At 35.1% G+C, this 72,089-nt stretch overlaps 1 pseudogene; it reads left to right on the forward strand.

The window, feature by feature from the left end:
* The first annotated feature begins 23,290 nt into the window (after positions 1-23,290).
* On the forward strand, positions 23,291-24,210 carry LOC149238394 (toll/interleukin-1 receptor-like protein; annotated as a pseudogene).
* Positions 24,211-72,089: the final 47,879 nt, after the last annotated feature.

Raw genomic sequence — 72,089 nt, forward strand, 5'->3', positions numbered from 1 at the left:
TCAACCTGTTGGCCAAAAGGAGAGGGACAAGCCCAAAAATCCCATCTCGTGGGTATGATTTCGACTAGGGTATACTCTACATAGATCAAGATAAGGGGAGATATCTGACTTGCCAAAATAGACAAGGATCACAAACACCCTATGGGTGACAATAGGGGAGATGCCCAACCTACCGTAAGAGTAGGGATCACAAACACCTATTTTCCAGATTTCCCTCAACCCCAGGAGCCCTCCATCTCAATTCCACACCCTAAGAGCTCATACATGGGGGGAAGAGCTAGCTCAGTGTTCTCGATTAGTATTGCTCTCTGTAGATCAACAACATATCATCGTGCTCATATGTGGTATCATCTTGAACAATTCACTGAAGATTTCAACCATCATGTCTCAATAGAAATAGTCTCCTATTCATACAAGACATCAAATCAAATATTATATTTAAACAAATATATATATATATATATATATATATATATATATATATATATATATATATATATATATATATATATATATATATATATATATATATAATGATATGTTTTTCATCCTCCCTCTTACAAAGGTAGCAACCACAAGCCTAAGCTTGTCTTGTACAACAACACCGACTGAAGGTATCGCAGTCTCATCTATATATGGGATTCATTGCCAATCAGATCCCACTCATTATTATCACAATGTATCCTTGTCATATCCAAAATATGCTCAAACAACTCTCCAAAGAGCTTCTTCAACCTACCTCACAGCTAGTGATGCTAGAAACATCATACTTAATCTCAGTTGTGCTTGAAGCTACAGTCTTCTCATCCAAAAATATCATGGTAGTTCTCATACTAAGGCAACATCGAAATGTGCTCAACTTATCAATAACAATCCAAAACAACATCATTACATCCATGCAGTCACATATCATAGGAAGAATATCTTAGACGAAAAATTGATAATCCCATGCATAATATCTAGAAGGGTGCTCAATGGAAACTCAACGTGTATGAAGCAGCTCAATCAAGTTTTAAAACACACACACACACACATATATATGGATGGGTGTTCACGCGAAACATAAATTCTTTAATCAACTATTGGCTATCAAGTCAGGTTCAACAATATCTCTTCATAACTTCTTGAAATTCAATCAAAGTGTACAAGTATTTTCATTTCCACTTTCCAAAAAATCTTCAATAGCTTCACAATATAAATTTTCTTTCCCAACTTCAGAACATAATTCATCATGCCATGATTCTTCATTTCAAACTTTAGAGTTCATCTCCCTCTTACTTTGATTATCAGAGGCTCATGACCTATCAAGAATATACAATTAGTATATAAAACCAAAATCAAAGTCATACCTTTGACCACTTTTGAAGTATTAGTTTGGATTGGCTTCCCCAGGTAATTGTCAATGTAGACATACCAGGCTCAGGAATCTTGCTTCATATGATACTTTCTGCAAACATAACATTTGACTAAACCAATATCTTCAGCCTTACACAAATCAATACTGTGCAATCAAATCAACTAAGTGAACTTAATAAAAATGATATCAAAATCATAAAAGTGTCTGCCAATATCCCTGTGATAAACTTTTTGGACCAAATTTCAAGTAGATATCGCATCCAAATATCAAGTCATGTTAACAAGTTATTATTAAGAAACATCAAATTTCATCAGGCCATTATTATGATCATAGCATGAATCATTTCTGCCACTAAATATGAATGCATACATCATGGACAAGTCATATAAGTTTCATGCATATACCAAGAATAAATCATATAAGTTTCATCCATTCATTGTGAGATTACTACATATTAAATCACAATTGTTTATACTTCAAGCGATGTGCCAAAGCCAATGAATCCAATACAAAATCAATGCCAATATTAATCACTGAAAGTCACTATGCCCACATAGCATTGTCATCAAAGCAAGTCAAAACCCCAATTTCTTATCACAATGAGTTCAATCAGTCCATAAACCAAAACATATCTAAGAATTATCAAACATCAATTCATAGTTCTAAAGCATCATCAATCATCCAATCCAACATGCCAAATCTTGTCAAATCCTTGCAATTGTTATCAAATATTGTCAAACATTAGCTTCGATGGTTAAATAAAAATGACATATTGATATGCATATTCGAGTCACTTGCAAACACAATTTTAGTAAACACATTCACATCCTCTATAGTAAATCAAACATTCAAACTTCCCTTCTCATAGAAATTTATGTTGTCTGCTCCATATCTATAGGACTGTCATACTCTTGGTGCATTCCTGATTTTATGCATAAAGCTTCAATTTTGTGACCTACAGTCATAACTGCACCCATAGGATTTATTTCGTGTGGTTGGAGGCTTATAACCACACTGATAAGCTTGCTTCCATGCGGTTGGGGCTTACACTAAGGGAAACCCTCTCTTCTCATACTAGACCTTGTTGTAGACCAATAATGTTAGATATTTAACCATTTATGTCTAGAAAACTTTATTTCAACAATCAATAATCTTCCTTATGTTTAATGCAAATGATAATAGGTGTAGGGGTCATATGAAGAGTCTCCCTCTTAATAAGCAGCCACTTTAGACTTCATCATTATCAACCTGTGTAACATAATACTGGCATGCATCAACAAAATTGTTAGATCATAGAATTAAACTATATCAAATTCTAAAACATAATATATCTATCATGGTCATAGCATGTTAGCTTCATCTAGTTCATCATCACATATGAACATGACATCAAACTTTCATCAAGGGTTAGAGTCATATGATTAAGGCAGCTAACGGCTATATCATCATACTTCAAGTATCATCATCACTACATCACTTCTTTATCATCAACCATCAAGTCAAGGCATCCAATTTAACCATATTGTCCAATTTACTAATCTTATCAAAACTTGAACAAGGTCAACAAGAAGATCATGAATATCAATCTTATTGTTATACTTATATCATCATGGTTACCATGCTTGTTACAAACACTATCAATAGTATCAAGCTATCATATATAAGAACCAATGTGCTAGCCTTCTTTAGAAGATTAGGAAATCCATTATGTAAAAAATGAGAGATGCTTTTCCAAACATCGAATATATCAATATCTCAAAAATTAATGTTTCTATGTAGCTTTTCCATGATTTAATAGAATGTAAGATATTTTTTCAATACCAAGTGCACCATCTCATCATAAGAACCATGAATAAAATCTACTTTCATATATATGATTCATTCATGAAGGTGAAATCCCCGTTATACCTTGTAGTATTCAGATACTTATGTATCTTCTTATTTGACATTGGCAGCGGGAGCACTTTTTCAACCTCCTTGTCATGGGAAACTGTAGCTCTTCCCTTCCTTTACTAGCCATTTTTTCTTACATCTCAAATGATCCTCAAGAAGGATCCACTTATTACATCTCATCAAGAGGTTAGAAGTATCTAAACACTCACATATACATGCAGAAAGCATAAGTAATAATCAAAGTAATAAACTCAAACAAGAATAGAATCCCAAAGAAGTAGCATAAATCTAAAAGGTACTTGTCTTTTAATGAGAGGAGATTAACTCCCTCTTGAACCAGCCTTCAATAGTCATTCATCCATTATCCATATGGCAATGGTGCCTTCAACTTCATCAGTAACCAGGCCTAATAGAGATTATCTCATCTAGGGCTTCATCAAATCCGTCTTCGCATGAGTCATGCTAGGATTTCTAAATTGCATATCTCAAATCTTTGTCGTAAACCAAGGTTTCTCCCAAACCCTAACCTCATAATATCCATCAAACCCTAATAACCAAATTGCCTAGGGTTTCCTTCAAACCCTAGAATTCTTTTAGGTCTCCTCCATCTTTTCATACTTCCATCAAAGGTGTCTTCATAGGAGTGATCATCAATGACTTTTCTTAATCCCAGCTCTAATACCATGTTAATTTTTCTTAGGGCTATATTGTTCTTTGCTTTGGTAAATGCATTTCATCATTTACATACAGGATTCACCCCATAGCATCATAACATTATTGATATTTACTATATTATTGAGCAGCATATGTAATTATATAGAAAGAAAAATATCATCATCAATGCAACAGAACATAAAGGAACAATGGAAGAGAAACATTCACGCATAGATACACCAGGATTGGTCGAAGACCAGGGAAGAACCTACTATGGGGAAAACGCTTTCAAATTCTTCTTCTTATTAGATTGTCATTGAATTATTTAGCAAAAAAGAGAGTACAATAATCCATATCTTCAACCATAATCCTATCCAACAATATTAGCTAAAAATCATTTATGAGATGAATCCAACAATGCTAATAATCAAAACCCAGCTTTAGAAGCTTGTGACCAATTGTCACTGTCTGCGGTCAACTGCCAAATCTTGTGGTGAACGAGCGAAATATTTGGTCAACAAAAAAACCAAACCCTAGGTCCCAACCACACCCAGAGAGTGATGTGTGTATGGTTATAACCCTCCAACCACATGCATGAGCTTGTGTGCCTGCAATTATGACCAAAATCTACCTATGTCATGCCTGCGGTCAGAAACCAAAAACCCTAGACACATGCGAGCTCTGGACCCTGCCATCTCGAACTTGTGGAGGCAAACTTTCCACAAATTATCTCAAACATGTGTGAGCCAAACCAAATAAAGAAGAAGAATGATCATAATGATGATTTCTAAATGAGGTTGAGGTCACTTGCATTTATATCCTTTCAAAAGGGGTCCAATTTCTTTAAGGATGACCTGATCAAATATGCACGTGTGGGCTTTAATTCAAAAATACACTTTCCTTTATCCAAATTGAGCTCTTCAATAAATTAGTCCTCTCAAAAAGAAGAATCCCATCTTATGATTGGAATTTGTCACCAAGCTGCCAAATTAACAATGTGCATGCAGTGGAAGGCATGTGCTTTCTTGTTTAATGTCCACCTGAAATTTGTAAACCGACTTTGTATATCTTATTATAGTTTTGTATGTCCAACTGAAATTTTCTTAAGTAATTGTAATTGCGGCATGGGATTAGATGCGAGCGGAGCTGGAAGATACCAGAATTATATGAATTAGGCATAAGAGCAATTCTGCAAAACAAATTTGGCCATTATGCAAGCATATTCAATTTCTCAAGAAAAGTTGTAGCATGCAGCATAATATTTTTCAAAGTACACACTTGAATATGTCTTTGTACATCATCTTGAATCTGTTGTTGCGTACTGCAATTTCTCCCATCCTTTGGGAGGTCACCTGAGCCTGATTAGATTATGACTTTTATAAACTATGAAGCTAGTGTCTAGACTTTATCACAGTACTAGTTCATTTGGGTTTATTCACACTTCACAATTATTTTACACAGGTGAGTGCATGAATTTGAAAATTATTTTCGCTCCATGCACATCAACTAATAGGGCTATCTTTGGTGGCTCTAAGATAAATAATATTTGACATTAATATTAATCACAACTTGTGATCTTCAACAGATTCGATGTTTACAATTATCCACGATTAATAAAATCAGAAAAACAAAACATGCATAATTTCAAATTTATAGTAAAGTAATTTCTGAGAATAAAATAAAAAGTTACCCCAAAAAGCATCTAGTTCTGAGATCCAATTTCCAGGGCTGTGAAAGGACAAGCTCAGTGATAAATTTTTGATCTCCGACGAATAAAAAATGATAACTATATAGGTGACATGAAAGGTTATTGGTAGAACTATTGATAAATCAGTAAAACAAAGAATGCATTGTTTAGAATTCTGAGTTACATTTGTACATGGATTACAAGAATCAATAAGTGCACAAAACATCCAATTCCCAAAATGCTTTTATGATCTCTTATGACATAACAAAACAAATTGATCACCTGGAAATCAAACAAATTAATCAACAAAAACCCACAAGAAATATTGAACCGCACATGAACCTATTGGTAACACCCAAAAACATGTATCGTCCATTCTACATCTAGAATGTCAGTAACTTATGTATTCAGGCATGTCAAATAAAATTGTTTTGTTTTTTAAAATTACCTATTGTCAAGCCTGGATTTCTTTTCTTATGTGTTAATCAAAATGAGACCTCCAAAGCCGAAATGCTCCAAGACCCAGCCGGGAATTACATAGGCTCTCTCGGTGTCTGTGGAGGCAGAAACTCCAGGGCAGGAAAGCACATAGGATAAAACAAATCCTGAAACAATTGTTGTTATGGTTTTGATAAAGGCAAGGACCTGGTGCTCGTTTCAATCCACTGCCATCAACAAGATGAGAGAGGAGCTTGGCTTCTTGAAGACAAGTTTTTATTTTTTCTGACCACCTGGTTTTCCTTTTCTGCACTTTATGGACATGCGTTCACAAGTCATCAATTTCCAAGAGACTGCGTGGTTTTTCTTTAGCTAGTAAGCTCATTTTCTCTTATGGTATTTTTCACTGCATGTGTTCACCAATTCCCTAACACCTCTGGTTATGGACGCGAGATGTTTTTTTTTAATTATGTTGCCAAATTGTTAGAATTAAAAAATATATAGCATGAGTGTCATGTCTGGAAGTTACTTGAATTATGCCGGTAAAGTCGACCAAAATTCTTACAGGTTAACTCAAGAAATGAATAATTATCCAAGTGTCTCTAGGATTGAATGATTAATCCCATATTATTTAAAAAAAAAAAATTATCATCTAAAAAATATCAAATTTAAAACATAATAAGAAAACTCAAATATTAACTGAAATCTTATTAAAATGATCAAACTAAAACTAAAGTAAATTATATGTATTCTTTCAAACAGAAATTGAGATTCTCATTAATGGGTTTCCATTAAATTAATTCAATTTGCAAAAATGCCTATTTTATTATTCATGAATACAATGAAATTGTATTTTGAGGAAACTAATGAAATATGAGGACAACCCAAATTCGAGCAAACAAATAAAAGAAACCATTTTGAGCAAGTTCATCTGAGAATGTATACCATGTTAAATAATTGGACAATCAAAAGACTCGACATAGGCAATCATGTGCATGCCGAAAGTGTGGTGAAATAACAAGTTTAGATGACACAAAAATCCCATTAAATGAAATCATATGCACGAAATTTCAATAGAGGTTTCACTTTCAAAAGAATCACATCCCTAAGTTATCATTCCATGAGATTCAAATAAAAAATAGTGCTTGAAGTCAAAAACTCAAAGGAGGAAGATCATCAAGAGAAAGGTCCTAAGCAAGGCAAGATTGAAGGCCAAAAGAAGGAAAAAAATTCAAAATTCTATATGGGGCCCTCTTGATTTTAGAGTAAAATTAAGGGGAGCTATTGAGGCCTTAAAAATGTGTTATGGCTATTATATTTTTTTATTTTCTTCTTTTCCACTTTTTCTTCCCCTCCTTGGAAGCTTCCTAGTGCTCGTTCTACTTTGACCCAGTTAATTTCCCTCTCTTCTAGCCTATGTTCTCTAAGTATTGTGCCTGTACAAAAGCCTCATCCACCATTATGAGTTTGCACAACATCACTTGCTTGTATAGATGGTTATATATATGCCACCAAATACTTTAGGAGTATGTCTAGGTTCTTTGGGGAGACACTCAACATTATTTCCATCTTCCTTAATTCTGTGGTGTACTCCTATATACTCTTCCCCTGTCTCTATCTAAAATAATGCCACAAGATCCAGTAGTCCTCTACATACCTAATAGGGTATAACTGTGACTTTGTGAGGGTTTTTCGAAATCCTCCCACTTAGTCACTAGAGGATCTCCCTCCCATGTCATGGTTTTTGCGTGATTTTCCCACCAACTCAAGGCATGGCCTTCTAATTTCATATGTCAAAATGAAATTTTATATTCTTCCTTTATGTGATGAACACTAAAATAAGCCTCTAACTACTGCAACCAACAATTTAAATTCAAAGTCTTAATCTCACCTTAATATGGTTTGATGCCAACCTTCACTTCCATATTGAACAGGGACTGTGAATGGTTGATGGCACTTGAACTAGCTTGTTCCTTTTCAAGTTATTTTTAGGCTTCCTCTTTAATTCTTCCCAATCGCCCAATATCCCCTATGATTTGACCTCTATATTAGAACCACCATTCTTTGAATAACCTAAACATACTCGTCAGGGCCATCATGGAGAGTTTCACATTATATATTATATATGTAACTTGTGCTTCTAGCTGTGCAAGCCTCTCCTCTGAGGAATATTGAGGGTTATTACGGTTTTCCTTTTAAACACAACTATGATAACTTTTCTATCTCGCTTGATCCCATTTAGTCTGAGTGTTGAACCTTCAATCTAATACCATTTGTAACATACCCAACCCCTTAATTTCTCGATTAAGTCTATGGGGTATCTAGTTACAACCTCCATAATCACCTTAAGGAAGTGGGGTTCTCAAATATTTTCATTCTTTAGCCACCTCAAAAAACATTTCCAAGACCACCATCATCTTTTTCTCATTGAAAATTTTATGTCAACATAAATTTCCCCCAATTCCAAGTTATGGATCCAAAGTAATGCCCATTTGTAGATTTTCCTCCATGTGTCACATTAGCATTTTTACCATGCCGCTTGGTAGATAAGTGAAAATCCTTTATCTAATGTTTCACCATCATACATGTCATTCTAGCTAGCATTCAAAACCTTATCAAGTTATGGAAATATCAGTATGAAAACCTAATAGCACAGGTCTCAACCTCTTACCCAACACCCAAAATCCTAACCTCCCAAAAATTCATAATTGAATACACCACAATATGCTGAAAAGATTATTTCCTTATTAATCAATAGTCATGTTTGGTTTCATAATTAGTGTCGATGGGAAAATATCAATCTCAATCCCCATAGACCTGATAGCCAAAAGGATAATAAGTTGATACATGACTTCCAATCCACTAAAATGATAAATCAAAGGGTTGATACACTCTCTTAATTTAACATTTCTTAATCTTATTGATAGACATTGACTGATAGTAATATTCCCATCAACCAATAGAAATTTTGGGGTTTTCTAGTGTTGGGGATTTATATCATGTATTATTAAGCATTTCCCAACACCCATTAGTCTAACATCTCGATATCCATTATCCACGTCAACTCTACCTCAGTTGGTACTTGCCACTACCTTAGTTCCACTGTGCACTCTAATTGGTGTCCTCTTTCCATGTTGGCATGCCATTTCAGCACCATGTCAGCATGCTTCATCATCCTTCCATGTCATCATACCAAATCAACATCACATTGATGTGCCACATCATCAAAATTTGCCTTATGCCATGTCACCATGACACATCATCCTTTGATGTTAAGACCTTATTGAGTTTTTTAGTATCTGTTATCGTTCTGTATTTTTGAGGTTGAGGGAGTAAAAACATTGGACAACATCAAACCACTTTTTAAGCTAAGAACTAGCCCTACTAGCTTCAGAGAGGGATCTCTCTTTATGATTTAGCTTGGTTTTTAAGTTGATTTTAGGCTAGTTATGATTATTCTTGGTTGTTTGTTTGAATTTGGTTGATTGGTTTGGTTGGTTGATCTGATCAAATTACTTTCTTTCCATTGGGCTATGGAGTCAAATAAAGTTGGATGCTGCATCAAATGTTTAAAAGAGTAATCACAAGGCAAGCTAGTTACATTTACTAGATCTTTAAATTGAATTATGAAATGGAGAAAAGGTGTGTTTCAGTAATGATTAAAAAGAATTTAAGAATTTTTTAATCAGACTTCAGAAGAAAACATACAGATTGTAAAACAGTCCAAATAAGGTGCTCAATTAACAAATCTTATTTTTCACATTTCCTGTTTTACAATTAGATTTCAGATGATTGACATGCAGAGAATAACAGTGAAGACAACAATTACAATAAGAAAAACATCACCAGTAAGTCGCAGCACAAGTATCCTGTGAAAAGTATTTTTATTAATGATGCTCTAGCTGTAAGACCCATATCCTAAGGTCTGCTAACAGATCTATTTCTGATGAATTTAAATTCAATAAGAGGCAATAGTTTACTTACTTACAAGACTTTAAACAAATAAAATTTTACCATTTACATTCTAATCCTTATAACTTATGGTGAATATTTTATTTTAATAAATTTAAATGAGTAATCTATAAAGGAATACGTGTACCAGTGGCTGGTGGAGATGCCTTTGACCTGCTGCTCCTTCTGAATGCTCCTCTTGACTGACCCAACTGGATTTACCTCCCAGCCAACTAAGAAATAATTTCTAGCCCAGGAAACCTCCACAGGTTTCCTAGCCCTCCGAGCCCAAGTCCAACTAGATGTAGTGTGTGTGTCCCAGATGAATGATCCAGACCAAGATGAACAATATTTCCCTCCTCTCAACAACCCAAGAAACCTCCACAGATTCCTAAGGTCTCCAACAATCACAACAAATCCTAAAATCACATCCAACCCCAAAATCATAAGCAAGACCAAACATCCCCTTTTCTCCCTTCCTCCTTCCCTTTTATGTCCTTCATCTCTTCTCCACCTCAACCACCTCTCATTAATGTCATTAATTTTCCCTTCATCCTTACAGTTGACTTCTCTCCTCCCAAGTAAATTTGAGAGTACATTTGGAAATGTGATATGAATATAAAATTAGGTAACTAATGGGAGAGTACATTTGGGAATGTGAGATGAGGACCATGTCCTCTCCCAAGTAAATGTGAGACTACATTGGGGAATGTGAGACGAATATATATATTGATAATTAGTTGGGGAGGACCATGTCTTCTTCCAAGTAAATGTGAGAGTACCTTGGGGAATGTGAGAGAGAGTACATTTGGGAATGTGAGATGAGGACCATGTCTTCTCCCAAGTAAATGTGAGAGTACATTGGGGAATGTGAGATGAATATATATATTGATAATTAGTTGGAGAGGACCATGTCTTCTCCCAAGTAAATGTGAGAGTACATTGGGGAATGTGAGATGAATATATATATTGATAATTAGTTGGAGAGGACCGTGTCTTCTCTCAAGTAAATGTGAGAGTACATTGAAGAATGTGAGAAGAATATATATATTGATGGTTACTTGAAGAGGACCATGTCTTCTCCCAAGTAAATGTGAGAGTACATTGGGGAATGTGAGATGAATATATATATTATTTGAAATAATGGAAGGAGACCATATCCTACCTAAGATTCAATTTGAGAAGGGGAATTTGAATAATAGAAATCATGAATTTTATATTAGACCAATATTTTTCAATATTTTCAGGCAATGTAAACATTAATAAAAATTTGTTGGATAAGATTTAAGTGGGGCATTACATACACCCCTCCTTCAGAAAACTTCATCTCGAAGTTGGAATGAAAAGATACAAGGAGTTCGAAAGCATAACAAACCAGAGAGAGTTATAGCAGTAAAATTTGATAAGTCAGACAATGACATTACTTCCCATCAAGAGTCTCCAACTGATCTATATCCCCCTATCCATCCTAACCTACTTTCGTTCCCACCATATCCATCCTTTGTTGCTTTATCAATGGCAATGGACATACTAACCACTGATAAAACCGACATGGTGGAAGTGTTGACTATGTCGACCTAACTTCCCTAGCAGGCAACTCGTAATTGTCATCACACATCTAGGGGAGCATGTCCACCACTGCCCTCCCACGATTCCAGGTTTTGGAGGATACACAGTGGGAAATGCCTCCACCCCTCCTTCACAACTAGGGTCAATTCCCTAACACAGACCACACTACAGAGCTGGTTGGACTTGTCATCGAATAATCCAGTCAGGTAGTCTTGCCACCTGTCATTTGCATTTTACTCATGTCATAAGAGTGCATATCAAGTAGATACCAAATGTAATAGAACAATGTGCATTATACCTTCCCCATGAGATGTCTTGACCTTCCCTCAATGGAAGAGTAGCTCTCGGCTATCATATAGTTCTTTCCCCCTGTGGGTTAGCTCTCATTCATGCCTTTATATAACAACAAGACATATAATCATCACATTATTAAGTCTAGTATCCACGTGTCAATTTTGTAGTTCATACTGGAAACAAATCATAATTTCACTAAGTCATTCATTTAGATACATCATATCCACTTAAGCCATACATGAAACAAAAATAGCTCTGATAAGTCATGCACTAGATAAATTATCAACAAGTAAGTCATACATTAGGTCATACATCAAAACATTTCCATCATCCAATCAAATATAAGTAGTTTCACGTGTTCAACCAAATGCATCAATATTACATAATGTTCATAATAATTACATGGAACTGCAAAATAGAGCCTTAGTATGGGTAGCTATCTAAGTCAAAATGGGCATCACAGATGCTGATTGACAACCTTGTGAAACCCCTTGATAACAATTAAAGTTGAAATAGATTCAACTGTCCACCATGGAAAATAGCATTTGAACCCGGATATGCTATAAGGTGGTACCAAAACCGAAATATTAGCAAGCAATGGATTAGTGCACTATCAATTCCACTAGAAGGTGCTAGTATAAGTTTCATGCATATAATTTCTTTAATACCTTAGTGAATATAAAAGTCCGACTCTTCCAAGTTGTTGGTTTTTCATCTTCCAAACCAATTAGTTAACTTGAAAATAAAAGAATCCAAACTTCAAAAACTGTTCCCAACATGATTTTCATACTTATTGAGAGAAATGTCCTCTAAATGTCAAAGGTTCAAATTTATTATATATTTAATCATTGTTTACTAGTACTAAAACAATTTCATGATATATTTTACAGCTCACAATATGACCAGACAAATGAGAAATAATTAAATAAATGGAATAATTGCCTTTGCCCTACTGCTATTAGTATTCCCCTTCTAAATGGCACCTCATCTCTAAAGATGCCTACTCCTCTCACAAGTGGCCAGTGACCACAAAAGTTGCGAAGAAAGTTGAGGGTCCTTTTATCCAAAACTAGAGACACATTATTTTTCACGACATTTTTATTCAACACTAGAATAAGGGTAAAAGTGTATTCTAATATTTTCACTGGTCCTTTATTGACTAAATAAGCTTCCATTCTAAAATCCCAAATTCTCTACGAATTGATCTTCTCATTTAATTTAAGATCATTAAAAACAACTATCACAGTAAGCCTTTACACAAGTCCATGGTATTCAATCTATGTTGTTGTTTTTTCTTTTTTTTCTTTTTTTTACTTACTAGAAAATTTTATCACCCATAGAATAATCATTAACGTGACATATAGGATATTTCAACACATCTTAATCTAAATTCCCGCGCTTCATAGTTGTTTACTTCTCAAACTCGTGATTTGTTATTATGACTTCCTCTATGAAGAATGACAAATATACTATCTAAAAGATAATCCTACTATCTGAATGGAAAATCTACTATATCTTAAAGAAGAATAATGATAATCTACTATTGTTAGAATTAAAAGCCACCCTCGTATGTCAAATAGAACTGACTACATTCTTTAGATTGGGACATATTTTGGGTATAAATTACTGGCTCAAAAACTACAATTTTCAGTGCAAATATTGTTCACACCATCCATATATTTAATAGACACTGAGGTTGGCATCAAAACAAAGACCTCAGGTACAAATTAGTGGGAACAAAACTGCAATTTTCAATGTAAAATATAGTTCACCTCATTCTTCAATCAAAATTCTGAGACCATTCCGGAGTTTGTTCAAAACGTTCAAGTGATACATCCTTTGGCCAAATTTAATCATTGTGATGTGGCAGACTTAACTATACACTTAATGAACTTGGGCTGCATGTTGAAAATAGAATAGTTACATCTTCACAAACCAATCATCATAGCTTGACCATAGATCCCTCTAAATGTCGGGAAAGTGACCTTGCCCATAACCATCAATCTATCTGCTATCAAGTTGGGGCAATCTTATATTTCAGCTAAATCCAGGCTACTAATGTAAATCTTTGGGGGGGGGGATTGCAATGTTTCCATTGGATTTTTTCATGTACTAGGGTATGGAACTTGTATTTAATCAAGAGAACCAAGGTTGTTCGACTATGTAGGAGGAGACTCCCAATCAAGCGCAAAACAAGAAATTAGAAATTTCTCGAGGCTGATTTTTGATATTGCTAATTTCATTATGTGATCATTTATGAGTAAATGTGATGTAAATTTAGAGACATAGTTTATGCATTGACAATTGACAATTTAATCATAATGTAATAAATTAGAATTAGAATGTATCATATATGCTTTATGATTGCACATATTTCTTAAATGTCCTAATATATATATATATACACACCGCATGTAGGGCCCCATCCTAGAAACTTGGTGGAACATAATAGTCTAGTACAAACAAGTTTAGACTACTCATCTACAAAAAAAAGACATCCTAATATCTACTCCAAAAGCACACAATGTGACTACGAAATGCATCATAACTCTTCCACCTTTATAGACATGGAAGGGACAAGCCTTGTACCCCAATTTAAAAACTAGGAATTTTGCAAAACCATAGAACTGGGAGAGAAATCAAGAAGCCCATACCAAACAGGAGTTTCATCCAGCTTTTCTTCATCAGCAAGTCTGTACGTCATCAAATATAACCACATTGCACAAAGAATATAGTTTATTGGTTGGAAATTGTGCCAAGAAATCAACTCAACCTATTATAAGCCCAAGTTGGCTCTTGAACTAGAGGGGGCTCCCTCAAATGTTACGAGGCTAATGATTGTTCATGGAAATGAAAAGTAGCCTTTTAAGCATAGTGGCCATATTGAACTGGGTCTTTTGAGAGGTGGTTTCTTATGGTTTCAAATCCCTTCTTAAATAAAGAAAGTCATCTGTTATGAAACTAGCTCAAGAAAAGATAGAAAAGATAGATCAACGCCTTAAAATTCAGCGTCTTCGAGGGGGCAACCTCCTTTACATTACATAAATGAACAATTCTTCGATGATTCAAATGACAAAACCTCCTTTCTATATATAGGAGTCTAAGGAGTCACAATATAACCCAGCCGACCTAACAATAATAATATAAAGCCAAAAAAATAACAATAGATGGATTCTATGGGGCACAGTAATAAAAATATGGGGACAGTAGGGGCACAACAATATTAATAAGGGGTACAACTACAATAGTAATGGGGTAATCACTAGTATTATAGGGACCCAACATGCCCCTCTCCTTCAAAAAAGTGTTGTCCTCAATGCTTGAGTAGTTCTGGATGATTCTGTATAAAATTCTCATCCTCCCATGTGGAATCTTCAGCAGATAAGTTCTTCCACTTGATAAGATACTCTGAAATTGATCGATTTCGTAGCTGTCGAGTTCTTGTTTCTGTGACTGCTTTTGGTTCCAATATAATTTTTCCTTCCTCGTCAAGTTCTAGCAATATTGTTTGAACTGGGAGCTTATCGCTTATAACCTTATGTAACATGAAACATGGAAAACTGGGTGCAATCGAGAAGCTGCAGGAATTTCCAATTTGTATGCCATAGTACCAATCTTTTGCAACACCTTGTACAGACCATAATACTTTGGTGATAATTTATTATCCTTCTTAGCTTGCTTGAGGGACATTTGCTTATATGGTTGTAGCTGTAGGAATACCCAATCACCTACATCAAAACTTCTTTCGCTGCGATGTTGATCTGCCTGTTGTTTCATTCTATTCTGTGCCAACATGAGGTTATCCTTTAAGAGTTAGAGGAATTGTTGTTGATGTTCGATGTGATGTTCCACTGCTTGAACCTTAGAATTTTCTTTTAAATATGATGTGATGGATGGTGGCTGATACCCATAAAGTGCCATAAATGGGGTCATTTTTGTTGTTGTATGGAAGGAAGTGTTATACCACCATTCAACCAGAGGCAACCATTTGACCCATTGTGTCTATTTATCAGATACAAAGCAACGAAGATATCCTTCAAAACATTTGTTTACTATCTCAGTTTTCCCATCAGATTGAGGATGATAAGATGAGCTATGAGCTAACTGAGTACCAAGACAAGAAAATAATTCTGTCCAAAAATTTTCAGTGAAAATGGGATCTCTGTCACTTACAATAATCTTTGGGTTTCCATGTAGCTTTTGAATTGTTTCCATAAATGTAGTAGAAACTGTACTGGCTTTAAATGGATGTGATAATGCAAAAAAGTGTGCATACTTGGTATGTTTGTCAACTACCACCATGATGACATTCTTTCCCTAAGACTTGGGTAAACCTATGATAAAATCCATTGAAACCTCCTCCCAATGTTGCCTTGGAATGGATAAAGGTTGTAACAGTCCCGGTGTCTTAATTGTTTCAAATTTATTTTGTTGGCAAACCAAGCATTCCTCCACAAACTTTTGAATATTTAATTTAAGGCCATCCCAAAAAAATTCCTTCTTAACCCTGTGGTAAGTTTTTAAAAATCCTGAGTGCCCTCCTAAGGGAGAAGTGTGCAATTCCATAAGAATCTTTTGTTTTAGCTAGGAATTCTTACAGAGGTATAAGCGAGCTTTGTACCATAACGAATCATTTTGCCATCTAAATGTATCCGATGTACTGGAATCTTGTTGTAACTTTCATTAAGAGCCCACACTTCTGCGTCATTCTTCCATTCCTCCCTTGCTTCGTTTATCCATTCTGGTTGGATAATAAAAATGGCACACAACAATGCTTCCACATCCTCATCCTTTCTTGAGAGTGCATCTGCCACCACATTTTGCTTCCCTTTTTTGTAGATGATTTCAAAGTCATAACCCAACATCTTTGTGACCCACTTTTGTTGCTCTTCAGAGGATAATCTTTGTTCTAAAAGGTATTTAAGGCTATCATGATCCGTTTTTACCTTGAAGTGTCTTCCCATTAGGTAGGGTCGTCATTTCTTAAGTGCATGGAGTATTGCCAACATTTCCTTCTCATAAATAGCTTTGTGTAAAAACTTTCCCTTGATTGGACGACTTTCAAAAGCAATGGGTCTTTCATCTTGCATTAAAACAGCACCAATTCCATTTCCTGAAGCATCACATTCCACAATAAAGGTTTTTTTGAAGTCCGGTGTAGCTAAGACAGGTGCTTGGCACATTGCCTCTTTAAGATGTTCGAAGGCCTTTGTTGCTTCTGGAGTCCATGAAAATGCATCTTTCTTCAATAATGTTGTTAGAGGTGCTGCTATTCTCCCATAATTCTTAACAAACTTGCGATAATACCCTGTCAACCCGAGAAATCCTCGCAGATGCTTTATGGATGTGGGGATTTTCCATTCCTTAATGGCTTTAATTTTTCTAGGGTCTACCTTAACTCCTTCATGAGATACAATATGACCCAGATATTCCACCTCTTATACTCCAAAGAAACATTTGGATCTTTTTGCATATAATTGTTTCTCCTCCAATAGTTGTAGCACCCTGTCAACATGTTCAACATGATCCTTCCAAGACTTGCTGTAGATTAGTATATCATCAAAAAATACTAACACAAATTTTCTAAGGAATGGTTTGAAAATTGAATTCATCAAACCTTGAAATGTTGAAGGTGCATTGGTAAGGCCAAAAGGCATGACCAAAAATTCATAATGACCCTCATGAGTTCTAAATGTTGTTTTCGGAATGTCTTCAATCTTCATTCTGATTTGATGATATCCTGAACGAAGATCCAACTTGGTGAAGTAAATTGATCCATGCAATTCATCTAGTAATTCATCAATGACAGGAATGGGAAACTTATCTTTAATAGTGAGCTTGTTGAGCTCCCTATAATCCGGACACATGCGCCATGATCCATCCTTCTTGTGCACCAATACTACTGGAGCAGAGAAAGAACTTTGACTCGGTTGAATTATACCAGCCTCTAGCATTTCTGCAACCATACGTTCAATTTCACTCTTTTGGGCATAGGGATATCTGTACGGCCTGATGTTTGGAGGAACACTTCCTGGAATCAGATGAATAGCATGATCATGATCACGAATAGGTGGGAGACCTTTGGGAGTCTCAAATACCTTGGAATGATTGTCCAAGACTTTTTGGAGATCTGGAGAAATAGATGATTCGAATGTGGAAACATCTAGCGAACATAATTGTGCAATTACACCTTTTCGTTCCTTTTTTAGAAGCTTTGTCATACTGTTAGAGCTGATTATCTTTCCTGGTTTCCCTGCAATACCCCTTAATTCAACTTCCTTTTCTTCCACAGAAAATTTCATGAAAAGTTCTTGAAAATTAAAAGCTATTGTACCCAAGGATTGTAGCCATTGGACTCCTAGTACAACATTAGCACCTCCCATTGGAATGGAAAGCATTGGGCTAGTCAATACATATTCTCCCATGGATAGCTTGATATTATGGCACTTTCCAGAGCAATTTATTGTTCCTCCATTTGCAACCATCACTTGACACTCTGGTGCTGGATATAAGAAGCAATTCAATTCTTTTGCTACCTTACAATGAATAAAATTGTGGGTACTTCCTGAATCAATCAACACTATTACCTTTTTCTTCTTGATTTGTCCTTCTATCTTGATGGTTTGAGGAGTGGTAATTCCCGCCAATGCATTACAAGATATGGTCGGATTCATTTGTTCTTCATCTAGGCTTTGTTCCTGGAGTATATCCTCTTCTTTTGACCTTTCTTGCTCCTTTTCTTCTTCCTCTTCACAATCTATGTAGAATAATTTCTTCTCAGCACACTTATGACCTTTAGTGTATTTCCTATCACAACTGTAACAAAGCCCTTTTGCTCTTTTTTCTTCCAATTGTTGTGGTGTCAACCTTATAGGTTGTGGAAGACTAGCGGCAACAACACTTCCACCTTTATAGTTGTGAGAGGTATGCTTCTTGGTTGCCATAATTTTGCTTTCCATTTTTCTTGCTAACCTGAATGCCTTCTCTAATGAATCAGGTTCCCAAAGGAAAACATCATGTTGGATATTATCCTTTAAAGACCTTATGAACACATCAATCCTATGCTCCTCTGGAATATTTTTTACCCTTATGTTCAATTTTTGGAACTCCTCAATGTGCTCCATTATTGAACCCTTTTGTTTGAGACTTATCAATTGGCTAAAAAAAGTGTTTCTTTTTGTATCCTCATAATGTGCTATCAATTCTTCCGTAAAAATTGCCCAAGTGATAAATTGTTTATGAGAGCAAAGTCATTGATACCATACAAACTGATTTGGTTCCAAATAAAAAGTTTCAATACGTACCCTTTGTGCATTTTGCACATTATTGAGATCGAAAAATTGCTCCATCTGTAATATCCATGTTGCGGGGTCCTTGCCATCAAACTTCCTCATATCGATTTTTGGAATATGGTGTGTCTTCGATCCAACATTAGAGTCTATGAAATCATGATTAACATTTCCTTTGTTTGCATCATGAGTTTCCTTTACTCCCCTTTCACCATTAGTAAGTATTTCTTGTAGAAAATTTGTCAAATCTGCCTTCAAATATATCTTCAAATCGTCAATCTTGTCTTCCACACCCTTTATCTTAGATTCCACACCATTTATCTTAGCTTCTATTAGCTTTTGTGAGAGTGAAATTTTTTGCACTTGGTCTTGTAATTTTGATATATCATGTAGCATTTCTTCCTCTTCTTCATGAGTCATGCTAGAGCTTTCAGATTGCTTACTAGGTGTTTGCATTTTCTTTCCTTGGGAAATCAGTTACCGATACTAATGCTCTATTATGCCCTTTGAATTCCTTCAAAACAATTTTTCAAACCAAGCTTAAGCAAAAATTTTAAAAATCTACACACCTTTTTTCACTTTGTAGGATCTCGATATTGCCTCTGATGTATCTCTGTAATTGCGGATCATCCAGTTCTGAAATTGCGACTTGCGATAGCCCTCTGTGTCCTCTTTCCAATGCCACTAGTCTGACCCCAATTGGATTCTCCAATGAAGAGTTATGCCAAATCTCCCACAGTGACCTGATTATAGACTAATTCAGTAGAGCGAACTTGTACGATGTTCCATGAGTCACTGTTTTGACCTTTGGCTCTAAAAAATATATACAAGAAACTACAGTCCATCCTCTTTCTGTACCTTCTTACGAAATTTCAATCCAATGTTCAGAGAGAAAGTTATGACGATTTTCCCTAGGTCACCTGTTTGGAATGTAATTAAGGAGTCTGCAAAAAGACCAACTTCCTCAGATCATATCTCCGCAAATATAGCGCGAAAAGCTCTGAAATTCAGACCCGAGGTTCAGCGCAATTTCTTCTCAAATGGGTTTTTTTTTTTTAGCTTCTGAAATGTCGCAGAAAAAAAGTTATAGCGAAAATGCCACGATGACCTGTTTGGAGCAGCAAAACCCTAGAATCCAAAGCTCTAATACCAAATGTTATGAAACCAGCTCAAGAAAAAGATAGAAAAGATAGATCAATGCCTTAAAATTCAGTCTCTTCGAGGGGGCAACCTCCTTTACATTACATAAATGAACAATTCTTTGATGATTCAAATGACAAAACCTCCTTTCTATATATAGGAGTCTAAGGAGTCCCAATATAACCCAGCCGACCTAACAATAATAATATAAAACCACAAAAATAACAATAGAGGGATTCTATGGGGCACAGTAATAACAATATGGGGACAATAGGGGCACAACAATGTTAATAAGGGGTACAACTACAATAGTAATGGGGTAATCACTAGTATTATAGGGACCCAACATCATCTCTTCAAAGAGCTCAATTAAGGTGCCAACATCTAGCCATGACAGATTAATGACAACTTTAAATATGAGTAAAGAAGACTAAATAGATATCAGGTAACATTGATATTCATTCTAAATATATAATTCATCTAATAAGATCCAAAAGCGTGAGAAGATCCTTCAACAACTTAAGAAAATATAAATTTCAATTATGCAATAGAAATAATCTAATGATGTGGAGGAGAACAAATATGCCCAGCATTGAACATAACCTTTCAGTGGAATGTCAGGGAGGTTGATTCTCAACCTAGACTTTCCCAATAATTGACACAATTTCAAATAATATGAAGAAGAGATAATGGAAACTGGAAATCACTTACATATGAAACAAAGTATATCAGAAGCTAAAGCCATAGACATTTTATTAAACTCTGAAAATATCATGCTTTTACACAAAATACAAGTCTTTCTAAGCCCAAAAGTGAACCCTTCTTCCTTTGAAATCAAAGAATAAATAGAGAATTACAATCTTGAATATATTACAAGCTTCCCAGCATCAAATCTTATCAATTAAATAAAAATTCTAATTTGTGACCAGAAACTTGGACTAGTTTGAAAATCTTCTACCTTAAATATGGAAATTAATTTATTGATGTTGATATTCCTCCTTCAAATTTGTAGTTGATCCTTAGAATGTTGATTTTCCTCCTTTAAAATTGGATGATATCCTTTGATTGTTGATCCTCTGCCTTGAAATTTGGAGTTGATGATATTGCTTCCCTGAAATTCTGTTAACTACCTAACCTAGCAAATATGGCAAGTTTTGTTACCATTTCTCCAATTGACCTTTGACTACTATATTCATGCCCTTGGATCTGAAAATAAGTTTCTTGCTAATACTCTTCTGTGGATGTTATTTACCTTCGCATTTAAATTTCACTTGTTCGTTTCATCTTCTTATGTCACACCTTTAGCTTTACCACCTTCGTACTTACAAAACAACAGATAACACTTGCTTTTCTAATGCAGGAGAATTTTCCTTTGTGCACCTTTGTCCAATATTATATATTTTGATTCTGTTGTAGCCTTTAATTTTGTGTCTCTTCTTTTATTATATGGTAGATATAGAAATGTCTCTCTACATTCTTTCAAAATTATTATGGTGCTGAAAAACCATCTTATCTCAATTGGAGACATTATCAAAGCATGAAACTTAAGAAGGCACTAGATAAAGAATCTGGGATAGTGTTGTACTCTACCACATTCTCCACATTATAAATTTATTCACTTGATTTTGGTTGAAACTCACTCTATGAACTGAACACAAATATTTAAGAGATGTGAAGGAACTCATTTCTAAATCCATGTCTTCCTACCATGATGGAAGGAAGATTCCATATATTTGTTAAATAGGTCACTGAGCTTCCAAGCAAAAACATATCACAATTGAAACCACATAAAGATCCCCTATGAATAGAATCCACATGTCTATGCTCGTAGAGCCTTAAAGAATTGATTAAATTTCTTCTCGAAAAAGAGTCATGATATACTTCGAATATTCCTCTTGATCTGAACTCCTTGAATTCTTTTGAAACATAATCACTTTCTAGGTATCCTTGAGTCTGATCTATGAGGTCATAAATATTTTTGTGACTCTTCAGCTGGAAGACAAGGTGGAATACATAGGCTACAAGCATTACACAACTACTAAATCTTGAAAGGGATAATTCTGATTATCCCACATGTAATTTTTTTGTGCGTAAAGTTTAGCATAGCTAGGAAAAGTAGGCCTATAACAGTTCCATCAATAATAATTTTGAGTTGACAACAGCAGCAACCTTATTAACGACATGTTCTTTCTTATGATGAATAACACCATCCATGAAAAGGGAACATCCAAGCACAAGCAACATGTTTGAAAAGATAGAACCAAGTAAATATTGTTGCACAATGCAAATTTTCCATTATAGAGAGCATATAATGAGATGATCATCTCAATCGTATTTCCAAATGTAACATTCAGAAGGCCTCCAACTGTGGACTAGTGAAAAATTCTAGCTGCTATGTTATAAAACCTAGAAGGCCAACGTGTGTGAGATCATCAACACGTTGGTGTTGTAATGGGTTGTATTGATGCCAAATTCATGAATTGCTGCAAAGTCTCCTAGAAACAAAATTACGCTGGTGCCCGCGAAAGTGCAGACAAACAGTTTAAAGTCTCCTAGAAACAAAGTTACGCTGGTACACGCGAAAGTGCAGAAAAATAGTTTAAAGCAAAGAAGTAGTTTATAAGTCTGCTTTTTGATAACATGTCAAAGTAGGTCACATGCCAAGGATTCCCGAAAACACTGTTACAACAAGGAAATTGTTGAGCGCTATCCTAGAACCACAGAAGCGATGTACATCTTATCGTTTCACTATTTAGTCAAATGCGTGTTGGCTTCACATACGAAAAAAAAGAGGGTTTTCAAGCGGTTGATGTCAGTCACTACGCGTAAAATGCTTTTGAAATTAAAAACCGAGTGAGCAGCAGCACAATGAGGGTTGAAAGGGGTTAATGGGGTTATATACCATTTTTCATTGTAACGTTCCTCACCATTACTCCGCGCATCTGAACTAGTCTCCTTCTAAGCCATAAATACATCGATTCCCATCACCCAATTTCTATTTCCATTTTCCAATTCCCGATGGCATACACACCACCTACATTCGGAGTGAAAACCCAAAACCACCCTGAAATTGAACTTGAATCTGACAATCAAGCTTCTCCACTTGACTTTAACCGCCAAGCATCAGCTTCTAGCGCTTCCCCCTCCTCCTCAGCGTCCACTTCCACCATTGTTGATCCCAATAGCAGCAGCAATTACTACTCTTATGACGTCTTTATAAACCACCGCGGCTCGGACATCAAGAAGACCTTTGCCAGCCACCTGTACCGGCGCCTTCTTTTACATGGAGTCCGAGCTTTTCTGGACAAGCAGGAATTGCAAGAGGGAGATAATTTCACCTCCCAAATCGAAGGCGCTATAAGGACCGCCTCAGTCCATGTAGCCATATTCTCTCCACGCTATGCGGAATCATATTGGTGTCTCCATGAGCTTCTCCTCATGCTGGAGTCGGGCGCTGCCATTATTCCAGTCTTCTACCACGTTAAACCTTCCGAGCTCAGATGGACACAGGGCAAAAATGGCCTGTATGCTCAAGCCCTACAGGACCTAGAAACGAAGAAAACGCATGAGAACAAGCCGCGATATGACTCTGTCACTGTTGAAAAATGGAGAAATGCTCTTTCTCATGTTGCAGGGATCAGTGGTTTCGAGTTGGACGCATATGGCAGTGACGAGGGGGAGCTGGTAGATAAGATTGTTGAACGTGTGCTCAAAAGGTGAAAACAACAGCCCTGTGTGTTGCAAAATATGCAACTGGTTTGGATGAAAAGGTCAAGGATTTTGAGGGAATAATCTTATTGCAGCAAGAGCAGAGTGGAAAACCTCAGGTCGTGGGGATCGTGGGGTTAGGTGGAGTAGGGAAGACAACCTTGGCTACAGAACTCTTTAACAGGAAGCGTTCAAATTACAGTAGATCCTATTTTTTTTATTTGATATAAGAGAAAAGGCAAGCGAAAACTCACTACATTCCTTGCAGAGAAAACTTCTGAAGGGGTTGACTCAATGTGATTTTCATATAGAGAGTGTTAGTGAAGGCATTGAGATGATTAAGCATCAGCTTTCATATTCTAATGCCTTGATAATTTTAGATGATGTAGATGATGTGAATCAGGTGAATGCATTTTTGCCTGTTCAAAATGTTCTCCGCTCAGATAGCTTAATATTAATTACATCTAGGGATAGAGATGTTCTCAGATGTGCAGGAGTCCAAGATTCATCAATTTATAAGCTGTCTGGCCTCAATACACCGCATTCCTGAGAGCTCTTCTGTTCACATGCCTTCAGCAGACCCTATCCACTTCCAGGATTTGAATATTTTGTAAATAAGTTCTTGGAAGCTTGCGATGGATTGCCTTTATCTCTGAAGGTATTTGGGGCACACCTTTATGGAAAACATGACCCTTCTTATTGGAAAGATCAATTGGATAGAATTAGACAAATACTTCCCCATGAGATTCAAAAGAGGCTCAGGATTAGTTATGATGTGCTTGATAGAGACAAAAACAGGTATTCTTAGACATTGCCTGCTTTTCATAGGAGAAAACAAGGAAATGGCAATAAGAATATGGAATGGATCAGGCTGGAACGGTTCGCTGGTGTTTAAAAATTTACAAAACAAATGTATTGTGGAGGTGGACAGTGAAGATAACATAAAAATGCATGATCACTTTAGAGACATGGGCAGAGAAATTGTGGTGGAGGCTTTGAGATGTCATGTTTCCTTCGGCATAGGATAGAGAACAGTGATGATCTGTTGCAGAGATCATATGAAGTAACGGAAATGCGCAGAGTCAGGATGCTCAGTGCTGAAAACACTGATAGTGATGAGGATATCTTAGAATTGTCATGGGGCAAAAGATGGCTTCATGAACTCTTTGGGAACCACAGAATGAATCTTTGCAATGGACTTCATGAGTTGTTTCTCAACTTCGCGATGAAGATTCCGAATAGACTGCAAAATACATGTTATCATGGTATTGGTATGACGAAGTTGCAACTTCTTGATACTGAACGTGGTCTGTTGCAGGGCATTATGAGGAGGGTGTACTCACCAAATCTCATCTGGCTTCGCTGGTCAAAATGTCCCTATTATTCTGTGCCTTCCTGGATTCCAATGGAGACTTTAAGGGTTTTACAATTTTTCGGGAATCTTTTGAGAACATTTTGGGAAGGCAAACCTCAGGCACCCTTGCAGATTTTCATGGAGAAGCAGGAGGAGATCAATGATTTAAAAATTTTATCGGGCTTGAAGTTCCCTGTTGATTTTTGTGTTGCATTCAAGATGCTAGATGAAATGAATTTCAGAGTGAAGTTGAACTAATGAGCAAAATCAGGCATCCAAACCTCGTGTCTTTGTTGGGTTTCTGTGTCCATGGGAAGACAAGGCTACTAGTATATGAGCTTATGCAAAATGGTTCTTTGGAAGCACACTTACACGGTCCATCTCATGGATCTGCACTTACATGGCATCTGTAAGGCGATTTAAGATCTGAAAATAGGTGCAAGGTGGGCTTTGGATGGAAAATTTGAAGAATCTATACATTATGATTATGAGTCCTTACGAGGGTTACAAGCTCTTTATAACAGAATTTGGGGTTTAGTGGGCTTTGGGTCTAGATTTTGAACCAAAGCTCTGATACCATGTGTAAGAGCCCTATCATAAGGTCTGCTAACAGAACTATTTCTGATGAATTTAGATGCAATAAGAGGTAATAGTTTAGTTACTTACAAGACTTTTAAACAAATAAAATTTTACCATTTGCATTCTAATCCTTATAACTTATGGTGAACATTTCATTTTAATAAATTTACATGAGTAATCTATAGAAGAATACCTGTACCGGTGGCTGGTGGAGATGCCTTTGACTTGCTGCTCCTGCTGAATGCTCCTCTTGACTGACCCAACTGGATTTACCTCCTAGCCAACTAGGAAATAATTCCTAGCCTAGGAAACCTCCAGGTTTCCTAACCCTCCGAGCCCAAGTCCAACCAGATGTAGTGTGTGTGTCCCAGACAAATGATCCAGACCAAGATGAACAATATTTCCCTCCTCTCAACAACCCAAGAAACTTCCACAGATTCCTAAGGTCTCCAACAATCACAGCAAATCCTAAAAGCACAACCAACCCCAAAATCATAAGCAAGACCCAACATCCCCTTTTCTCCCTTCCTCCTTCCCCTTTTATGCCCTTCCTCTCTTCTCCACCTCAACCACCTCTCATTAATGTCATTAATTTTCTCTTCATCCTTACAGTTGACTTCTCTCCTCCCAAGTAAATCTGAGAGTACATTTGGAAATGTGATATGAATATAAAATTAGGTAATTAATAGGAGAGTACATTTGGGAATGTGAGATGAGGACCATGTCCCCTCCCAAGTAAATGTGAGAATACATTAGGGAATGTGAGATGAATATATATATTGATAATTAGTTGGGGAGGACCATGTCTTCTCCCAAGTAAATGTGAGAGTACCTTGAGGAATGTGAGAGAGAGTACATTTGGGAATGTGAGATGAGGACCATGTCTTCCCCCAAGTAAATGTGAGAGTACATCGGGGAATGTGAGATGAATATATATATATTGATAATTAGTTGGAGAGGACCATGTCTTTTCCCAAGTAAATGTGAGAGTACATTAGGGAATGTGAGATGAATATATATATTGATAATTAGTTGGAGAGTACCATGTCTTCTCCCAAGTAAATTTGAGAGTACATTGGGGAATGTGAGATGAATATATATACTATTTGAATTAATGGAAGGAGACCACATCCTACCTAAGATTTAATTTGAGAAGGGGAATTTGAATAATAGAAATCATGAATTTTATATTAGACCAATATTTCTCAATATTTTCAAGTAATGTAAACATTAATAAAAATTTGCAGGATAAGATTTAAGAGGGGCATTACACCAGCAGTGTGGAAAAATTACAGCACTTGATAAAAAGAGTTACAATGATCAGGAACCAACCCTCAATACTTTGACTGAATGAAGTATTTACAAAATTTCCAAAAAATTACAATGAATGCCGCATTGACATGGCAATCTATTATTGAATACAAAATAACAGAATGACTAATGTGCCCACAAAATATGAATTTGGTGAAGTGATCTAGATGTCACTATTTGAGCGAAGAACAGATTCTTAGTTTCCATGACTTTGGTGTTGCGCGGGAAGTAGGTGATCTTGTCTTTAATCTTGAAATTCACATAGTTTATCCCACCGCTCCTCATCTAGGATGGTGATTTTTGCTGCTTTGTGGTATATCTCATCTACCTCAGTATACCGAGAAAATGTGGGTTTACTACAAAAATATGCTTTATCTCATGCTAGATGAAACTCACGTTGCAGATAGCTTCGAAAAAAACTCTCCCTGTCATAGTACCTTTAATGTGGGAAGACTTGGCAGTATCCTTTGCAATGTCTTGAAGCTTATTCTGATAATATTCCCTAGTCATCAGTTTGTCATTGATTACAAATAAAGAAGATAGGCCCTTCCTATTTAATGCTTATATTCTGGTGAAAAGTATGTTGACTCCTATTTCCAAACTGTGACATTTTTATGTAAGCTGCACAACCAAATTTTTATTTGTCATAAATTTCTTCACTTCTAAGGTTTTTTCTATCATGTCATCTACTCCCAAATCATCCAATTCATATCTGTTTTTAGAATTCAGAAATTTGATGATGTTGTTGCCTGTGGTGGGTATACCTCCCAACTCAGTGTTGATAGTGGAAATGGCCTGATTGGATCTCTCAGTCAACTCTTTCTGTTCAAATATAATCTGGATACATGGCCAGATTTCATCCATGGCTTCAATAATATTATTCCATATAATTTCCTTGAATTGAGCCAATGTGTGGCCAATAGAGGACTTAGTTGTTGATTTCCTCCATACTTTTATCTAGTTTTGAGCTCTTTGTAGCTCTGCTGCATGGAAAGTTTCAATCTTTGTCTTTTGGTCTTGCATAATATTAACTTGAGCCTACAATATTTTAATTTCTTCTATTTGGAGAGACATATTCTCCACTGCACTTGCCAACTGGTATGCAGTATTCCTTATGTTTGTTGTAGAAGATGTAGTTGTAGGAATTGAATTAAGAGGCACTTCTTGCAAAGGGACAACAGACATTCTGAAAACTTGCTACTTTTCTTTGATTATTTTTTCCATTTCTATATCCATTTGTTTCAACTGTGCACTCTACTCCATGATGAGCTTCATCATGTCTACCTTCTGTGACTTTGTCTCTTCAATGTCTTTGGCCAGAGGGTCTTCTATGGCCGGTAACTTTAACTATTTTCTCAATGTTGTTATGTCAGTATTCTTCTTTCTTACAAGTTCTTCTGAAGCATTGATATTTGCAGGCTCATATCCTACTTTGACTACCAAGTCCTCCAGAGCTTTGACCCTTGTTTCTTTAGCCAGTGAAGAGACTTTCTCCATCTTTAATTATGACTGGAAGTTAGCTAAAGTAACCTGCAATTTAGATAGACACATAGCAGTGTTAGTGAGAGTAGATGAAATCATTTTCTCAGTCTTCTTATGCATATCCATTTGGTCAATGGGATGTATGTTTTTCACATCAAATTCAAATGAATTCTTCTTGTAATTTGATGATGCCTTGGGTTGTGCAATCTGTGCTTGTAGGAAGGCCATTTGCATTTTTCCCTTCTCTGAATCAAAGGTTGACAACAATCTGCTTTGAGAACTGGAAGTCTACTTCCAGATTTGATTATATGTGTTGAGCTTCAAGGCCACATTTCTCACTTTAATCTCCTTGAAAATATCAAATATACTTTTTTTTGTATCCCCTATGGTAGATGTGCTAGTTTGCATAACCTGCTGCTGATCCTGTGAAGTTGTCGAAGTAGTAGGAGAAAGTGTAGTCTGATCACCTACTAGTGAGGAAACAAGTGGCTCATTAGTGGTGATAATGTTCTCTTAATCTGAATCCTTTCTTAGCCTTAGTTTGGAATTGAGATTGGTCTTCTTCCTGTACATGATTTTGAAGCCTTCACTAGAAATCTCAGTCACTGAAGGTGACTCCTCTTCTCTGTTCCTTTTTCCTATTTTATCTTGTGTGACAGGAGTATGTACTGTTGAATTTGACACCAACTGCTCCTCTGCCTCTTCTAGAGTGTTCCCAGTCCATTCTAGCCAGTTTTTATATTTTTCAATCTCTGGTCTAGATGTATGAAAATAAGTAGTAGTTTTTTTCTCTACCCTTAACTTGGAGATGACCCCTAATGGATCATATGACCATGTGAAACTGAGACTGAACTACAATTCTTTTAGCAATTTGTCTGCTTCTTCCCCTGCTGCTCTGTTGTTGTAAATGAAAGGTCCTATTTGAGTTTTGATTTTGAATTGAGATTTCTTCTTGGCAGATACAAAATGAATCTCATCAACATTGAGCATTTTCCTGATGTATTCTAAGGCAAAAATCCTCATTGGGAGGAATTTTGGCAATTTGTAAGGGGCAAGTTCACACCCAAATATCCTTAGCTCTGTGTAATTCTGATAAAGGTACCAATCTCCTGTCTGAACTTGGTCTGATAACTGTAAGATTTTCCTGCTTTCTTCACTTATTCTTGGTTCTAGAGTGTTGCTTAGGAGACAGAGTGTTGGATGTACAAACATTTCTATGAATTGTTTGTATTAATACTATTTTTGTTCCTTCATTACCAACATAGTCCAGAAGATGACTGATTGTTGATTTCCTTCTTCATCCAACTTTTGTAAGGCAAGCTTGAGGTTATCTTCCTGAAAAATATAAAAACATGTATATTAACACAGAAGCGTATTTGAATACTTCTTCAGTTTGGAATTTGACAAAATGTTCATGGATGGAATCTGCAAGGAATTGGCTGAAATTGAACAAGATGGAAGGATTCGAATCTGTGGAAAAAATAGAAAGAAACCTATAATAGCCTCATCTACCCACTAATCTGAGTAATAACCAAGGAGGTAGGAGATGACTGTGATGATTTACTTTACTCTCTCAAGGAAAATGGAGGATGGATAGGGAGGACTTTTCTTAGGTAATGGGTCATCTTCAGTTAAGAAAAGCTCAAGGGTTTTAACTCTTTTTGCAAAGTCCAATTTCTGGTACAATTCAGTGAGGGATTCATGAGAGAAAGGAGTGGCATTCTATGCAACAGGATCTTGCATCATTTGGTCTATAGCTTGGGGATTTATGGTGAATAAAATTTCTCCGGTAGGGGCAATAAAAGCTCTTTGGCTAGGTAGATAATAAGCATGACATTTTCTGACGAATTCAAGGGTACTGTGGGTGTGGGGAAGATATAATGGGGTAAATTGGATTCCCACACTCCAATATCATCTAACTTATCAATGTACTTATCTTCTACCCAGCAGTACCTTCCAAATAGATCAAACTCACACATGGTTTCATGAATTTTGTAGTCTTTATCCACTAAGGGAATATGGTGAAAATCAATGGGAGGGTGGATCAGAGGACTCACAGGTTCTTCTTGTCCCTTGTCTTTTGGAGGCATGATTGGATAAAGCTAAAAACACTGGTGAAATATGGATTGTGCAGGTTACAGTGTGCAGAGATGGAATTGGGTTCAAGATAACAGGAAATAGATGCACTAGCTTAAACAAAAGTTAGTAGGTATGATGCTCAGCTGGGTGAAACAGGTGCAGTTTGAATTGGAAAACTTGTAATAGAACAATGGAAATGGCAGTGTATAAAATCAGTAACCGGTGAATGGGTGAAAGGAGGGACTTTATAATCTTCTGGCTTTCCCGTTGATGGTGGCGCAGGTTCGTTGGATTAACAGTTAAGTAATTTAATTACTTAATGGATTGATTTTGGAGGGAGAGGATGTGATTGGCGGGAGAAACGGGCAGATGAGGTGGTGAGAGGGGATTGGAGGGAGCGTAACAGATAGAGAAGTGGTATCGAATGGCAGAGAAACCACTTTTTAGAGGGGGCGGAAGGTGGTTAATGGTTTTGGTTGGGGGGGTGCGAAAACACAAAATGGTGCCACGTCGTGGTGAGGGCAGGTTTCAATACCACCCATTTCATACCCCACCCCCCGATGGTAAAGTTCGGATGGTGAGGCAGGGCCAAAACATAATGTAGGTCATTGGATGTTAAGAGGTGGGCATGGATGAGGGGAAATGTGGTGGGATATTATCATGATGTGATGGGGCATATGGTGGGGTAGGAAAATGTATTTAATGGGGTATGATTGGATGTGTAGTGGGGGAGGCGGATGGATGAAAATATGAGCGGAGGGGTGATTTTGGGGTAATGAAACTTTAGGAATAGTGGAATAATATACCAAATATTATTTGATATATCGGACTTTAGGGTAAAACTTTAATCCTTTTGCCTTTTTTCTGTGCATGAAAGTATATTTGAAATTCAACTTAGGATAAAACTTTCATGCTTGTCCTGAAATCATCATTGTGCTTCTACCTACCCTTTCTCATTTCAATTCTTTTTCTAAGCTAACATTTTCTCTTCTTGCTTTGCAAGGTGCATTTAAACTAGCAGACCCAAATCATTTTTCTTTTATGAAAATCTACCTTATCTTATCACTTATCTCATCATTGATTCAGATTAAACAGTTGAACCAATTTTATTTCTACCTAGGTATTGATTTACCAAGATCAAGTTGTTTGGTAAATCTTTATTCACTAACCTACTCAACAAAAATTTAAATGTGTTCAATCGTGATTAAATTGTATGATCTAAACAAGACTTTAGTTATTGTGGCATTCAAAAACAATTTGCACACAACCTTATTTGATAATAAACTAAAAGAACTAACTTATCAGTAGTGGCATTTATACTTGTAGCACTTTCTGTATTATTTTCTATTTTTTCTTTTGTGGGGTTCTTATTTCCTTTTTCCTTATTCATTTTTTTAACATACCCTCTTTTCATTTTCTTTTTTCATATATTTTTGGAAATCATTTGAATATTGAAATTATGTACAATATGAAATTACAAATACAAAATACTCAATCACCTTGAGATCCTATAATTTATAGGACCCTAACAGTGGCTCCAGCTGGGGATGGCACTTCTCCATGTGAAGTGTCAAGACAATATGATCAGTAGCCTTGAGTACTCCACATATGTAATGTCTTCATCTAATTTCTTGTTGTTTTAGGATATTATTAGTAGCTCACCAATCCAGGCTTAGGGCCTTCACTGTGGGCTTCAACCTTTGTTAATAAGTTACCCAATCAAAACCATAAAGACTATGATATTTACAATGATGTAAGAAAAATATGTTGGCTAAGAAAAGTAGTTCTTCAGCATCTTGTCATTTACAGGACCTCCAGGTATCTCGGCTCCATCTAGCTCTTTAAGGAAAAATGCATTATTTCCCCTGAAAGCATGAACAATATATGGCCCTTTCCAAAGATTGTCAAATTTGCCATGTTTGCCTTTGTCTCTCTTTTGGAATCCCATCTCAAAACTTGGTCCCCAATGTTAAAATCATCAACTTTTGTTCTTTTGTTAAATATCTTTTTAATATTTTCCTGAATAACTTGGGTCTTGTTGTATACTTCCTCCCTAGACTGTTGTAACTGGATAGTTTGATTAATCCTTCTTTGTACATCATTGGGTTCAACTTGCACTTCTTGAATGATCTTCATGACTGGAACTCCTAAGGAGGATGGAAAAACTGCATCCATTCCATAGATCAATTGGTTCGGTGACATGCCAATTGATTTTTTAGTAGCAATTTTGTCAGCCCAAAGTGCATTGGCCAACTTGTTATGTCAAGACTTTTTGTTGTCTTCTAACAGCTTTTTGATGATGTTTACCAAAATTTTATTTGAGGATTCAGCCAACCCATTACCCTGAGGGTAATAAGTTGTTGAATGTCCCAAAGTAATGTGGTATTTATGGCAGAATTCAACCATCTTTTTATATTTAAAAGTTACAGCATTATCAGTGATGAGTTTTCTAGGACAACCAAATATAGAGAGAATATTATTCTCAAGGAATTTAATCATGATAACATCAGTAGCAGCTCTGGAAGGGGTGGCCTTTATCCATTTGGTAAAGTAGTCAGTGGCTGTGAGAATCCACTTATGTTGGGCAGAGGAAGAGGGATTAATTTCACCAATGAAGTCCAATCCCCATTGTTGGAAGGGGCTTTCAACAGAGATAGGATTTAATGGCAGGGGAAACAATTTTCTCTTCCCTCAAAAATCTGGCATTTATGGCATGAGGTGACTTGTTTGTGAATGTCAGGGAAAAGAGTAGGCCAGTAGAAACCAACTCTAAGGATTTTATTGGTAGTGGTTTTCCAATAAAGATTTCCACCACAATCTCCTTCATGGAATTCCTGCATAACTTTTTCTACATCATCCTTTAACAAACATTTAAGTAAAATACCCCCAACATCTTTCCAATACAAAACATTATCTATAATGCAAAATTTAATTGCTTTTAACTTCAGAAATCTTGCCTTTGTTTTGTCAAACCAGGAGGAACATTTAAATTAAATAAAACATAAAGCAAGTCTGCATACCAGGGTGAGTTCAGAAATGCCTCATCAATTTGTGGAGTTGCCTATTCCTCTTGATTATCTAATGAATCAATCAATTTAATGTCTAATGCATGGAAATTTGATTCAGCCATCAATTTGGCTAGTCCCTGATCTTTGATTAACTTAGTGGGCTTGATTTCTAAGTCATATTCAAGAATGACAGCAATCCATTTGCCTCATTTTCCATCAGGTCCATTCTGTGTCAAAATGTCCTTAACCACTACATTAGGTATGTAAGCAATAATATGGGAATGCAAAATATACACTTTAAAATATTTTATTGCTTTAACCAATGCAAAGGCCTGTTTTCCATAATGTTGTATTTCAAAGATGCATCTCTTAAAGATTTACTAAAGAATGCAATAGGCTACTCAAAACCTTCACTATTTTTCTACAGTAACATTGCTGTAATAGTGTGTTCAAAAGCAAAAGAGAAGATTATGAAATCTTTTGTAAAATCTGGGCTGATCAACACTAGTGCTTTGGTCAATGCTTGTTTAACTAAGTCAAATGATTGTTTAGCCTCAATACTCCACTTGATTTCAGAATCCTTTTTAAGCATGTTTGTTATGTTTCTAAGAAGTTCTACAAGGTTAGGAATGAATCTCCTTAGGAAAAAAAATTTGCCAATAAAAGATTGAAGCTCTTTGATATTTCTTGGGTGACTGATTTTTAATATTGCTTCAATTCTATTGGGATCAATCCTAATTCCATCCTTGGAAATAATGTGACCAAGAAGTTTTCCTTCCTCCAAGCCAAACAGTGTCTTCTTAGGATTTAGTGAGATGCCAAACCTTCTACATTTTTCAAACACTCTTCTTAGATGTGCTAAATGTTCCTCATCAGTTTTAGAATAGACAGTAATGTCATCTAGATAAATCACAATAAAATGGCCAATTTCATCAGCAAAGGCAATATCCATTTCTCTTTGGAAAGTGGCTCCAACATTCATTAATCCAAAGGGCATTTTCACATACATGAAAGTCCCCCATGGTGTAGTGAAGGCAGTTTTATCTTGATCATCAAGATGCACTAAGACTTGGTTATAACCTAAGAAACCATATAATAAGGAAATTATACTAGACCCTACTACCTTTTGCAATATATGATCCATTTTAGGTAAGGGGTAGTTGTCCTTAAGGGATACCTTATTAAGATTTCTGAAATCGATACACAATCTGATTTCTCCAGTTTTCTTTCTAGTAGGCACAATGTTAGACACCCATTTAGAGTATCTAAGAGGAAGTATAATTTTAGCATCATACATCCTTTTCACTTCTTTTTCAACCAAAGGCATTAGGACAAGATTTATCCTACGAAGTTTTTGTTTGAATGGTTTTTTATCTTCCTTGATTGGGATTTTGTGTTGTATGATACTAGTGTCATATGCTTTTAGGTCCTCATAGCTCCAGGAAAAGACATCTATGAACTCTTTGAAAAGGGCTATGTATCATTGTTTTGTGACAATAGGAAGTGATTTTGAGAGTTTTATCATTTTGGGATTCTGCTCACTACCTATATTGCATTCTTCTATGTTTTCCCCTGTGGGTTCCATTTTTGGCTTCTTTGCTACATCATTGAAATCAAAAATTTCTTCTAATGGAGCTAGACCCCTAGGCAGAAAATTATCCTTAAGCTGAAGTACTTCAAATTCTTCCTTTTCTGGATCTATTTCATGCAATTCTAATTTATGTACATCTTTACTAACTGAAATATTTACATCAGAATCATCAAATTGCTTATCTACATTAACATATTCAACAATCTGATTTCCTACTTCACACTCTAAATCTATGCTACTTTCTTCATACTCATCCTTGGATTGCAAAAAATTTTCAATCTGCTTGTCACTTCCAAATACCTTCTAGTATCTCATATTATCGAGTACATTTGGACAATGTTTAACTTCCACTATATATTATTTGTTGGGATGAGGCATTTTACATGTGCTAGCTGAAAAAGCTAAACCATTAGCCAGGACATTCTGATTTCAGGAATGAAAACAAGATCATATTCTACAAAAGTTCCTAGAAATTAAAGCGCAACATTTCTGTAGGATCTCAACCTAGTATGTTTTGCAGCATATTCTCCTTTAATCTATTTTAGAATTAAATCAAAATCCCCTTGAATTGTAATTCTTTTAGCACCTAGCCTTTTCAATAATTGCAATCCTAAAAGAAGGGCCTCATATTCTACTATATTATTGGTGCAATGAAAGTTGAGTTTATAGGAATGACCCTCTGCATGGTTGTTCCCTGAATTGGACACCCAAACACCTGCCCCTGAACCTGCTTTGCTACAAGAGCCATCAAAGCTCATGTTCCAAAAAGGTTTAGTTTCAGTGTTTTGTTGCACAATTTGTGTTTGATTTTCATGTTTTTCATCAATGTCATTTTCTGCTTTAGTAACCTGTGCATCAATGTCCCCATCACTATAAAGAATGAAAGAGTCCAGGTTAGAATGAACGGAATAAAGAGGATAGTTATGTGGTTTCTCTTGACTACTCACCATATACTTCATTAAAGTTTCCCTATACAATCTTCTCTATTGACCAAACACTGGCATAGTTGCATAAGTCATGTCCATTTGCAGGGTTCCTTGTAATTTTTCTCCCCATGAGCATGACAACAGCATGCCATACTTAGGGGGAATGTCTACAACCACTATATCCATCACTAGAATTTTAGCATGGATTTGGGCTAAAGTAACACATAGGACTTTGATAAGACCTAGGCATCTAACTTTGCTAAAATAAAAGGAATACAAATCTTTGTATTGTCTAGTAACATCAAGTCCTAGTTTTTCCATGATAGCTTTGGGCATTAAATTATGGGATGCACCTGAATCTAGCATAGCATTATGGATAATTTTATCATGAATAATCAAATTGACATAAAATGGAGGAACTCCTTCTTGTGGTCTGCCTTCAACTTCTGGCCCAAATAAGAGTTTAGGTTGATCATCATTCAAATTTACATCATCATTTTTCTCCCCAATAGCTTTCACGACCTGAGTCCTATATGTATTTTTGTTCATTAATTCAATTAAGGGGATAGAAATTTTCAGCTTGGAAAATTATTTTCTATACTGAATGGTGTTTGATTCTTAAGCAGATTTGGAAAATCAGACTTATCAACAACTACTTTTGTGGCAAATTATGTTTGTTGACTAGTAGAAGGGAGATCAGTTTGAGTACTTCTGGAAATAGTATCAATGGTTTTTTTTCGTAGCAACTTCTTCTGGCTTCTTTCCAAGATTTTCAGTGGTTTTCTTAGGAAGATTTTCTGTTGTCTTCTTGGAATCAGAATCAGAGACCTTTTTGACAGGAATTCAGCATTCTTTTTATTTGCAGTATCTTGATTTTTCTTGCTCTTAAGATTATACTGCCTATGGACTTCCATTATGAAATTTTCAAATCCTTGTTTGTATTCATCTAACTCTTCATATTCCATTTCAGTATGGGCTATAAGAAAAATCTCTTCCTCCCCTTGAGTGAGGAAAATTGTTTCCTCATCACTTATCCCTAACAAATTTATTTGATTATCATCCAAATCTTCCACAATGTTCTCCCTCATCATCTGTGTAATTTTCCTGAAAAGGAGGTCAGACTTGTTGGTCTGGTCCCTTTTGTTCACTTTTTTTAATTTGGGGAACATTTCTTCTAAAGTTTTGGTTTCTACTTTGTGGGACATTTTGGTTTTCTCTTGCTTGAGACTGGTCACTAAGGTTAACTCTTTGCATCATTTGATTCACTACCCTAACTAAGTTATCAATCTTATGATCAACAATAGAGGTAGAAGGTTTTTCTTTTATGGTTACTCTATGTTCAGACTTCTGTTTGGATTTTTTGGTTAGGATGTTAGCTTCCACTTTAATTGCATTTCATCCAAAATTGTCGGGTCTCTCTCTCTAAGTTGATATTCCATGTCTACATCGAAACCATCTGGAAAATCAATCAGAGTTAGGCCAAGGGAGGGCTTGATGTCTTGTGGAATGGCATTGTAAACAACATTGAATCGTTCAAAATATTCTTCCACAGTTTCATTGGGTTTTCTTTTTAACCTTTTATATTCATTTAGGAGTTGAAGTGGGTTCTTCTTGATCTCCCATCTAGCTAAAAAAAATCGATGGAAAGCCTCAAGGTTTGCCATACTTCTCGTAGGCAAATCTCTAAACCATTTCTTGACATCACCTCCTAAGCTTTGGGCAAATGATCTCATTTTAACATCGGCTTCATCCACTTCTTGGAGGTCGAAAAATCATTCATCCTATCCACATGTTGTTGAGCATTATTAGCACCGGTATTATCAAAGGTCACAATTTTGGATGGATAATTTGCAAGCATATCATTTAGCTGGCTTGGTAACACCAAGGGTGCATACCTTCCTGCCATAACTGTCTTGGTAGATTGAATTGAGGATAGACCTAATGGAGGTGTAGTTTTAATAACTACAGGGATAGTAGGTACAGTAGTTGGAGAAATCAGAGGTAGGGAAGTTGAAACTATGGAATGAGTAGGACTGGGAGGTTGTAAATGTACAGATTGGGAAGACTGACTAGACAAAGAGGTTGCTGCAACAGTCAAAGCAGAGAATTCAACAAATTGTTGAATGAAAGCTTCTTCGATAGCTTGGTCCAACACTGAAACTAGACCTTGTAATTTGTTAAATTGTTGTAAAGATTCAAGATATGGGTCTATTTCTAGGGCTTGGGTTTGGGGTAGATATGGCTACAGTATGGCTTTATCTATGACAGTTTGATCTATAAAAGCCTCAGACTTTGATTTGAACAAACTTTGCTGAAAAGGAAAATCAAATTCTATGTCTTGTAAAGTTTCAAATTTCTCTGGGAGAGAATTAGACCTTGACAAAGGGGTACTTTCCAGAGGATAATTGAATCTAGACAAGGGACTATTACTACCTTGACTCTCGATAAAGCTTTTCTTTCTCACCAGTTTCTTAGGGTCATCTACAATTTTAGCAGGGTTAGGATCAGGGTGAGATCTAGTATAAATTCTTTTGGGAGCCAGGGCTATAAAAAATCATCACACAAAAATCAAAATCAAAATCAAGGATACAGCAGATATATACAACCTCAGATCATGTATTTCGTAATGATACAACAATTGCTTACTGAAATACTGATTTTAAACCAAGGAATAATAATGTTTTGGATTAAAATGTATTCTTCCCCAATATGGTCGCCACTATGTTATCATTCTATATTTTTGAGGTTGAGGGAGTAAATACATTGGACAACATCAAACCACTTTTGAAGCTGGGATCTAGCCCTGCCAGCTTCAAAGAGGGATCTCTCTTTATGATTTAGCTTGGTTTTAAGTTGATTTTAGGCTAGTTATGATTATGCTTGGTTGTTTGTTTGAATTTGGTTGATTGGTTTGGTTGGTTGATCTGATCAAATTAATTTCTTTCCATTGGGCTATGGAGTCAAATAAAGTTGGATGTTGCATCAAATGTTTAAAAGAGTAATCACAGGGCAAGCTAGTTACGTTTACTGGATCTTTAAATTGAATTATGAAATGGAGAAAAGGTGTGTTTCAGTAATGATTAAAAAGAATTTAAGAAATTTTTAATCAAACTTCAAAAGAAAACATACAAATTGTAAAACAATGCAAATAAGGTGCTCAATTAACAAATCTTATTTTTCACATTTCATGTTTTACAATTAGATTTCAGATTATTGACATGCAAAGAATAACAATGAAGACAACAATTACAATAAGAAAAACATCACCAGTAAGTCGTAGCACAAGTATCCTGTGAAAAGTATTTTTATTAATGATGCTCCATCAGCGTGGAAAAAGTATAGCACTTGATAAAAAGAGTTACAATGATCAGGAACTGACCCTCAATACTTTGACTGAATGAAGTATTTAAAAAAAATCAAAAAAATTACAATGAATGTGGCATCAACATGGCAATCTATTATTGACTACAAAATAACAAAATGATTAATGTGCCCACAAAAAGTGAATTCGGTGAAGTGATCTGGATGTCTGGCACTATTTGAGCGAAGAACAGTTGTTTAGTTGCCACGACTTGGGTGTTGTGCTGGAAGTAGCTGATCTTGTCTCTAATCTTGAAATTCACATAGTTTATCCCACCACTCCTCATCTGGGATGGTGATTTTTTTTGCTTTGTGGTAGATCTCATCTACCTCGGTATACCGAGAAAATGTGGGTTTTACTACAAAAATATGCTTTATCTCATGCTGGATGAAACTCATGTTGCTGATAGCTTCGAAAAAAGCTCTCCCTGTCATAACACCTTTAATGTGGGAATACTTGGCAGTATCCTTTGCAATGTCTTGAAGCTTCTTCTTATAATCTTCCCTGGTCATCAATTTGTCATTGATTACAAATAAAGAAGGCAGGCCCTTCTTATTTAATGCTTCTATTTTGGTGAAAAATATGTTGACTCCTATTTCCAAACTGTGACATTTTTTTATAAGCTGCACAACCAAATTTTTCTTTGTCAGAAATTTCTTCACTTCTAAGATTGTTTATGTCCTATCATCTACTCCCAAATCATCCAATTCATATATGTTTTTAGAATTGAGAAATTTGATGATGTTGTTGGTTGTGGTGGGCATATCTCCCAACTCAATGTTGATAATGGAAATGGCCTGATTGACTCTCTCAATAAACTCTTTCTGTTAAAATATAATCTAGATACATGGCCATATTTCATCCATGGCTTCAATAATATTATTCCATATACTTTCCTTAACCTGAGCCAATGTATGGCAAATAGAGAACTCAGTTGCTGATTTCCTCCATACTTTTATCTGGTTTTGATATCTCTGTAGCGCTGCTGCATGGAAAGTTTCAGTCTTTGTCTTCTAGTCTTGTAGAATATTAACTTGAGCCTACAATCTTTTAATTTCTTTTGTTTAGAGAGACATATTCTCCACTGCACTTGCCAACTGATCTATAGTAGTCCTTGTGTTTGTTGTAGAAGATGTAGTTGTAGGAATTGTCGTAAGAGGCACTGCTTGCAAAGGGATAATAGACATTCTAGAAGCTTGCTCCTTTTCTTTGATTATTTTTTCCATTTGTTTCAACTGTGCACTCTGCTCCATGATGATATTCATCATGTTTTCCTTTTGTGACTATGTCTCTTCAATGCCTTTGGCCAGAGGGTCTTCTGTGGATGGTAACTTTATATGTTTTCTCAATGTTGCTATGTCAGTATTATTCTTTCGTACAAGTTATTCTATAACATTGACATTTGCAGGATCATATCATACTTTGACTACCAAGTCCTCTAGAGCTTTGATCCTTGCTTCTTTAGCCAGTGAAGAGACTTTCTCCATCTTTAATTGTGACTGAACGTTAGCTAAAGTAACCTGCAATTTAGACAAACTCATAGCAGTGTTAGTGAGAGTAGATGAAATCATTTGCCCAGTCTGCTTGTGCATATCCATTTGTTCAATGGGATGTATGTCTTTCACATCAAATTCAAATGAAGTCTTCTTGTAATCTGATGTTGCCTTGGGCTATGGGATTTGTGCTTGGAGGAAGGCCATTTGCATTTTTCCTTTCTCTGAATCAAAGGCTGACAATAGTCTTCTTTGAGAACTGGAAGTCTACTTCCAGAATTGATTATATGTGTTGATCTTCAAGGCCTCATTTCTCACTTTAATCTCCTTGAAAATATCAAATATACTATTTTCTGTCTCCCCTGTGGTAGATGTGCTGGTTTGCATAACCTGTTGTTGATCCTGTGAAGTTGTCGAAGTAGTAGGAGAAAGTGTAGTCTGATCACCTACTAGTGAGGAAACAAGTGGCTCTTTGGTGGTGATAATGTTCTCTTGATCTGAATCCTTTCTTAGGCTTAGTTTGGAATTGAGCTTGGTCTTCTTCCTGTACATGATTTTGAAGCCTTCACTGGAAATCTCAGTCACTGAAGGTGACTCCTCTTCTCTGTTCCCTTTTCATGTTTTCTCTTGTGTGACGGGAGTATGTATTGTTGAAGTTGACACCAACTACTCCTCTGCCTCTTGTAGAGTGTTCTCAGTCCATTCTAGCTAGTTTTTATATTTTTCAATCTCTGGTCTAGATGTATGAAAATAAGTAGTAGATTTTTTCTCTACCCTTAACTTGGAGATGACCCCTAATGGATCATATGACCATGTGAAACTAAGACTAAACTGCATTTCTTTCAGCAATTTGTCTGCTTCTTCCCCTGTTGCCCTGTTGTTGCAAATGAAAGGTCCTATTTGAGTTTTGATTTTGAATTGAGATTTCTTCTTGGCAGATACAAAATGAATCTCATCAACATTGAGCATTTTCCTGATGTATTCTAAGGCAAAAATCCTCATTGGGAGGAATTTTGGCAGTTTATAAGGGGCAAGTTCACACCCAAATATCCTTAGCTTTGTGTAATTCTAATAAAGGTACCAATCTCTTGTCTGGACTTGGTCTGATAACTGCAAGATTTTCCTGATTTATTCATTGATTCTTGGTTCTAGAGTGCTGCTTAGGAGACTGAGTGTTGGATGTACAAACATTTCTATGAATTATTTGTATGAATACTCTTTATGTTCCTTCATTACCAACGTATTCCAAAAGATGATTGATTATTGATTTCCTTCTTCATCCAACTTTTGTAAGGTAAGCTTGAGGTTGTCTCCCTGAAAATATAAAAACATGTATACTAACATAGAAGCATATTTGAATACTTCTTCAGTTTGGAATTTGACAAACTGTTCATGGATGGAATCTGCGAGGAATTGGCTGAAATTGAACAATATGGAAGGCTTGGAATTTGTGGAAAAAAGAGAAATAAAACCTATAATAGCCTTATCTACCCACTGATCTGAGTAATAACCAAGGAGGTAGGAGATGATTGTGATGACTTGCTTGGCTCTCTCAGGGAAAATGGAGGATGGATGGGGAGGATTTTTCTTGGTTAATGGGGCATCTTCAGTTAAGAAAAGCTCAAGGGTTTTAGCTCTCTTTTCAAAGTCTAATTTCTGGTACAATTCAGTGAGGGCTTCATGAGAGAAAGGCGTGGCATTCTCTGCAACAAGAGATTGCATCATTTGGTCTATATCTTGGGGAGTTATGGTGAATAGAATTTCTCCATTAGGGGTAATAACAGCTCTTTGGCTAGGTAGATAACAAGCATGACATTTTCTAATGAATTCAGGGGTACTGTGGGTGTGGGGAAAGATATAATAGGGTAGATTGGATTCCCATAGTCCAATATCATTTGACTTATCAATGTATTTGTCTTCTAGCCAGCAGTACATTTCAAATAGATCAAACTCACACATGGTTTTATGAATTTTGTAGTATCTGTCTGCCAAGGGAATATGGTGAAAATCAATGGGAGGGTGGATCAGAGGACTCATGAGTTCTTCTTGTCCCTTGTCTTTCAGAGGCATGATTGGATAAAGCTAAAAACACTAGTGAAATCTAGAGTGTGAAGTGATGGAATTGGGTTCAAGATAACAGGAAACAGAGGCATTGAATTAAACGAAAGTTAGCAGGTATGATGCTTGGTCGGGTGAAACAGGTGCAGTTTGAATTGGAAAACTTGTAACAAAACAATGGCAATGGCAATGTATAAAAGTAGTAACCAGTGAATGGGTGAAAGTAGGGATTTTATAATCTTTTGGCTTTCCCATTGATGGTGGCGTGGGTTTGTTGGATTAACGGTTAAGTAATTTAATTACTTAACAAATTGATTTTGGAGGGAGCGGATGTGAATGGTGGGAGCAACGGGTGGATGAGGTGGTGAGAGGGGATTGGCGGGAGCATAACAGATATAGTAGTTGTATCGGATGGCCGAGAAACCACTTTTTGAAGGGGGGAAGGTGGTTAATTATTTCAGCCAGGGGGGTGCGAAAAAAAAAATGGTGCAACTTCGCGGTGAGGGCAGGTTTTAATACCGCTCATTTCGGACCCCTCCCCCCCACCCGATGGTAAAGTTCGGATGGTGAGGCGGGGCCAAAACGTAATGTAGGCCGTCGGATGTTAAGAGGTGGGCGCAGATGAGGAGAAATGTGGTGGGATATTATCATGATGTGATTGGGCGTATGGTGGGGTAAGAAAATGTATTTAATGGGGTATGGTTGGATTTGTAGTGGGGGAGGCGAATGGATGAAAATATGAGAGAAGTGGTGATTTTTGGGTAATGAAACTTTAGGAATAGTGGAATAATATACCAAATATTATTTGAAATACCGGAATTTAGGGTAAAACTTTAATCCTTTTGCCTTTTTTCTGTGCATGAAAGTATATTTGAAATTCAACTTAGGATAAAACTTTCATGCTTGTCCTAAAATCATCATTGTGCTTCTACCTACCCTTTCTCATTTCAATTCTTTTTCTAAGCTAACATTTTCTCTTCTTGCTTTGCAGGGTGCATTTAAACTAGCAGACCCAAATCATTTTTCTTTTATGAAAATCTACCTTATCCTATCACTTATCTCACCATTGATTCAGATTAAACTGTTGAATCAATTTTATTTCTACCTAGCTACTGATTTACCAAGATTAAGTTGTTTGGTAAATATTTATTCACTAACCTATTCAAAAAAAAATTGAATGTGTTCAATCATGATTAAAATGTATGATCTGAACAAAACTTTAGTCATTGTGGCATTGAAAAACAATTTGCACACAACCTTATTTGATAATAAACTAAAAGAACCAACTCATTAGTAGTGGCATTTATACTTGCAGCACTTTCCGTATTATTTTCTATTTTTTCTTTTATGCGGTTCTTATTTCCTTTTTTCTTATTCATTTTTTTAATATACCCTCTTTTCATTTTCTTTTTTTCATATATTTTTGGAAATCATTTGAATATTGAAATTATGTACAATATGAAATCACAAATACAAAATACTCAAGCACCTTGAGATCCTATAACTTATAGGACCATAATAGTATCAATAGGAGACTCTAATATATGGTGTGTAGACGACCCAATAGCTTGAGGCCAAAGAAGTAGAAGTCCCAACCATCGAATTAATGTTTTATTAACTGATGGAACTCCACCTTCCATATTCTACCATTTTTGGATATGTCGATATCAAGGTTTGTTGATGGAGGTGACTCCACATATCACCTAACTCCTAATCTCCCAATAACTGACAATCAATATTAGTCACTTGATGGCTCCCAAATCTCCCATATTCTTTAACCAATAGAGATACCATGATCTATTCATATTGGGTCTTAGTGCTATTCACTACTCATCATCATGCTCCAATAGCCTAATAGTCAATAGTCCAATAGACCGATGCATCATAGTTAATGCATGAAAAAACTTCTTATTAGTTGACGAGGTTGTTAGGATCTGTTCGTATTAAGAGTTCATGTTGGTTGTAATTGAAATGTCTCTAATTATAATGGCTTGATAGCCCAACATCCAATCTCCTATCCTCCCAAAGCTTAAGCTTGGATGTTGGGCTATTCCTACATATACTGGAAAACTAACCTCACATCCTTTCTCGAGAGATATATCCACCATAAACCCTTCAAAGAATACACATCTACCTTCAGAAAGGTCATTGGAATAGTCTACAATCTCTACTTCCATCTCTTAAACCTACACAACCCTAATCCCTTAACCAGCCTCTTGAAAACATTTTATGCATAAGTGTTTGTTAAAAGCATTGTAAAAAAAATAAAATAAAAAAATTAACATTATTTAAAAAATAAATAAATAAATTATAAAACTATTTGATTATTAAACACTTCATCAACTTATTTAAAAAAATATAATTAAATATTTTATTGGCATAGTTAAAATTTGTATTTCTAACTTCATTTAAAGTTAAAGTAATAATAATTGATCATTTTTTTATTAAAATAACTATATAAAAAAAATGACGTTCTTTAATCTTAAATTTAATATTTTTATGTTATTATATATGGAAAGATGTAGAATTTTCAACTTTTAAATACTATTTAATATTAAATTTTATTTACCATTAAAAATATTACTCACTTATTCCCAAGAAACAACAAATATTCTATTAATATGTGTTGTATTTTTCTAATTATATGCACTGTAAAGATATTGGTATTGGTTTTGACCTGTACCTTTTATATTCTAGTATACAGTCATTATTCTTGGTAGCAGACTGTGTTCACTTTGATGTACTCTCCCATTGGATGCATTTGTTTAATTCTCCTCTTTCAATGTAGTCGTATTGACTCTATTACCTCTTTTGTTGCAATCTTCGGTTACAATGTGATTGGGACGAGTGTTACTCTATCCATTTGAATTTAAAAAATAAGGAAAAAATTAGAAAAATCTAAGTTTAAGAAATAAAAAAATGCCAGTAATAATGTTATTAAATATACATAATTTAATAATATAAAGATTTTTTATTTGTGAAATCAAAAAGTTATTAAGTTTACTATTAAAATTTATAAAAGTATATATATTTTATTTAGTTAAAATATATAATAATTATTTAAAGTATATATATTTTATCTAATTTGAATATATAATTAAATATTTGTGAAATCAAAAAGTTATTAAGTTTACTATTAAAATTTATAAAAGTATATATATTTTATTTAGTTAAAATATATAATAATTATTGAAAGTATATATATTTTATCTAATTTGAATATATAATTATTTAAGAGGAAACAAATATTTTTAATCATTAGACCCATTACCTACTCTATTTCTTATTTGCTTATTATAAAAGAACTAAATAAAAAACATTATCAAAAAAATAAAAGATAACGTGAAAAAGAAAAAAAGTATATACCAACATAATTCACAACATATAAGTAATATTTAGATGAACTTAAGCTTTAACCTTCACATATGTTGTAGTTACACTGGATTGGTTATGACAAATATAAAAAGAAATGTTTGTTTAACCTAACAAAAACTTTAGGTTAGGTTATGAGATGGGCTATTGTATTTTTAATTGTATCATGGATGATAGTTAAATAGTATATTAATAAAATAATAATAATAATTTAAGTTTAAAGTCATGACTAAGTTAAACATTAAATTGATGTATGGAAATTTTTTGTTGTGGAACAAGCGATTATTTAAGTACTAAAATTTATGGAACAAGCGATTTGTTTTTTTGCGATTATTTAAATACTAAAATTTATAAAAATATACCTATTTTATTTTTTTATTTTTTATTTTTAATTTCTAAAATAAACATATATTTTTAAAATATAAAGAAAGATTAAACTTTTCAAAAAATAATTTTTTTAATTTATTTTTTAAATAAATAAAAACAAAAAATACATAACTGGGATACAATAGATTTGGTCCATTATTACAACTTCTAATATAGATGAAAGATAATACAAAGAAAGTTATTTCCAAAGATAATAATTTACCAAAAAAGTAAGAATGTTAATGAAGAAATAAGTAACGATTTAATTTGTTTGATTTGATTTGCAATTGGGAATTTTTTATTTTTATTTTTGAACTCAGGATATTGTCTTATCTTTACTTTAAGGGTTAAGCACATGTAAATAAGCCACGATAATGGATGGACAGATTTGACATATTTATAATTAATGTCATGTGTGGCTTTTGCTATGTTTTGCAAGTATGTAGGATTATAATCATATTTTTTTAATGCAGTAGTAATGGAGCAAATTTGATGAGAATATAAAAGTAAGGTAGTTGTGAAAAAGGTAAGTGTAGAAGTATTAAATGTAATTTTTTTAATAAAAAATTTATTGTTTAAATAAATCAAATTAATATAATTGAAATTTTGAAATAAATGTGTAAAATTATATAATTAAATTATTTAAAAATTTATTTTTTATTAAAATTTGATAATTAAATTTTAAATTTTAAATTAATTGGGTTTATTTTTAATGATGGAAAACAATGATTAGATTTTTTTACAAAAATTTAATTTCTATCAATTACATAACAAATTTTCATATAATAACTTTAAACCTATATAATAAACCAAAACATATATATTCTTCACACAAAATATTTAAAAAATATTTTTAAAAAATTGAAATATCTTATAAAATTTATATACAATATTAAATCATTACAAATTACCTATAACAAAAATTAATTAACTAATAATTAACCATAATAAAAAAAAAAAAAAAATATTATAATTCTATCATACTCATAAGATACTTTATAATATTCCTTTACTATGTTGAAGTAGAAAGAATAATATGCATGGGAGAGTCTTTTAGAAAGCTCAACGATTTTAACTTCATTGTTGAAGAAGAAAGAATAATTAACATGCATGGGAGAGTCTTTTCTAAAGCTCAACGATTTTAACTTCACATCATGATGATGTTAATGAGAAGAGTTCGCAACATGCCAAAGAAAACATGTCAAGGTAAAATGTAAGTGGAAGGCTAACTAATTTTGATCTTATTGGGAAAATAAGATGTTAGGTAATTTTATGTTTATTTGCATAGGTAGAGTTCAATGCATTTAAAAAAATGATATTTTATTTTTTATTTTCTAAAATAATATTTGGAATAAATTAAATTATAAAAATAAAAAGTAAAATGAATATTCATGTCATGATATAAAAAATATGAAAATATTTTAATAAATTTCAAATAAAATATTTTTTAAAAATATGAAAATATTTTAATAAATTTAAAATAAAATATTTTATTAAATTTATAAATGAAAGTATTTTAATTTGAATAGATTTAATGGTTAAGAATATGTATTTTTTTTAGAAGTCACACGTTTAAATCCAAAGGTAAAGAGGGTTAGAGTATATACATTTTCATAAAAGGGTTGTGTATGTATATCTTTTGTTTCACTAACAAAGCAATCTCATACATTAATTGTGTGTCAGAGTTCGTAGTGACCTTAAATTAGATTATTAATGTCATAAGAGTATTTTTTGTTCATAGATTTTGAATAATATATTTTTAATTAATGGAAAAACCTATGAGCAATATAATTACATAGCCTTAATGGAAAATACATTTAATATTTATGTATTTTGGAATTGTTTTTTAACTATAAATGATGATTACTATCATTTATAATAATTATGTCATTTAGAGATGCCTTTTTTGGGGGGCTTATTTGACATTGCTAATAAGATTTATTTACTTTAATTAACCACCCATATGGATGAATTTAATCTCTAACAACAATATAAGACAAAATTGATCATTTTAGGTAAATATAAAACAATAGTTGAAACTAACATTGTTTATCCCAAATTCATTAACTTTGCATTTAATTGAAGGAGTTAGCAAAACAAAAAGAATTTTATCAGGAGATAACCATGATTACTAATTAAGACATGTCGACCAAATTGGTTATTATGGAATGATCTTCCACTTAGCCATAGAAATCAACTATGGATTCCACACATAAACCAAATCATCATACCACCACTCTGAAGGAAGCCCATACAAGGGCCTAGTCTCACAACCCATTACTCTCATGACAAAGCTCGAGCCTAGTCTCACAACCCATTGCTCTCATAACAAGGCCCATTTTCTTACTAGAGCACTTTAGGCCCACATTTAGCCAACAAACAACCACATCACTCTCTTACACTACCCTACACAACGCATATGAGATCTTCCCTTTCTCTATTCAATATTGCCTCATAGATATTCTTCCTTCCAAATGCTCTATAGTGCATGCAAAAAGATTCTAATTGTTAGATGTCTTTTAGAAATGACATGAGAAAAAAGCCACTTGGGCTCAAAATAGCCAATGAGTGATGATAACAAGCTTGTGGGTTTAAGGGTGTTTACTTTAGTGATTGTAGACATTTCAATGGTTTTCCTCCCAAACTATTACATTCCCTCTCATATGCTCAATAACAAGTTTCCCCAATTTTTATGGGCTCTTATTAGCTACAAGTACCTAGAGATCTCTTGTTTTTTATAGTGATAACAACCATAACATAGAGAGAGAAAACATCCTCATGACATGGAAGCATGCCACGCCATGCCTACAAATGGTTCAATAATAGAATGATGATCATGAAAAAGACAATGGGAGACATTTTCTTTCAAAAGATTTACTCTCTTCCTAAAGATATGATGTTTGTACTTGGTACATACATATAAGTCAAAGATTGTTGAAACATTATGTCAAGAAGCTTGTGAGAGAAAGGGTAATACTTCCAAAAAAAACATGTGAAAAAAAAAGCAATACTTCCAAAGAAAAAGTACAAAGTTAAATCACTCAACAACCCCTTTTCTCTTCCATTCTTAGGATATCATGGTCCCCTTATTGCTTTCTTAATCGAATTTTTTGATATATATATATATATATATATAGAGAGAGAGAGAGAGAGAGAGAGAGAGAGAGAGAGAGAGATAAAATTAAAAATATAACCACTACACCATAATTTTAAGCTACCATCAAAACTTACACATTTACTATTACAACTTTGACATTTAATACCAAATTAAAAATATACAATATAACAAATCTTCATAACTTCAACTTTATCCCATAAACCACATTAATATTCAAAATTCTCACTAAAATATTACACGAAACAACTTTAATATATTAAAATTTAAGACAATAATCTATACCACCTTAAAACTAGACCTCAAACTCATTGAATCAAACAAATTATTCATAGCTACTATAATAACTAAATGTCTCCATCACACTCCCAAGGGCCTAAGGCCCCATTTCTATATCCTTCTGTATTCTATGATATAATTGGTTGTCTTGTATTCTATGATATAATTTACTTAAAAACATAATAATCCAATAACCATAACCACTTAAGTTTTTTAATATTTTTTGAAAAACCTTCATACAACCTTAGAACAACTACATGCAGGCTAACACGATTTGACATTCGTGCAACACTAAGACATAGATGGCTAAATAAAGTCGAAATAGATACCCATTTCCAACAAAAACCCCCACCATGGTTATGCAAATTGCCTTTCAATATAAGGTAAAAGATGATGGAATTTTATTTAATATTTATTACTATTGCATAGATAATAAATATTATAGGTTTGGATTGTGATGCAATCACAAGATTTACATGAAAATTGTAAATTTGTAAGATAAGTTATGAATTTATTTTATTTATTTTTTTATATTATTATTTTTCTTAAGTGGTTTATTTTAAATTTTAATTTTTTAAATGCCTTTTTTTTTGGAAATTTTTAACATTTTTGTCATTTTTCTTAAATATGTTTTTTAAGAAAAAAAAAAAATCTAATTCCTTTTTCCTTTTTTTTTGTGTACAACTAATATTTCCAAAACCTCTGATCCCTTTTGGTTCACCAACAAATATTTCCAAAACTTCTAATATTTTCTAATTTACAAGCACATGTTAGGTCTTACATGCTCATAGAGGGGCTAATATTTCCCTCTGGAAGTCTTGTCGTCCTTCACTTCAATTAATGACAGTATCAAATAGCATCTTATCTATCTAACACCACAACCATAACTACCTATCATTTCCTCGTTTGTTAATGAATATGATAGGGCCTTATTGTTATGCCAAGGTTTACCCCTTCTACAAATACAGATCTCCCTTCAAAGCAATGATTGGAGTACTCTACAATCTCTTCTCCCATCTCTGAAACTTACAAAACATTGATCCTTGTCCAATCTCTTAATAACTTTAGTGTACGACTATTTGTTCAGTATATTGCAAGGAACGATGACAACCCAATTTAATTTAGTTTTAGTAGATGTTAAAACATGAGTTTGTTTCAAAAGAGGGATTGAGATAGTTTGAAATATTCTATGCTAAATTGTAATGTCAATTCATTATTAGACACCTCACTGAAGTACTAGAAAATATATGTTAGAATGTTTTCTTTTTATAATTCGGAAATCTATAACTCTAATATCATATAGAATAACAATAATTGATTAAAATTTTGCATTAAAGATTCTTAAATATTAAAAACTAAATAATAATAATAATAATAATCTAATTTTAAAGTCATGGTAATATAGACACCAAATTGGTGTGTGAAACCCCCTAGTTTATGGGACAAGGAATCTCCTCAATATAAAAAATTGACTTTTAATGTTTACAAAACTATATATACCTTACTCATTTCCATTTAAACATAAACATATATTTTTTTAGGAAAAAAAAAATATTCTTAACTATTAAACCTTCTAAAATTATATATTTTTATTTTTTAAATTTAATTTTACTATATAGATAAATTTAAAAAAAAAAACAAAATAAAACAAACTAACTTCCCATTAATTAAATTAAAGATATAAAAATAAATATTAAATATTAAATTTTATTTACATTTATAATACTATATAAAATATTACTTCCTTCTTCTTGAACTCTTAATGTAAAGACAAACTACCTTTTATATTTTTCATTAAAATTAGTCAATATTTTTTAATAATTTAGTCATAATTCAACGAAAAAAACAAATACTCTACCAATGTGCTGTCTTTTTCTAATTAGATGTATTGTAAATGATATTGGTATTGACTCACATCTTTTGTATTCTTCTCATCATTTTCGTTGGTATCGCATTGTGGTCTGCCTTGTATGTATTTGCTGCTCTGTCAGTGTAGTTGTATTAACTCACTTTACTACCACTTTTGTTGCTATATAATTGTGATCTTGTTTTCATGAAAGATTTAATACTTTTTCTGGCAATATGGTTGGTAACAGGTGGTAGAACTCCACCTTTGCAAGGCGAAGAATCTAAGATTTGGAAACATATCTCTAAATAAAACAATGTGAAATTTTATATAAATGAAGAATCCAAGATAGGGAATATTACGGAAAGCTGGAATCCAAGATAGATTATATGGATTAATGTATTTATATTATTTCCTTTGTTACGTTGAAGTAGAAAATTTCCCATGCCGAGGACTCACTCAACATCTTTTTCTCTTTGTGGTCAACCGAACGTCCCTAAAGCGACAACCAAATTTAACCATAGAAAGGGAGAAAGGGAATACCAACTAGAGAGTCACCAAATGCGAGTTTTTTAAGGTATAAATGGAAAGGGAGAAAGGGAATACCAACTAGAGAGTCACCAAATGCGAGTTTTCTTAGGTATAAATGGAAAGGAAATTATGAGCTTTCATGCACACAATAATTACATTATTTGAAACCCTAAAAATGGTCTAAAGAAGTCGGATTATAGCTTGGATGACTTTCTTTTCCTCATTGAAATTGTCCAACCCACACAGATATGGCAGACTTCTTCCACCAATTAAGACGAGACAACCCAAAACGCGATTATATCTTGTAGAAATTTCTCTATAGATCAGCTACCTCTGATACCATGTAGAAATTCTGCAAATTCTCTACAAATCTCACTCTAAGGCCTATGTAGAAAATCTAACTGTAGATTAACCCGATAATGCAATATACCAAAGCAAAATACTATAATCTACTTCTACTATCAATTTTCTTTGCAGAAGCTTAAAGATTGAGCAAGATCAAGCTGAACACATATAACCAGAAGAAGAAGAATCAATGCACATGAAACACAGAAAATACTCAAGGGAAAGCCTCAGCTAAAAACCCCACTATCTGTATTATCATACAAGGTGGAAATACATCAGAATTATACAAAGCCTTAGCTCTCACAGCTAGCCAGCTCTCAGTACAATCCTCCTAGATGCTCATAGGCAATCAAAGCTTCTCACAAGCCTTCCTCTCTGCCCTCCAAGCTCCTATTTCCTTGCGCAGTTTCTCCTGAGTGATCCTCCTGTTACCAAGTGTAACACTGATCTCACACCCTGTAAAACTATGCAATCCTCAAGGAACCTTACCTTGACTACATGGATGAGTTTCCTTTATAGAAAAACACATGCAACTAATAGTAACCTGTCCTTGACATTTAGCTCAACTGGGTCTTTCTCATAATAGACATGCATGAGTTCTGATGAGGGAATCTTCAGTGATCTGGAGTACACTAGTTGAGTGCATGCATGCATCAACTGACTGATAACTCACAATTAGTTCCTCAAACAGTTTGGAACTAATTTAACTAGAGTTAACTCAGTAAACTGAGCTAACTAATTACAACTCAAATATAACTCAATCTTATCTCCTTAATTAAGGGATAATCTCCTTAATTTAAGAGATAATTGTTACATGACTTCAGAAAGACTTCTAACTTGAATTTCTCCAACTAATTAATCCATAATTAATTAATTAATTATCTCCAAGCCACTGGTGAGACTAAATTCGAATTTTAATTCACAATTTTAATTCGGGGACAAATTAAAATTGGAATATTCTGGATTCTATTTTTATCATTTCTTGTTGCTATTTTCAACACATCTAGCCAATAATTCCAAACCAAACACATAAAGTTCCACAAAGTACGAAAGACAAAGGATTCTATAAAGAAAGAAGAGAAATAACCCAAGTAAACGAAGTATAAGAGTTGAAAGATACTCAATTTCCAGAATTCCCCCTCCTCAAACCAAAAATAATAGACTACCTGCCACTTCCATATCAGTTGTATTCTAAGAAATGGAGTGACGCCAAAAATCTTGGAGGAGTGAATATCATGGCCCAAAGAGGTGGGATCATTATTAAACATACTACCATTTGCACAGATCCACATAATTGTACCCATAAATGTTGCCATTCAATTTTCACCTTAATTTTAATAACTAAAAGCAGAGGACTAGACATTATAATGATGCAAAGGAACCTTGGAGAAAGCCATGTCCAACATTCCAAAGGATAGGCTGACATCAATTCTCATGAAACGGATGAGATGAGCTATCATTGTGCACACAACAAACCTAATAGCCTTGTACCATAAGCACAAAAATGGACTCTCCTATGACTTATATCAGTGATCATTCCCATGATCTCGCATGAGACTTGTAATTGAGTTTACATGTAGTTTTTTCTACCAAGGTGCCGCTTGGCACCAAAAAAATATTGAAACTAATAAGGTTTAAAATTTTAGGCATAATCACGATGCAATAGAATAAAAGGATTCCAAATTATTGATGCATAGTGTCCTTAAGGCTAGAGAGGAGCCTTTATTAGCCATATCATCTGCAACCTTGTTATGGTGATGCAAAATATGGTGCAACTAAAATCACTGAAACTTCTTTCATAGAACTCAAATTCTCCTCATAATATTTTTAAGATGCAGTTCTTTTGGAAGAGATCCTATGACCAGATGTTGAATAATAATTTTGGAGTCCCTAATAATGGAAAGGTTTGACATTTTTCGAGCATGGGCCAACAAAAACCCCTGGAGAAGAGCATAAGTCTTTGCCTGATTTTTGGATCTCGATCATAGGCCCCAAGAATAAGTTAATTGTGTTGATCCATTGGTGCAAAGAATAACCCCCCCACCAGCTCTTGTCACCCATGTAATTGGTTTATCAAACCTTATAAAGGTAAAGATTATTTAAATTTCTTTAAAATCTTATTTTTATGCTAAAAAAATCAAGAAAAACGTTATAATATTATCATAGTTTTGATGACTTAGGTGGTTAGGAAGGTCAATATTATAAAAGATATTTTGAAATTAATTTTTAATTTAGGTGTGCACAGGGCACTCTAGGAGAAATCGTCCTTCATATTTAGTCCCTTTAGTTTCACGAAGATGATATATCCTTACATTCCAAGGTGTTTTGGGTATTGTCCAAAGCCCACTTCCGCTATGTAACTCATTTGATTTTATTCATATTTTTGCAACATTGATTTTCTTGTTTGTGCTGGTCAGAACTGAATGGTACTTTTGATCTTCTAGATTGGGGTTGTCCACCTCCTTGTATTATCTTAGCTTCCTTTTGTTTTCTAACTCACTATTGCACCATAAATTCTCTTTGAATTTAAATGCAATAATGTTTTTAATATTGTCAATATCCTACAAGATGACATCTTTTTTTATTCATCAATGTTTTAGCCAAGATTTTGCATCTTGATGCCATCCCGGACTTGGAACCAATTTTTGGGATCTTCTTTTCCTCCATGTTTTTATCTTGTTCTTCTACATTAAGTACCTAACCATGTTCATGCACTCAATGGGCGAGAAGATTGCTTCTATGAGGAGGAAAAGATAGGGTGTATTTCTTTTAATATTAAGATTATAAGTCACAAAATTATTTTGGATTTTCACTATCCTTCTCCAAGTTTCTCTAGAAATATTGCATACCCAGACTTCACATTTGTATAAGATAACAAGGGTGATGGTAGTATATTTCCTTATCCCACAGCTAAAGGTATGCTAATTTACTCTTGTTTTCAAACCCATATAAAGCTTTCCACCCTCCATTTATCCCTTTTTCAACACTATAGTTTCAATTTAGCTTATGATGAATATCAATGCCAAGATATTTGTATGAGGGAACTTCCTCCAAATTATTATTTTCATATATGTAAGTTTTATAAATGATCTTATGTGATTTGATTGTCATAGACTTTGTTTTCTCCATGCACAATCATGACCATACTAGAGAAAAAAACCCTTGAGGATTCTTAGAAGATTATTGAGTTCATATGGCTATATTCTAGAAGAACAATATAATCAACATAAAGAAGAAGGATGAAGATTATGTTAACGAGAGTTGGATCAATATAACTTACTTATTTCATCTAGTATTCTAACTTATCAATGTAAATTCCAAATAGAGTAATGGATAAGAGACAACCTTCCTTGAATTCTATATATTAAATATTATTATTATTATTATTATTATTATTGATCCAAAATGGATCCTAAAACCCTCTAAGTCTTCATATACTTAAAAACTATCACAAGGAGAAAAAATTAGCAAATGGCGGAAAACACTATTGCAAAGGAAAAACAAAAAGAAATGGCTAAAACAGAGTTAAATAGAGGCTTAAGCAACATCGCACAGGAGCCGTCGGATCTGGCCAATCAATGGTCCAGATCTGATCGGCATATTGCAATCGGCAGTAGCAGGTGGAGTTAATTGGGCGCATCCTTATGGGAAATCGCGATAGTGATCAACGCGATTAAATGAGGGTTGTTGATCAAGCGTGGAAATCAATGGTCCAGATCGACTCACGCTACCGCATTGCCAATACACACACAGAAGGACTTACCGGGGCCTGAGGAATATGCGATATGCAATTGCAATATATCGCATCGTGACAATACAAAGGAGCGGGGCCGATACATATGCGACTTGCGATAAAACCGGACCCGACGGGTTTTATGGGTGCAAATATATATATATATATATATATATATATATATATATCTATATATATATATATATATATATATATATATATATATATATATATATATATATATATATTCTAAGTTCCAGAAGAAAATGGTTTTTCTATGTAAATTTTCATTTTCGTTAAATAAACGAAAAACAAATGAAATGCGAACGGAGTGATAAAACGAACCCAAAAGGGTTTATACATGCAGCAATATATATTTTGAGTTCCATAATGAGTGGGATTTCGGGCGGGCCTTAGGCGGTAAGTGGTATTGGATGGGTTCTGCCCGATCCCATACACTGGCCGACACGTGGCTTGGCGCCGGAGAGAGAAAACCACCTTTTCGGGCGGGTAATCTCTGTACGCATAAGCCGCCCAAAATGAATATCAACCGTTGGATCAAAGATCACACAGATCAATGGTGGACATGCGATAGCGATATAAAGGTGGACCCGATGGAGTTATAAGGCAGAATTAATATTATTTGAAGTCCGATAAGAGGCGTTTATGCAGTTTTTTCAGCGTTTTCTGTGTATTTCTCTGTGTAAATAGAGAAACGACTGTTTTGGGATTTTAACGCGCCAATGGTCCCTTCCATTACAAAACAGGTGGCCACCATCCCTGAAGATGTTTAACAATGATTGTTTAACACTCAGAGGGGATTTGAGTGAACAGAGGCTGGGAGCCAGAGAGCCCGAAAGGGAAAACAAACAGACAAGCGCTGATTGGCTTAAAAGCCACTGAATGACAAAGATAGGAGCAGGCAGTGCTGAGATAGAGAGAAAACAGAGACAAAGAGCGAGAGGGAGAGTCTGTGTACTCAAAAAGACTTGGGGGATCCAAGTAAAGCCCTATTGTTTTATTCATGTTGTGTTGAGACTCAATTTGAGCTCACATTTGTAAAAACTCTGCTCTTGAAGACATAATAGAGAGGTCACCACTGAAAGTTGGACCAGGAGACGTAGCCCAAGAGTTTTGGGTGAACTCCTTGATTATTTGTTGTGTTATGTGTGTATCTGTTATGTTTTTCTAACTGCTTCATTGTCTATATTATTCGCAATCTTTTTGATCCGTTGCACTAAGTAATATAGGAAAATCCTACTCGAGTCTGTAATACCTTAATATTAGTCTAAGATCTCATTTTCAGATCAAGTGGTATCAGAGCTTTAGGTTTGCTAAGGTTAGACAAGCTTGTGCTGGATTTGAATGCTAACTAGGTCAAAGCTCAAACTAGGAGAAGGAAAACTTGTTGAGGCTAATCCAGAGATTGGAAGAGTCTATCCTCGAAGGAGAATGGCAGAAGAAATTCCATTGGAATCAGAATCTCAGTTCATGGACAGTTTTATGGCCATGCGAGCCATGGTGGAAGAGATGTATTGGGAATTTAAGAAGGGTCGAGGTGAAAGCACTTCAACACCCAAACAAGGCAAAGGAGCAAAGGAACCTCTTCTAGTTTCCCATCCAAAAGGCAAAGGGAAAGGGGAAGAGCCTCCTCCATCATCTCCTCCACCATCACCTCCATCTAGCCCTGAAAAGAAAAAGAAGAAAACTTCTTTGATTAAATTAGATGTAAAGTTTGATTTGCCAATTTATGATGGAGAATTAAATGCAAAAAAGCTAGATAACTGGATTAGATAGATTGATGTATATTGCAGGGTGCTTTAGAAAGGAGAAAGATTCAGCTGGCTAGCCTTCGCCTTCGAAGAACTGCACTAGTGTGGTGGGAAGGCAAGACACAAGTTGATCTGAAGAGACATGTTAAAATTCTTTCTATCTGGAATGAATTTGTTTCTGCCATTAAAAAACAGTTCTATCCTCTAGCTTATATGCAGCAAGCAATGATGAGTTGGCAAACTCTTCGCCAATTAAAGGGCCAAAGTGTATAAAGTTATACCCAGGAATTTAGAAAAAGAGCTTTAACTCTAGGCATATCTCTAGACTCACCTGAAATTTTGTTGAAGTATATAGGTGGTCTGCATAGCTATTTGAAGCACACCATTCTCATGTTTAACCCCACTAGCCTAGATGATGTATCAGTTCAGGCTACACATCTAGAGGCAAGAGGCAAGAATGTGAACCTAGAGATTGGGGGATCATCAAAACCCTCTATAAGCAAGAACAAGGAAAAGAAGAAGCTGAAATGGAAGGAGAGGAAGACAAACGTTGTATAGAAAGACAAACCTTCATGCACTCATTGCAAGAAGGATGGACACGATGATGAACACTATTGGTCTTTGCATCCAGAGCTGAAACCCAAGAAATTCGGTGGTAAGAAGAAGAAGACTGTTGCTGCTATTCAGAAAGACTTGGGGTCAAACTCAGGTGATGAAACAATGGTCACAGCCACAAGTATAAAAGGTAAAAATTCTAAAGCATCTACAAGTAATTCTGCACAATCTATTGATAATGAAGATAATGAGAGGAAAAGACATGAGTTTTTTCATATTAGAGTTATTTCCAAGCACCAAAAGATTGATACTTTATTTGATGGTGGATCACAAGTAAACTTGATTTCTGAAACAATTGTAAAGAAGTTGGGCCTACTAACAACACCTCACAAGAAGCCATATCCATTAGGTTGGGTATGTGATAAATCAAAGCTACAAGTGACTAGACAACGTAAACTTATGTTTTTTATTGGGTCAACATTTGTAGATGAGGTTGAGTTAGATATGGTTCCCTTGGATATATGTGGTATTGTTTTAGGAAGTCCTTACTTGTATGATAGAAAAGCCATCTTCATAGAGCTGAAAATAAGTATCAACTCACTAAAGACGGAATAGAATATATTGTAAGAGCTCATAAACTCAAAAATAACTACTCTCTCATAAACTCAGGGCAGATGAAAAGAATTGTAAATTCATGCAAGCAATTTTTACTAATGGTTGTAAAGGAAAAGAACCCTGATAAAACCAATGTATTTGAAGGCTATGATGCTAAACAGAAAGCTGATTTAGTTAAAGTTGTTTCAAAATATGATATCCTATTTCAAGAACCTAAAGGTATGCCACCCAAAAGGGAAATAGTACATGATATTCATTTGTAGCAAGATGCTCCATTGCCTGACATCGGAATGTATAGGTTATCTACTTTAGAGAATGCAGAGATCAAGAAGCAGGTAAAGGAGCTGCTCGATAAAAGGTTCATAACACCAAGCACATCACCATGTGGATATCCAATCGTATTGGTGAGAAAGAAACATGGTTCGTGGAAGATGTGCATTGATTATAGAGCACTGAATAAAATAATGGTCAAGAATCGTTATCCTCTTCCTCGCATTGATGATCTAATAGATCAGTTGAAAGAAGCAGTTTACTTTTCCAAGTTAGACTTGCGCAGTGGCTATCATCAGGTCAAAGTTGCAGAACAAGATGCATAGAAGACTACTTTCAAAACAAAGCAAGGGCTGTATGAATGGTTGGTTATGCCTTTTGGCTTAACTAATGCTCTTTCCACTTTCATGAGAGTTATGAATGATGTACTCAAACCTTTTATTGATGATTTTGTAATTGTATATTTAGATGACATTCTTGTTTTCAGTAAAACATGGAAGAACATTTGAAGCATGTAAATCAGACTTTAGATGTTTTGAAAAGAGAAAATCTTTATGTGAAGTTATCAAAATGTGAATTTGGAAAAACATCTTTAAATTATTTGGGTCATATTGTAGGTGGTGGTGAACTAAAGATAGATCCCTCTAAGGTTGAAGTCATTGTGAACTGGCCTAAACCCAAATCTGCTATAGAAATTAGGAGTTTCCTAGGAGCAGAAGAATATTGGAGAAATTTTATTGCTAACTTTTCCTTGATTGTAGCTCCCTTACATGCTTTAACAGGATTGAATAAGGTGTTTCAGTGGGGAGGCAAATAGCAAAAAGCCTTCGACACCCTAAAAGAAAAAATTAGTATAGCACCAGTACTAGCACTACCAGATCTTCAACGACCATTTGAGATTGAAATAGATGCCAATGACTATGCCATGGGAGCAGTGTTGATGCAACACAGTAAACCCATATGCTATCATTATGAGACATTTAATTCTGCAGTAGTTAATTATCCCACATATGATAAAGAATTGTATGCATTAGTACATAGTGTGAAAAGGTGGAAACATTACCTAATGGGCAAAGAAACCATCATACATACAGATCATCAACCACTTCAATATTTGCACTCACAAACTAAATTGCAACAATCAAGACACTATAAGTGGATGGGTTTTTTACAGCAGTTTCATCTTGTCATCAGATATAAGAAGGGCATACACAATAAGGTTGTAGATATGTAATCCAGACCAATCATAAATGCATCTACTATACTTAAGCATAACTCAGTAATGCATGAAAGCTACATTGAACAATATGCTCAAGATGTAGATTTTAAAGATCTATATGCAACTTTAAGTCATGGCAAGCAAATAGAAGAATTGGATTATTATGTTAAGGACCAACTCTTGTATCATTTGGGAAAGTTATGCATTCCACAAACTGAAAGAGTTAACATAATCCGAGACGCACATGCTTCTCTTATATCAGGTCATTTTGGTGTAAGTAAAACAATTGCACAACTGCAAAGGTTCTTTTATTGGCCAAGAATGCATGAAACAGTTTCTAGATATATTAAAGGGTGTACTATGTGTGCTAAAAGCAAGCTCAGTAATAGAAAATTAGGCTTGTACACTCCACTTCCAGTTCCTTCTCGTCCTTGGGAAAGTGTTTCCATGGACTTTGTTGGGGGATTGCCAAAATCTAGAAAAGGTCATGATTATTTATATGTTATTGTGGACAGGTTTAGCAAAATGCGTATTTTAATACCTTCTAACAAGCAGATTACAGCTGAACAAACAACGAAGTTGTTCTTTTAGCATGTATGGGTTCATTTTGGGTTACCCACTTCCATTGTATCTTATCAAGATTCCCGATTTGTTGGGAAGTTTTGGTCAAGTCTGTGGGAATTAATGGACACCATATTGAAGAAGAGCACAACATTTCATCCACAAACAGATGGCCAAACAGAGGTGGTCAACAGGACAGTGATCCAGTTGCTCAGGGGATATTGTAGCAAGCATCCCAAGCTTTGGGATGAAAATTTGTGTTATGTGCAACATTCTTACAATCGTGCCAAGCACTCTTCTACTCAAAGATCTCCTTTTGAGACTTGTTTTGGTTTTACACCAAAGTCTCCCTTGGATTTTGTCTTTGGTAAAGACATAGCAATTGATGGACACAGTGATGTGGACAAAGCAACCAAGTTCATTGAACAGATCCAAGAAATTCACCAGACAGTGCAGGAACAGCTGGAAAGAAGCCAGGCCAAGTACAAGGCAAGGCATGACAAGCATTGAATTGAGCATAGCTTCCAAGTTGGTGATCAAGTCTGGCTATACATAAGAAAAGACAGAATGCAAGGTGAAGGTAAGAAGCTGAAGCCAATAAGGTATGGGCCTTTCAAGATACTTGAGAAAATTGGTGAAATGCTTTTCGCCTTGATTTTCCAGCTTATATGCACATCTATTCAGTCATTAATGCAAAGAACTTGAGACTGTTTGAACCTTCATTGATTGAAGATCTCGAAGAGCAAAGTCAGTTGCCTTCTATTGATGATCTATTGCTTGAATATCTCAATGAGTTGTAGGAAGACACAGTTCTGGATAGAAAGGTGAGAACTATGCGCAGAGGGGATGTTGAGTACCTCAGAATTAGACTCAAAGTTTCAAAACCAAGCAGTGCAAGATGGATAGAGATTGGACAAGTGAGGAAGTTGTATCCTCACTTGATCGATGCTTAAAAACCAAATTTTGGTGGTCCAAAAGCTTTTTCGGTGGGAAGGCGTGATCTAGAATGGATCCTAAAACCCTCTAAGTCTTCATATACTTAAAAACTATCGCAAGGAGAAAACATTAGCAAATGGCGGAAAACGCTATCGCAAGGAAAAACAAGAAGAAATGGTGAAAACAGAGTTAAATGGAGGCTTAAGAAACATCGCACAAGAGCCGTCGGATCTATCCGATCAACGGTCCAAATCTGATTGGCATATCACAATTGGCGGTAGCAGGCGGAGTTAATCGGGTGCAGCCTTATGGGAAATCGTGATAGCGATCAGTGCGATTAAACGAGGGCCATTGATCAAGCGCGCAGATCAATGGTCCAGATCTACTCACGCTATCACATCGCCAATACACACACAGAAGGACTTACCGGGGCCCAAGGACTATGTGATATGCGATTGTGATATATCGCATCACAACAATACAAAGGAGCGGGGCCAATACATATGCAACTTGCGATAAAGCCGGACCCGACGAGTTTTATGGGCGCAAATATATATATATATATATATGTATGTATGTATGTATGTATGTATGTATGTATGTATGTATGTATTTTGAGTTCCAGAAGAAAAGGGTTTTTCTATGTAAATTCACATTTTCGTTAAATAAACAAAAAACAAAGGAAATGCGAACGGAGCGATAAAACGGACCCAAAAGCATTTATACATGCAGCGATATATATTTTGAGTTCTGTAATGAGAGGGATTTCGGGCGGGCCTTAGTATGTATGTATGTATGTATGTATTCTGAGTTCCGAAAGAAAAGGTTTTTTCTATGTAAATTCACATTTTCGTTAAATAAACAAAAAACAAAGGAAATGTGAATGGAGCGATAAAACGGACCCAAAAGCATTTATACATGCAGCGAGATATATTTTGAGTTCTGTAATGAGCGGGATTTCGGGCGGGCCTTAGTATGTATGTATGTATGTATGTATGTATGTATATATGTATATATGTATGTATGTATTCTGAGTTCCAGAAGAAAAGGGTTTTTCTATGTAAATTCGCATTTTCGTTAAATAAACAAAAAACAAAGGAAATGCGAATGGAGCGATAAAACAAACCCAAAAGCATTTATACATGAAACGATATATATTTTGAGTTCTGTAATGAGCGGGATTTCGGGCGGGCCTTAGGCGGTAAGTGGTATTGGACGGGCTCCGCCCGATCCCATACACTAGCCGACACGTGGCTTGGCGCCGAAGAGAGAAAACCGCCTTTTTGGGCAGGTAATCTTCGTACGCATAAGCTGCCCGAAATGAATATCAACTGTTGGATCAAAGATCACATAGATCAATGGTGGACATGCGATAGCGATATAAAGACGAACCCGATGGAGTTATAAGGTGTAATTAATATTATTTGAAGTTCGATAAGAGGCATTTATGCGGTTTTTTCAGCATTTTCTATGTATTTCTCTGTGTAAACAGAGAAACGACTGTTTTGGGATTTTAACACGCCAATGGTCCCTTCCATTACAAAACAAGTGGCCACCATCCCTGAAGACATTTAACAATGATTTTTTAACGCTCAGAGGGCATTTGAATGAACAGAGGCCGGGAGACAGAGAACCCGAAAGGGAAAACAAACAGACAAGCGCTGATTGGCTTAAAAGCCACTGAATGACAGAGACAAGAGCAAGTAGTGCTGAGACAGAGAGAAAACAGAGACAGAGAGTGAGAGGGAGAGTCTGTGTACTCAAAAAGACTTGGGGGATCCAAGTAAAGCCCTGTTGTTTTATTCTTGTTGTGTTGAGACTCAATTTGAGCTCACATTTGTAAAAACTCTGCTCTTGAAGACATAATAGAGAGGTCACCACTGAAAGCTAGACCAGGAGACGTAGCCCAAGAGTTTTGGGTGAACTCCTTGATTATTTGTTGTGTTATGTGTGTATCTATTATGTTTTTCTAATTGCTTCATTGTCTATATTATTCGCAATCTTTTCGATCCGTTGCACTAAGTAATATAGGCAAATCCTGCACATGAGTCTGTAATACCTTAATATTAGTCTAAGATCTCATTTTCAAATCATATATATATATATATATATATATTGTTGACACCTAATCATCAGGATTGGGTGAACATAATGTAAATAAATAAATAATTAATGTGAACAGTCATCAGGAGATGAAGTGAACAATCTCTCCCTCATGTATATAATAAAGCCAACCTGAAGGAATAAACACACGAATCAATTTTGGTTGAGGAGTTACTGCCTAGTCTGACATGGTATCAGAGCTAGCTCCCAAAATAGTTGTAACTCCCACTGCCTACTGCTCTCTGTCCACTGCCTACTGCTCTCTGTCCCCTCCACAGTCGCTGTTGTGTGTTGTACGCTGGCCTGACATGCGTTGAACTATCCTAATGAACTCCTGCTCTCACTCAAAGTTATTCCTACTCTGCCTTCTATCGGCTGAATGCATACCGTTCTTTGCTGTACGTTGTATGCTGCTGTCAAATTTTTTTTGAACCATACCTCTGCTATATACACTGTTTTGAATGCTGGTACAGTATCAACAGTCTTGAAGACGATTTAGTTCTTTCTTCTATTGCACTCATTTACGGAGATAGGCCTCTTACAAGTCTGTTGGGGTTTCCGCTCTTCTGGTACACAGTTCTTGACACTGTTGTTCAGTTGCTTTTTGAAAACCGTGACAGTCCTTCAAGATTTGTAATTATTTTTATAAAGCCGTGTAAAGGACTGTGACTGTTGTGATATATAGATGAAGTGCTAAAGTCTAATTTTATGACCTGGTGGCCTTTGTTAAATGGCATATATTAAATGATGGAATGCATTGAATACTGAAAGCGCTGTCTTTATTCCAAGTCCATGAGCAGTCTAATGGTTGAATTGAGCACTGAGTCCATGCATTTTGCGCTATATCGTTCAACCTTTGGAGGTTGGTTAATATAGTCTCTATGCATTGAGAACGTGTATTGTATTAAATATTGAGCGTGAGTTTGGATTGATTTCATTTCAATTTAACTTGCGTTGACCATCATTTAAAGTTTGGAAAGCTCGTGCTTGTTGAATGTTGGTTGTATGGGCTATTTTCTGCATTGGATTGGTGAATGCACATGGTATTGGGTTGATATGCATGGAAATTGAGAGTTGTATTGTTCATTGAGGTGAATTTAAGTTGGGAGTGCTGCGTGAAGGGCCAATATCACGCTGCTAGAACGCTATTGGAACTCTGATATAAACCTTGTTGTATGCGTTGTAAAGCTTTGTGTCCAGCGCTGTACAGTTTTTTATATATATTTATGGCATATTTAGCTTGCCATATATATATACGCAGTCACTCATATTTCGATTGTCTCACCGATATATTCTATACTTTAACGCTGTCCAGATGAATGCCAATTGACATTTGAATTTTTTGTCCCATCTTATTTTTTTTCCCATTAAGATTAAAAGTTTTGCAACAGAAGTTTTTTGTTACAGTATGCATTCAATCATATCCATCATGGGAATAGTTCTCACTGGCAAAGAGAACTATCCTGAGTGGTCCCAGATGATAAAACACACCCTCATTTTCAATGAGATGTGGAAAGGAGTGTGTGTCAAAGACGGATACAATGAACCAGAACAGCCTACCTGAGACAAAGAGATCGTCATTTGGGAAAACAAGAACATCAAAGCTTATGCATTAATCGCAACATCTGTAAATGAAGAGGTGAGTCGCCATATTTTGTCATTTTCAACTGCCTTTGAAGCCTTACAAAAGCTGAAATAACTCTATGACTCACATTCTACACTTGAAATTGTTCAACTCATGATTAAACTCTTCATTCTTGAACTGCAAAATAATGATCCTCTTGCTCTTGCATATGAAGTAAAGTCTATAATGCATGATATCAAATCCAATAAGGTTGAATTGGATATTCCTCTTATTGCTTTTCTCAAGGCACTTTATCCTACTTACTCCAATTATCTTGAGTCATTGCAAGCAAATGGAAATCTCAAAGATATCACCTTTGACTCTCTTGTGAAAACGTTTGTTGAAAGAGAGAAAGCTTTTGGAAAGAAGACAACCCCTGAATCTTCTAAAGAGGTTGTGTGCCTTGCTCATAAAGAAAAGCATCCTGCTCAAGATTCTTCAAGAGGAAGAGGTGGTTGAAGAGGAAGAGGAAGATATTTCAGAGGTAGGGGGGGCAAACACTCTCAAGGAGAAAAGGTATATTTTCACTACATTTGCTGCAAAAGAAATGGATCACATGATGCCTCCACATGCAAGTTACCATGGGACAAAATTGAGCAACAAAGAAACCAACAAAAAGGTAAAACTAATGATATAGACAAAGGTAAAGCACCTGAATCCGCTCACTATGTTGTGGCACAATGTAATGTTGGAGTAAATGAAGATTTATTTAACACTTCACTTACTTCTTGGAAAAATGATTAGTTGCTTGATTCAGGAGCAACCTGCCACATGACTCATAGAAAATATTTTTCTGAAGAATTTACTGACAATGTTGATGGATCAGTATACTTTGCAGACCAATAAAAAATCAAGCCATCAGGGCTTGGCACAATCAGGCTTAAATTGCCTGGTCTTCCAGACTTTCTTCTGCATCATGTTCTATATCTCCCATAGCTCAAGAGAAACATGTTGTCCTTGGTCCACATCCGCCAGCAAGGTCACTCCATTCATATGTTTAATGGCAAGCTTGAGGTAAGAAAATCATCTGACCACTCACTTTTCATGAAGGGAATAGAAGAAGAAAGGCTTCTCAAGTTGCAAGGAACCTCTGCTCGTGCACAACATTTCTCATACGATTCTCATCATGAAGAAGGTACACTTCCATCAAGTTTATTATGGCATGCTAGATTTGAACATTTGAACTATGACAGCCTCCACTTGTTGAAGAAAAATGGTGTTACTGGTTTGCCTACAATTCCTACGAAATTTAAGCAATGTGATGCTTACATCCTAGGAAAGCATAGCAAACAGTCTTTTCATGATTCACATTCAAGAGCACATAGAAAACTTGAACTCATTCATTCAGATTTATGTGGTCCAATGCATGTTCCTTCTGCAAATGGAAATAAATATATGATGACATTTATTGATGACTACACCAGAATGTGTTGGGTTTCTTTATTGAAGAACAAATCTGATGCTTTTCAAACATTCAAGAATTTTCATAAATGGATTGAAAATGATGCACAATCTCATATTGGGTCTATTCGCACTGATAATGGAAATGAATACACATCAAATGAATTTGAAAACTATCTTTGCCAACATGGGATCAAACATCAAACAATTGTGCCTTATAATCCCCAACAGAATGGTGTAGCTGAAAGAATGAATAGGACAATCTTAAATATGGTACAAACCATGCTCTTCTTCAAAAATGTAAAGATAATGTTTTGGGTTGATGCTGCTCTATGTGCTGCATATATAAAGAATATATGTCCATCTAATGTTATTAGAAACAAGACTCCTTATGAAATGTGGTATGTACATGTTCCTTCGGTAAAGCATCTCAGGGTCTTTGGTTCCACCTGTTATGCCTTGATACCAAAGGTACATAGAAAAAAACTTGATGCTAGAAGTCATAAGTGTATCTTCTTGGGGTATTCAAACACCTCCAAAGCATACCATCTCTATGATGAAGTAAATAAAAAGTTTGTTGTATCTAGAGATGTAATTTTTCTTGAATCATCCAAAACTGACAATGTTGTTGAGCGGCAACTTGATCGCTTGGATAGATTCGTAAAAGCAAAATCATTTCAAGAATTTGATAATCATATTCCACATATTGAAGGGGGGATTCCTATACTAGATCAACATGTGGAATCTTCTTCTTAGTAACACTTTCCCCCGGATGAAACTCCAACAACAGATGATGCTTTAAGTGATGTGATTGATAGAATTGGGAGACTCAATCTTGATTCAGTTCCAACTCAATCAAAGGAGTAGCTTGGACCATCTGAGAAAGGTCCCCCAAAGTGACTGACAAAGACACTTGAAAGTGTTCATCCTAATGAGGTTGGAAAGACAGGAACTAGAAATTCAAACCGGCAAAATGGAGGTGATGTAGATGACTCTAATTCACCTGTTGATATGGATGTTTCTTATGATTGTGAATTGAACTTGTCTACAGATTTTGAACCAACTTCCTTCAAAGAAGCTGCTTCTCATGATGAATGGAAAGAAGTGATGCAAAAGGAGTATGATGTTCTCATAAAGAACGACACTTGGAAGCTAGTTGATCCTCCATTAGGAACCAAACCAATTGGCTGCAAGTGGGTCTACAAGAACAAGTATAAAGTTGATGGCTCACTTGACAAGCACAAAGCTAGGCTTCTGGAAAAAGGTTTTGAACAGAAGGAAGGGGTCGATTATGAGGATACTTTTGCCCCCACAGCAAAATGGGCTACCATCCGGACACTCTTTTCCCTAGCAGCTCAAAATGGTTGGAAAGTCCATCAAATGGATGTAAAAACTGCTTTCTTGAATGGAGATCTAAAAGAGAATGTTTTTATGTCCCAACCTGAAGGATTTGCTGTGAAAGGACATGAACATAAAGTATGAAAACTGGTGAAGTGATTGTATGGCCTCAAACAAACACCACGAGCCTGGTATGAAAAAATAGCTGAGCATCTTCTGAAACTGAATTTCAGACATTATGATCTTGATGATGCAACTTTATTTGTCAAGAAAGTTGGCAAAACAGTTGTATATCTCGTGGTATATGTAGATGATATTTTAATGACATGGAGCAATGAAAGCTACATTGCATCCATAATGAAGGAATTGGGGAAAAGTTTTGAAATGACTGATTTGAGCTATGTTCATTACTATCTTGGTATTGAAGTAACCCAACATTCGAAGTCCATATTTCTTTCTCAAAATAAATACATTGGAGATCTATTGAACAAGTTTGGCATGACAGAATGCAATCCTCTTACTACTCCAATGGAACAAAACTTAAAGCTCACATCTATTGAAGGAAAATAATTTGAGGATGCAACAAAGTATAGACAGCTTGTAGGAAGTCTCAACTACCTAACTACTACCAAACCAGACATTTCATTTGCTATTGGAATCCTCTCCAGGTTTACGCAAAATCCTTGTGAGGGAAATTGGTCTGCTGCAAAAAGAGTTCTAAGGTACTTGAAGGGAACTCAAGACTTTGGAATCAAGTATACACAGGTGGACGACTTCAGCTTGATTGGATACTCTGATTCAGACTTTGATGGAGACAAAGAAACTAGGGTATCTACTTCAGGATATGCTATGAGTCTTGGATCAGGAGCTGTCTCCTAGAGATCACACAAACAATTAGTTCCAACAGATTCCACAACGGAAGCAGAATACGTAGCAGCAGCTGAAGCAACAAAAGAAATTGTGTGGCTCGAGAAAATTCTTGAAGATTTGCAGGTAAAACAAGTACAATCAACTCAACTCATGATTGACAATACCTCTGCAATAAAGTTGGGCAAGAACCAAAAGTTACATGATCGAACGAAGCACATCAATACTAAATATCATCTGATTCGACATCATGTTGAGGCCAAAACAATCCATCTCCGTCATTGTTCCACTAATGAGAAAATTGCAGACATCTTCACCGAAGCGCTTGGAAGAGAAATGCTTGAATGATTCAGAATGATGCTTGGACTCACCAACATCCCTTTAGATTAAGGGGGGAAATGTTGACACCTAATCATAAAGATTGGGTGAACATAATGTAAATAAATAAATAAGTAATGTGACAAGTCATCGGGAGATGAAGTGAACAGTCTCTCCCTCATGTATATAATAAGGCCAACCTGAAGGAATAAACACACGAATCAATTTTGGTTGAGGAGTTACTGCCTGGTCTGACATATCTATATATATATATATATATATATATATATATATATATATATATTAAAAAATATAAGTCATATAAGTCAAAACTATAATAAAATAATATATATAATTAGTTTATTGTAGCTTTTGCTTATATTTTTTAAATAATATGTCATTATTAATATATATATATATATATATATATATATATATATATATATATATATATATATATATATATATATATATATATATTTAATATTTATGCATTTTAGAATTGTTTTTATAGTTTGAATATGTACTTTTTTCATGATGATGATTATTATTATTTTAAAAATTACATCATTCCCACATTCTTGTCTTCGTCATTTGACATTATCAACAAGACTATTTTTCTTTAATAACCAGCCATGATATTGAATTTACCATCTAAAAATAATATAATACATAACTTGTGTGCAAATATATCATGGTAGTAGAAAAAAAATTGCATTTTCCAAATTCATTAATTTCCCATTTAATTAAACATGTTAGTAAAACAAAAGACGTCTTACAAGGAGATCGAAAAGGAGATCTCTCACCATGGATTCTCGCCTAGCCAAGAAGCTCGTCGTAGCAAACCCTAATCTGAAGAAGGAGAAAATCGGAGGTGCTAATTCGGAGCAGAAAATGCCAAAGGCTGAGCCAGTGATGATTGTTATTGTTGAAGATGAAGTGTCAAAGCAGTCACCAGCCAAACCTAATGAAGAAGTGGTGGAACCTAAAGCCGAAATAGGGCATGGGGTTGTGATCCAGTGGATTCACTAGAAAGATGAGAAAGAGAGTGAAATTGCAAACGAAGAATTGATACGTGACATCCTTCATTGCTTTACTTGGCATGATGAGACCGATCGGCGGGTTTCACAACATCAGAAAACAATGGTTTGGTCGCATTTGGGCCCTTATTGCAGTCAAAAGGAATGTGATCTATGAGAAATCATGGTCACAAACCTTGGACTATCTTCCAGTCACAGATAATGTGGTTCCCATCGAATCAATAATTCTTGGAGTTTGGTTTGATCTGTTGGATTTGGGGAACTACATGGATTGGAGTTTTGGAGCATTTGATGTCGGGGAGGCTCTCAACTCCATCGTATGCCAGTATTTGGTAAAACTCTCTTGGGCTCCCAATTTACCCTCAAATCTATCGGTCGAGACCAATATGTGGATGGATCTGGGATGCCAATTCCCAGATCTGCTTGAAGGGGTTTTTATCCAAATTTTTATTAAAATGTTGAGAGGAAAATCCTTGTCTATGAGGGTTTGGATCTGGGATCGGGTACAAGCTCTTAAGAAAAAGATTCAAGAACAGTTGGGTATTCCAGAAAGACTCCAAAATTTGATTTATGTAGGGAAATCATTGCAAGAGGACTACAAGTTGCAGGACTATGGCATTGTACCCGATTCAACCATCATCCTGAACATGATACTTCTTGG

The sequence above is a fragment of the Pinus tabuliformis genome, chromosome 8 (assembly GCF_031772625.1).
Source record: "Pinus tabuliformis cultivar Carrire ecotype Pingquan chromosome 8, CPIR1, whole genome shotgun sequence".
NCBI classification, from domain to species: Eukaryota; Viridiplantae; Streptophyta; class Pinopsida; order Pinales; family Pinaceae; genus Pinus; species Pinus tabuliformis.